General features: G+C 34.3%; 4 protein-coding genes and 1 pseudogene across 5 annotated transcripts; all 5 read left to right on the forward strand.

Moving 5' to 3' along the window:
- On the forward strand, positions 1-4898 carry LOC133306794 (Golgi SNAP receptor complex member 1-2). Of its 2 annotated transcripts, none has more exons than XM_061507170.1 (6): positions 1-304; positions 1577-1816; positions 3318-3407; positions 3485-3556; positions 4359-4488; positions 4585-4898. In XM_061507170.1, exons 1-6 carry the CDS (start codon positions 167-169, stop codon positions 4680-4682), a joined length of 768 nt encoding a protein of 255 aa, XP_061363154.1. In that variant the 5' UTR covers positions 1-166; the 3' UTR covers positions 4683-4898. The 2 variants fall into 2 exon arrangements, with proteins under 2 accessions (XP_061363154.1, XP_061363155.1); XM_061507171.1 differs by having other exon boundaries at positions 4-299; positions 1620-1816.
- Positions 4899-19639: 14741 nt separating this feature from the next.
- Positions 19640-22101, forward strand: LOC133306793 (axial regulator YABBY 1). The gene is made up of 7 exons (XM_061507169.1): positions 19640-19764; positions 19902-20054; positions 20206-20332; positions 21256-21304; positions 21523-21598; positions 21836-21910; positions 22033-22101. The coding sequence occupies exons 1-7, from the start codon at positions 19660-19662 to the stop codon at positions 22099-22101; spliced, it is 654 nt and encodes a 217-aa protein (XP_061363153.1). The 5' UTR covers positions 19640-19659.
- Positions 22102-39352: 17251 nt separating this feature from the next.
- Positions 39353-41685, forward strand: LOC133306779 (cytochrome P450 83B1-like). The gene is made up of 2 exons (XM_061507158.1): positions 39353-40249; positions 41074-41685. The coding sequence occupies exons 1-2, from the start codon at positions 39359-39361 to the stop codon at positions 41683-41685; spliced, it is 1503 nt and encodes a 500-aa protein (XP_061363142.1). The 5' UTR covers positions 39353-39358.
- A 134-nt stretch (positions 41686-41819) lies between these two features.
- LOC133306780 (cytochrome P450 71A1-like) lies at positions 41820-44302 on the forward strand. The gene is made up of 3 exons (XM_061507160.1): positions 41820-41842; positions 42070-42202; positions 43703-44302. Exons 1-3 carry the CDS (start codon positions 41820-41822, stop codon positions 44300-44302), a joined length of 756 nt encoding a protein of 251 aa, XP_061363144.1.
- An 18212-nt stretch (positions 44303-62514) lies between these two features.
- Positions 62515-72089, forward strand: part of LOC133306781 (5-OH-xanthotoxin synthase-like) — an 11089-nt pseudogene continuing 1514 nt past the window's right edge.

Below are 72089 nucleotides of genomic sequence, written 5' to 3' on the forward strand. Positions count from 1 at the left end.
CCCGGTTGCAGTAATTGGTAAGGTGTGCTGGCTGCAGACGATCCTCCCTCCCTCTCCCTCCTTCTTCTCCACAATCTGTTCTATGAGCGAATCAGAAATCTCAGCTGCAATAACCGAAACTCTTCAACCCCGTAGTTACTGAAATCTCGACCCGAGAAAGATCCGAATGAGGGATCCGAATCTGGAGTTGCAGGAATCGGGTTGGGAGGAACTGCGAAAGGAAGCGCGCAAGATCGAGGGCGATCTCGACGTCAAGCTTTCTTCATACGCCAAGCTTGGCGCCAGGTTCACCCAAGGAGGTTCCGTTGCTATTCCTTCTTCATCACACTGCGTTTTCACAGTTCCTTTTCGATTCAATCATTGAATGTGATTTTAAACTGAACATAGGATCATCGTTTTTCTATTGTATCTGAATTAGAAGCAAATTTTTTTAAAATATTAAGCTAATTTAAATCAGGGCTAAACAAGCACTTGATCTTACAGAAGATAAAAGTGAATTGAAAAATTTTCCTTTTAATCTCTTACTGCTTTTTAATTTCCTATGTGGAAGTGACTATTTCTTACTATCTGCAGTCCTTTATATTTAGTGATTTTTTATTTATTTAGTATACTAGTTTGCGATCAAAGTTATCTTGATGTTGATTTAGGCATTGCGCTGTTACAAGTTAGATGTTTCTTGTACAGATGAAATACTACACCTTATTACTGATGAGTTAATTATGGATAAACAACTGATAACGGAGTAAGAGTTTTTTTTTTTTTTTTTTTTTTTTTTTTTTTATGGAATAAAGCGTTAACCAAAAGATAAATGTTGTTAACTAATAATTAACTGATTGGTAAAGAGGCATAGGAGGGGGTAGTGGTAAGGTTGTTCCTTTGTGACCAGAAAGTCTTGGATATAAGTGTGGATCTAGGTTTTTGGCACCCCTCTATTTCAAGAGGATTGTTACTTACAATGCTTGGACTTGAATTTAAGTGTCGGATCTCGGATGTGAGTGTGGATCTAGGAATAGAGGGCGAGCATTGTAGCAGTGGCAATGTTGTTCTTTTATGACTGAAAAGTCTTGGATGTGAGGGTAGATCTAGGTTTTTGGTACCCCTCTATTTCAAGAGGATTCTTACTGCTTTGCTTGGACTTGGATATAAGTTTCGGATGGGAGTGTGGATCTAGAAATATTAGGCGAGCCTTGGAGCAGTGGTAAGGTTGCTCCTTTGAAACCATAAGGTCACAAGTTCGAGTCTAGGAAATGGTCTCATTGCAAAAATATAAGAGTAAGACTATGTACAATCAACTCTCATCCCTACCCTTACAAAGTCGGGGACTCGGGGAGCCTTTGTGCACGGAGATTTACCCTTAAACAGGTGTAGAAATAACATAGTTGCTATTACAATTGTCTTATGGTAATATGGTTATGATATTTTCTTTTCATGTTGTGCCACAGTCATTTATCACCTCAAAATGTTTATCGTTGATAGAAAGCTAAAGTTTCCAAATTGAACATAAGGGAGAAATTATTTTTGGTTTCCAGATAAAAGTCTTGAAGCACCTTATTATTAACTGCATTTAGTCTGGTAGTGGCAGTTCTCTATGTTTATGAGGATATGCCTTTCGTTATTAGGTTATGTGGATGGTGGCTCACCATCTCTTGGGTCCAGTAGGTCTTGGAAGTCCATGGAAATGGAAATCCAATCCTTGCTTGAGAAACTATTGGACATAAATGATTCAATGAGTAGATGTGCTGCATCTGCTGGACCAGCTACTTCTGTCACTCAAAAGTTGGCTAGGCACAGAGATATTCTTCATGAGTTTACCCAGGTATGTTTATATCACGTTTATATTTTGCATAATGTAGTTTCAAGTTTGTGTAGATTGTAACAGAAGTACACTTATAGTCCGTTTTACATGACTCGCGGTTACTTGTCTATTCTTTGTTTAGTGGATGGATGGACATTGCATTGGATTTGAGATGGCTGAATTTGTAGATTCTAATTGGTGCATTTTGTTATCCTCTTACTTGCAATGCTTGGGCTTGGGTATAAGACTATAAGTGTCAGATGTGAGTGTGGATCTAGGTTTCTTTCACCTGTTATATTCCATTCTAGATTTAAATTGTGATCCTTTTTTTCTTTTGAATAAAAGATGTTTGGATTTGGGGTTTGGGCCAATATATATGCCAAATGATAAAGAAAGAGTTATAAGTGATTGATGAAGTGCCGTCTTTAATACTTTTCCTATTCTCACTTCATTGGTTGGGGGTGTGTGACCCACTGAAGCTGTTACTTCTTGAATATTCTCTCTCAGTGAAATGATGCTTGCTACTAGTATTCATTGCTCTGAGTCTTAATCTGAAAGTGTCAAGTACCAAATTCTTGTTAGCACACATTATGCATGTCATGCCCGTAACTTAAGGTAAACTGCTGAATCAGATGGCTGGTGATTCTTATAACCTGTCACTGCATATAATTTATGCTATTCTGAACAAAATGAAACAAATGGAAATGGAGAGAACTACAGAAGTCTTTGTCTTCTCCTGAGAAGGTATAAATGAATAGGTTGAATTTGGTTTAGTTTCTTTCACATGATTTGACTGCCAATAATGAAGAATAAGAATCTGAGTAGACTGCAATTACTTTCTCATCTCTAAGCAAATTGTGATGAATAAGGATAAAATCAAATAGTAAATTACATATCGATCTGGCATGAGCTCTTATGAATGTTGTCAATAGAAGAACTATATGAGGGATACAATCATAAGATATCCAGCTACAGTAAAAAATGGATAAAATGATCTTCAGATGTTCTTGTATTCCATTCCATCCTAACACAAGAGGCTACTGTGGACAGGACAGGTTTAAGGTTTTGGTCCACCTTTCTTGTTCTAGTTGAGACCCTTTATCTTCTTTTTTGAGCTTTAAAAAGTGTCCTAGTGTGGAAACACCTAGAAAATTAACAGAATATTTCTGTAATAAATTTAAACAATACTCTACATGCGTTTAAACTTGCATTTTCTAATGGTAATCCTGTAATTGTGTATGCACATATGCAGATCTAATTGTAATCACACATATGCAGATCTACCATTCATGATTTATTTATCTTGCCACTTTGACACGATATATTATTCTTGGTTCTTTGTGGCCAAGTCCTACCTACTGTGATGCTAATTTTTAATTATGTTGACAAAGCTTATGTAGGAGCTAGCAAGCTTTATAAAAACATTACTGTAATGAATTGGATATTGCTACGCTAAAAATTTCTCTTACTCTAGTAAGTTGACTTTAAATATATTTACATTGTTGATTGTCATTCTCTTCAGGAATTTAGACGTATCAAGGGTAATATAAACTCAATGAAGGAACATGCAGAGCTTTTGAGTTCCGTCAGGGATGATATTACTGACTTTAAGGTGAATCATGAGTATGACCTGAGTTAAATTACATAGATATTTTCTATAGCTCTACTAAACTTACCTTCTTCTGGCAGACATCGGGTAGTATGTCACCAAGAAATCAGTTACTACGTGAGAGAGCTGCCATCCATGGAAGTATATCTCATGTAAGTATTTATTCTATGAAGTATAGTATTTATTCAATTGTTGATGTGATGACTGCTAAATAAACATCGATCCCTTTAAAGTTGCATCAAGGGGACAAACCATGCTCTTTCCTCATGTCTAGCTCAGGGACCCTCTATTGTTTTCCTTAACAGAAAATTTGAATTAATGTTATACAGCTAGCTGAAGCTTTGTAGCTAAGATTTGTCATATGGTGTCATTTTTTTTTTTTGTATTTTTTTTTTTTTGGCTACATATAATATGGTGTCTTTTAAATTATATCTAAGGTTGAAACCAAAATCAGAGGCTTCCCAATGCAGAAACTCTAAGTGGAGATAGTATTGAGATCTTCAGTATTCCAGTAGTACACAAAGTATATTTCCTTTTCTGTTTCAATTACCATCTTCCATATCTTAAATTCTTTTTATTGAAGTTCCATGCAGAACCCGCAGGCCACTCCGTGGCATATTCTGTTGCATCTGTGCACACTTGTTCCAGCACGGTGCCATTGATGTTCAGTCGATATAATTAATTCTTAAAGCATATTGTTGGTTTTATGATTTGAAACTTTCAAAATTTGCAGTACTGCATTTATTCTTTCTTTTTCCTTTTAAAAGAACTTTAAAACCCATTTGCTTTATATGTCAATGGCTATGTTCTTTTTAAGATTTCTCCACTTAATGCTTCCATAAATTCATAATAATGGGTCTTGTAGAAACTCTCTTCGTTTCGGCTCTTACTGAACATGACTCTATTATCCTGGTTTTTGAGGATTCTTGATTCACTTTCCCTGCATTTTCCCAGATTGATGATGTGATTAGTCAAGCTCAAGCAACAAGATCTGTCTTGGGTTCTCAGAGAGCATTGTTTGGTGATGTTCAAGGAAAAGTGAAGCTTCTTGGCGACAAGTTCCCCATTATTCGTAGCGTGCTTGGTATGTTGTAAAGTAGTTTTTATCTTTCTAACTTACCATTGATTTTCAGATTCACCTTTTACTTTCTTTTGTTGACCTAATACGTTGCTCTCGTAGGTTCGATAAGAAGGCGACGCTCAAGGGATACCCTTATTCTGTCAGCAGTAATTGCTGCTTGTACGTTGTTTCTCATCATTTACTGGCTCTCAAAGTAACCAAAATATTTTATAACAAAAAAATTATAAATTATGGTACTTTTCTCCATTGAATTTTTCTGCTTCTTTCTTTGCCTTTTTGTTTTTTGGGTGGGGGAAGATTATGCTTTTTTCAATGCACATTGCTCTAGGAGCCTCATATTGTATGTCAGTTGTTGGCAAAAAAAAATTATGACTCTTAACGAATTTTGATATAAATCGATCTCAAATAGTAAATTCCACATTGGTTCTCTTTCCTTTTTATCAAGTAGATGCTAGTTTTCTGATTTTTATATATTTATTATTATTATTTATTTATTTTTGGTGTGTTGGGGGCGTGGGGGATATACTAAGGAGCTTATGAAACGAAAGTGCCATGGCAAGTGGTATTATGTAAACTTCATTCCTAAAACAAACTGAAGTTCATGGCTGGGATTGAGAAACCTCCTGGGGTTTGGCTGTTTTGCGTGTCTGAAACAAACAATACGCATTCCTTAGTGCTGCATCCTCAAAAAGTTGCTTGAGAAAAAAGTTTGTATGAATAGAAATGACAGATTTGAAAAGTGAACATTCTCCATTTTTATTTGTGTTCGAAAACCTATTTATAATATATTGAAGTATACGATGTATGAAAAACTAGGGGTTCATTTTGATTTTAATATATAGTTTTTATCCTTCGATAGCATGGAGGCCGGTCGTTGGGTTATGTCAATTACTAGACAAAACCCAAATGGGATGAGTTCACATCTGTGAGAGAGGAGAAAGAAGTTTGGACAATATGTCCTCACCAACAATGAAATCATTGAACTTGGACTAAAAAGCCCAACTTAGAGTTATAGCAATGAGAGAATGAAAGTTGACATAGCTGGGGGTTGGGATCCGGACACGACAATTTTTTTCCATATCAATTTGCAGTGTGGTAAGCATTTTTTGGATGTTATACAGCGCAAGATTTGCTATTAAGAAGTCTGTGTGTACATGTGAAATCACCACCACTACTTGCTTCTTGTCTCTATATGTTCATAATATGAGCTTGCCGTGCATGCAAGTGCTGGCAATTTTTCTTTCCCTACTGCTGCGTGGTCCCTTATGTCTTGATGTTGTTGTGGTCCTTGTTCAACATTCCAATCGGGCTTAGGCCAGTAATGTGTCTTTTAATAGATTATATGGACCTCTTCAAGCATGTGCAATCTCATCTTGTTTCCTTAAAAGTCTTAAGCATATACTTAATCAGTACATCCTGTGGGGGCCTCCTAGTTTATGTGAACTTCAATGTTGACAACAACATGGTTCACTTGATTTATATGTATCTCTCACAACATGGATTGAAATCATAATGAGGCCTAAACATTTAATTTCATGTGTTCCACGCACTTATGAACATATGGTAATTAGGCAGTAAGAATTGCTCTTTTAAAGAGTTGCATTGTGTTTGGAATATATAAAACTTAAAAACCTCATCAAGAGGCTGACTTCATACTATTTATGGAGAGTCACAACACGTGGTTATGCAGTTTAGAAGTACGAAAGAGGAGGACTTTGGTATCATCATATGTCTAGCAGCCAAAAAACCTTAGAGGAAGATTAGCTATCTCTAATCTATTGTAGCTAACAGCTAACAGTAGTAGACTTTTTAGGTAGATTTGTATGGTAATGGTAGCTGAGGACCAACTACGCATGCACCTTCTTGTGTAACAGTGAGGCTGTACAAAGCACCAGGCGTACATAAATGTCAAAACAGTGATTGCTCCATAAATGTCATCTTTATTGGATTTCTACCTACAGGTGTGAAAGAGAGATTCAGAAAGTTTGTATATGTGTCCGGAATCAATTTTTTTACAATAATTTTTTAAATAAGAGAATGATCAACTTGTGTAAATATTATTCTTTTTATTAATTGTTAGTCTCACTTGTATTTAACTATTTTAATTTGTTAATCATATAAATTACTAAATGTAAATGAAATTAATGGTTAAAATTAGGTGTAGGACTTATTCCCTCCTTTCAAATAATCAAGGTTATGCGTACATATTAATATATATAATAATTATAAATAGGACCTTATTTAAGAAACTTTTTCAAAAATTTGAAATTTTATTTACAATTGTTATATTTATCTTTCCTTTTATTTAAATGAAACAAAATAAGCAACTTAACCAGTATTCCGGAGTCACGCTCTTAGAAAGCCAATAGTACAAGTACATGTTTTATTTTTTATTTATTTATTTATTTTGGGTAACTAAGAACATGTTTTATTTGAATGCCAAAAAATGTACACATTTATTTTGTTTCTCACTCTTGGACACTAGAACGTTTTATTTGCTAAATTCAATTAAATAATTGTCAAAATTTAAAACTACATAAAAATATTTGCTTCAACCACATATTAAAGGATTTAGTGTTTATCTTGCCATAATAAATAAAATTATTTTCTACAACTCAAAAATGATGTTATTTTGGATTTTGAGGGAAAATGTAGGGTATTTTAAAAAAATTCATGTTGTAAGAGAGAAATATAATTCTTAAAATACCCTATATTTTTTTTTTAAAATTCCAAAATGATGGTAGGAAATAACTTTATATTGTGGGATAAGAAGGAACACTTTTTCCAATATTAAATGTTTAAGTGGAAAAATGGATAAAATTAAAATTACTTAAAATCATTAATTTAAAATGTCCAAGTATTAAATCATTATTTTAAATATTATTCAACTAAAAACAAGATATTGATTCCTAAATTAATAAGAGTTAAGCTTGATTTAGCCTTAAACAAATTGGGTAGCACCGTAGCAGAAATGGTGGCAACCTGATCAAAAAGCTGGTAGGTTAGACAATAACTACAAGATTTATAAATTTTTATTTTTCAAAAAAAGGAAACAGGTTACCTTGTAAGTTGTAAGTTGTAACCCTACCGGCCAACCCAGCTTTGGCATATTCTGAGTTTCTGACTGCTTCAAATGGTCCATTAGTACAACCAGTGTAACTAGTGAGTAATAGTTCTAAATGTCTCAAATGATTTGCCGCATAGTCCAAAAGATTTGGTGTATTATTACAATATCGTCAACCATCAATATATATATATACATATGAAAGAGAAAGATATATAGTTAACAAAAAGTAAAAAATGAAATAAAATTTGCTTAATCTATATGTTTGAGATTATATATCATTTGTATATATTAATGCACTACTTGTATATTTTTTTTTTCACACGCTTAATTATTGAAAACAGAGATAATTAGGCTTGGCAAAAATGAGCCAATCCATCGGGTTGGCTCGTAACCCGGCTAAAATGAGTAGGGTTGGGTTAGGGAAAATGAGTTAGTAACTCGAGTCAGCCCGACTCGTTTCAATTCGAAAAAAACCGAGCCAATCCACGGGTCAAATGGGTTGGCTCGCGGGTTATGTTTTTTTTTTTTAATATAAAAGAATAAAAATTAATGAAGGTAAAATGGAAAGCTAAAATCTAAAATTTCAATTCCAAAGACCCAAACGAAAATACCCTGTAGCGAGAGCCAACCCCACCTGACTTCCATCTTTGCTCACCGTCACCGACAACCCAAATGTTGTCGATTACTTGCAAGTAGCATACAGAAATTTAGTTAAAGCTACTGACCTATGTTTTAGATTCGTATTACATCTGTTTTATTAATGACATGTGTATAATTTTTTTCCAGATTGAGCCACCTGTAGAGTTGTGTGCAAATGTTAATGCAAGAGTTGAATACTTGAATTGGTGGCTGTAGATTTTAAGAGATTTTCTTTGCTACAGAGAAGGTTTTGTTTGGTGGAGTGGATTATTTCTCGAACTAGAAGGCAGAAGCTACGGCTAGATTTGTATGTGGCTGTCTTTACTCTTTTGCGTCTTGCATTTAGTTCCATCTTCTTTCAATAGAGGATGAGATATATGTTTAATAACTATCGTGATGCAATGACTTTTTGTAAGAGGTTTGTTTATCCAAATTTGGTCGTAACTCGAATGTTCAATCCAAAATGGCTAGAAATAAAATCAGCTTTGTAAATGAGAATTTTATGTTTTTTCCATTTTTTCGAGCCAACCCTAACCCGGCTCGGGTCGGGTTGGGTTAACTTTTCTGCCTCGTTTATTTTTCGAGCCAATCATAACCCGACTCATTTTTTTCGGGTTGAACGCGGGTTGGATCGGGTAGAGCCGGGTTGACCTGTTTTGCCAACCTTAGAGATAATCATTTTCATTTGTCAATTTATAATTCTAATCTAAAAGAACTACGTGTGTTTAAAGAATTTAAAGAAAAAGGACTGAACATGCTTGAGTAACTTAGTTTGTTGTTTCCTTCTTTTCAGCCCTCAACAGAATCGGCGCTACGATAATTTTTCTAAAATAAAAAATGAAGGTTGAACCTATGATGTCTGTCCAAAATATTAATAGGGAAAGAATTGAACCTAGCGTTGGACAACGGCCTCCGGGAGTCCAAATTAAGAGAAAGTATTATTGACGCATTAAATGAGCTTAAGTAATAAATTTATACTAAGGGGTGAGATATCACATCTTAACCTAAAATCTGAATATATTGAATTTATGGATCAATACACATATATATACCATGTTTAACCTATGTTTTTTCAATACAAGACTCTTTATCACTTATGTTCGAATTGTCAACACCTAGCTAGTGATATAAAGGCATTTCTTATTCCAAAGCGATCAATGGCGGACGCAAACAGTTTTCATTCTCTGCACTTGCAGACACAAAAAATTTTAAAGGGTAGATAATTTAGGTCAAGTAAAAAAAAAATTTAGGAAGATTTAAAAGAAAAAAAGTAAACATAAGTCTAATTATGGTAGTTAAAATCGGAATCTACCTAAAATCGAAAAGATAGAGGATAAAAAATCGTAAAACGTAAAATCTTAATGTAAAAAAAAAAAATCGTAAAATCGTAAAAGTATTTGAAATTTTGATGAAATCGGATAAGTGATGATTGGTTTAACGCATGCATGCTAACTTATGTTGAACGTGCTATATTTGATAAGATTGATGATGAAGATATAATACAATATTTTCAAGGAATGAAGAATCGAAGAATGCTTTTGTGATCGTTCTGTTGTAACAGCTTAGTTGACTCTTGATTATTATTATTTTTATGTTAAGTTACAATTTCCTTTCCTTTTCTTGTTTATATATTTTTTTAATACATTTAAAATTTTCTTTAAAAAAAATCTTCTGGGGCGCTGCTCCCTAACCCCCATCCTAAATGTACAGACACAATTTTTCCTTTTCTGGATCTGCCACTGAAAGCGATGTTCCATACCCTATGACAATTTAATTTATTTATTTTCTTAAACCCATGAAGTATAAAGTCACTTTACTCTCAAAATACAGCACTAGAACTAGCTCTTCATTAAAACAAAATGATGTATTAAACCGGAAATAGGTTGTGACTAATCCTCCAGTGAATCTTGGAGCATAAAAGTTTCATCTCTTGTCCCAAAAGTCTTTACAATGATGATACCTGTGACCCTATCCTTGAATCATGATACTCCAGTAACAAGTGTGTCCCCCCATGAGATTAATTTATGACAATTTAATAATGCTTCGAATTAGACCCAAGAGATTGACTTCGTAATGGAGATAAAAGTGTGATGTATGGTTAATTAGATTGTCTCAAGTTGATATCAATTCCATGAGATGAGGTAGATTAATCAAATATGCTTTAGGCTCAAAACCTATAATTAAAAAATAATGATTCAAAATCTAGCTACCCCTAATGGAATTCTGTTGACCTGCAACTAATTAAAGATCCTGTCTTGTAAAATTTTATTTAATTTAGGACTCCCAACTCGGATTTGAATTTATTTAAAATGATGTAATTTGTAGAATAAACTGAAAAAACTGTACCGTCAGAAAGTTAAAAAAAAAACTTAATAATTAGTTATGAAAAAACACCAAGGGATTTTTTTTAATAAAATACATACACATCTATAAATGTGTAATAGCCCATTCTTTTAATTTTCTAATCATAATCAACCTTATCATAATTAATTAATGGCAAGGGGCAAGTGTCTTCAGTCCAGAGAGGTTTCAATTATCTGATAGTTTTTGTAAAAAGATTTATTTATTTTTCATGCACATTAAAATAATATTTTCAAAATGGAAAAGAGATTAAATTTGTGACATTTTCATGTCATGGAATGACTGATTAATGATTAAACTTGTAAATTGTAATTAAACTATATAATATTTAGACCGGATATATACCCAATTAACGATCTAATTGGTTGAAGCAAGTCGGATCTAATTTTAAAAACATTGTTATAAGGAATGTGATAACAATTATTTCACCTAAAAGGTTAAGTTGATAAATAAAGATTTATCAATGGTTTTTTATATTTCTCTAACATATATTCTAACGCAAGAGCCCAATTCAATCCAATTAGATTAACCTACTAGAAAGCAGAGGTGGTGAGAATCGAACCCAGAATCAATTTGACCCAACAACTTACGTTGATAAGTGAATGTCTATTAATAATTTTATATTTCTCTAACACAATCATAGTTTTCTCTCTAATTTTATTTAAAATCCTATTGTTTTATGTGCCAGAAAACTTTTTTCTGTTTTATATTTATCTTTAAATATTTAAACGAGTTATCATATGTGATCAGACCAATACAATATGGGCTGGCCAAAGTGTAAAGAGCCTAATAACACACGGTTGAAGTTAGAAGAAGACTTAGAGTTGGGCTGTCTCTGTTTCTTGGGCTTGAGACAATTGTAGATGATGAGTGATGTATGATTCACCTTTGGCGCGATGATCCTGATTGGGGGTACCTGCAATGACACTTTGACGCTCAAGTCAGTATCAATGTCAGGTTTTATGTGTATTCTTACTGAATTAGATTGTTATACCTGGGCATGTACCCTGTGTTTATATAGTGAATCTAATGCAGCCTTAGGAAGACAGTATGACTTCTGATTGGCTGTTCCTGGGCTGCAAGTTCAGCTGGTGCTTCCATAGCCTTATCTCATTATGTCAAGCTATCTTGGTAGAGTGGTGGCAAGCTGGTGCTGTCTTCTGTTTATTTGTTCAGTGGCGCAGTGGATCTTTATTAGTTCTTGTGACTGCTTCCTTATATCTGAAGTTATGTCGAAAGTCGGTTCAAGCGCAATGATAACATCGCGCCCTCTGATGCGCGATAGGAGCCAGTACCTCGCCCCAATCTGGACCTTCTCTTATGGATATTGGCTTTTGATGGATCTATCATGTTTTATCCAGATCAATATGTATATACAATTTTATCCTTTTATATTCATTTTAAATATTTGTATGAGTAATAAGATATATTTATAATTTTATCTTTTTTATTATTTATCTTGAAATTATTAAAGGAATAATTAATAATTAACTCTGAAAAAAAATTGACGACCAAAGTGAGAAATTCCTTTATTAATATAAATTAGAATAAAGTATTTAAAATTTACTCTGTCAATTTTTGAGTTTGTCAGAACTCACAATATACACATTATATTTCGGATAGACAATAAGAATTATCATTTTGTTTTCCACAGAATCATCATATTTATTCTTTTTCATTTGGTTGATGTAATTATTATTTTTCTATAATTCTTTCTTTAAATAGGATTTTGTACAACCCCCAGAGTTAGGGAAACTGAAACTAAAAAACCCTTTGGAACGGCCCCACTGCTCTTTACAACTTAAAAGACTAATTATTTATTTAATTATTTTTGGATACAATAGTGAATAGACTAATTATTATGTTCTACACGTTTGAGACATCGAGGAACATATATATTTGCCCATTTGAGACGAAGAAGCCCAATGGGACAAGTGGCATGCAAAAGTATTGTTAGCTTTCTACAACTTCTAAGCAACGCTGGAAGTGACAGCCATCTTTTTCAGCAAAGATAGGGTTACTTTGCAAGTATCTCTGAAAGGAAACAAAACCTCTTTTGTGTAGAGGCTACAATATTAACAGGGCTCTAACTAAATTGGAATCAATAACCCAAAAGAAATATATGAGTTCTTGCAAAGGACAAAGGAAAGCCAACGAAATTTAAAGATCTCTGAATTCTGCTATCACTGACAGGTATTTTACATGTATGCGTGTATAAGAAAGTGATGTCTGAGGAGTCAAATCAGTAATGTATTCCCCGGATTTGTGTGTATGAACTTTTCTTAACTAATTACCTAAGTTCCATTCCTAAATTGAAAGTAATATATTGATGTGAAATTTATATTCTTAGCCAGAGGCATAAATGAATTTTTTTGATTAGTCAAATTAAAAGATCTAATACTCACGCCAAAAAGACAAAACAGATACCTTTTTTCTTTAGGTTAGATAAGCTTACCATGATTTCTGTTTCGATTCTTGTTTTTTTAGAGAGGTAGGGATAGGTTGATCAAGCTTTTATTTGGACGACCTAGCAAATATGTAGCAGCTTGAGTTTTTGGTGTAGGGTCATCGCAGTTTCTCCCTAGCATCCAGTGCATTTAGACCAAAAGCCTTACATTTTAAACAAAACCGCAAGGGGTGGCTCAACTTATACACAGGTTGTGTCCGGTGAAGTTAAGGGCCGTTTGGTACAGGTAAAAATTTTTTTAATCAGAAAAATATAATTATCAGGGATCTGCAGCGAAAGTGAGTTAGGTAGAAAAGTTAAAAAAAAAGATGTTTGGTTGGACAAAATATTACCGGATAAATTGAGTGAAATTTCCTGAATCTATGTTTGGTTGAAGATAAAATATTGATAGGAAACTAGGTTGAAATTACAAAATAATCATTTACAATATTTTAATTTAGTTCTAATGTTTCAACCCAACAACTCTCGGTCCAAATGTCTTCCAAAGAAACACAACAAGATCCAATGCTACAGCAATCTCAATCTATGCCTTCCCTAGCCATTGGTTTGTGTCAGCACTTGGTAGGGGATTCGCGATGCTATCTGTATGGTCTTCCTCTTGATGGTACCTCACAATGGGGGTGCTGCCCAAGCTGAGCTAACTACTGGTCCGAATCTCTGTTTCTATTCATCCTCCAAGTTTCATTCCCTCTCTTTCTTTCCGTCTATCTTCCATTGATTCTCTCTTCCTTCTGTTTCTGTCTTTCAGTGGACAAACTTGCCATAGCTAAGGGTTTTCCCCTTTGTGGATGTGATTTTTGATGATTGTCCATGACTAACACATTTCCTCTTCTTTCCCCTCTATTTCATTACTTGTACGCACATCACATCTGTGTTTTTTTGGTAACTTGTTGGGACGGGGATCAGACGATCCCACCGATTTTACGCTTTTACTCGGACGATCCTAATCTGGTCGGCCTTGGTGCATGAAAGTGAAACCCAGAACTGGAAAAACGAGCACCTCCGTGGATGTCCAAAAGTGGATTTGCTCTTCTCTCTTCTCACTTTGGCGCTAGTAGGTTACAAAGGGTAGTTTTGGCAACTCCCTTTTTACCCATTTTCACTTGCATGGTTATCTGTCAAATACCACCAATGAAGTAGGATTTCAGAACTGTGATTTTTGTCCAATTTTACATACAAAGCTCAATTGCTAGGCCAATCGGTTAGGTAGGCAAATTTTTGGATCACCTGTACCAAACGAGGACAACCAACTTACCCATTTTCAGATGCCTAGCAAAATTTTGAGATACCCTTTACCAAACACATCCTAAAAGGTTTCTGGTTTTATTTTTGAAAAATATGTCTCTCATGTTATATAAGACAATTTTGTTTCGTGCACACATAAGAAGTTGATGAAATTCAAATTTTTTCTCTTCAGGGAATTCCACCCATTTTTGTGCGTGTTGATGAAACAAATTGTGTAATGCAACATGAGAAACATATTTCCCTTTATTTAGACAAAATAATTTGGGTCAGTAGCAATTTTTTTTATGTTTTACGATATCAAGAAAATCAGTCTCATCTAAATGAGGGGTGACACTCTTGGAAGAAAAACAAAAACAAAACAGCAAAATTCCTTTAATTTCGAGAGAAATAAAGGAAATGAGATATCCAAAAATCCTTTAGGACTGTTTGGTACGATGGAATATTTTTTTGTTCCCTGGAAAGTGACCATGACAGCTTGAAAATCCCATGTTTGGTAGAAGGGTGTTTCAAATTGGACCTGGAAAATGTGGGTTCCTGGAAATCGTTTAAACACATGAAAAGTTGAAGTTTGATTCCCCTTGAATGTGTGATATTTCATCATTCCAATGAAGTGAGTATCATATTTACTAAATTATTAGACAAAATTAACCCCCCGAAGCTTTCCGCCACTGACTGAAAAGTTGAGGTTACTTCCGTAAATTAAACATATATTTCCATTAATATTTTATCATCAACCAAACATATATACTCAGTAAAGTTATCCAATAATCCCGGTAATATTTATGCCTACTCAACAACTTTTTTATATTATTCCCGATAAACTCAATTTCTTATCATATTCCTAGAAATTATGATTCTCAGACATAAAAAAAAAAATTCTTCTACCAAATGCCCCCTTAGAGACGTAAGTACCTAAGCTGGAGGGGAAAATGTTGATTTGGTGGATGATTGAACCTCTAATATCAGTATCATTTTCAAGTCTCAAAGACTTAGACCATTGCGAATTGAGTTTCAATTTGGTCTTGTTTCTTTATCTTCGCTTTCTAAGTTAAAGGTCCATTGTTCAGCCATTGCCAAATCTAGATCTTAGATATTCCTTATAAAATTAAGGTCACTTTCGATGTCCATCTATTTTTAATCCACATGCTTTTTTTTTTTTAATTTTCCAACCGGGTCATTTTTTGGACTTTATCTGATTCGAGTTTTTATCGGACCCGATTAAAGGAGCAGCTCTTCTAAATCTTTTTTTTTTTTTTAAGGCTCGAACTTGATACCTCTAGTTAGGGGGCCCAAATTCCTTATCATCTGTGCCAAATGTGTTTGGTTAATCCACATTCTTTGATTCATTATAAGTTCATTATTTTGACAACAGTTCCATCTATCGGATCCCAAAATAAAATTTTACTGGGTAAACGGTGAAAATTAATTAGAGTGGTTTCATATATACATATTAAAAATAATTAATTTCATAAACTAAATCATAATTTTCCTGCATTCACATAGCATCCAAATTGGTCATGAGCCATGCATGCTCCCAGAAATACAAACTTTTTGGGCATGTGATGACCTACAGAAGTTTTGATGGTTGGATTGAGACAAGTTACATACGACCTTTTACTGAGCCAAGCATAAAAGAGGGTAAGAAATAACATCCAACGTGTACATGTTTATGATGGAATTTTTTTTCTTTTATCTTAGTTTTTTTTTTTTTTATTCTTTTTATACATGTAAGATCTAGATCATGATTTTAAATTGTGGTTGCAGCCAGTGCCTGTAATTCCGGGCATTGTGGATAACGTAAGATATATAGTGCAGTGAAATATTTTTATGTTTGCGTATAAGTTTATAATTATTGCAACTGTTAATATATTTTTTATTTAAAATATTATACAGGTTTTTACTAATTTTGTAAGAATTTGAATTATCTCAATGAATATTTTAAAATATCCTTATAACAATAATAATATAATTATCATTATAATTAATTAGCTTATTTATCTCAAAGTTTCTTCTCCTTTCCTCATTTTTTTGACTATTATTTTCTTTAAATTTTTTATTTTTCCTCTTCCCTAAAATTATTATTTCTCTAATTTCTTTCAAGACCGAAATTCTCCCACTTCCCCTAAAATTTTCACCCAGACTCTTCTCCAAAGGCCCAATCAGATTCAGGAAAACAATAAAGATTTTTATTGTTGCTTATATTATGATTAGAATATTTAGAAAATAGGAAAAAAATTATTTAATTTAAAAATCAAATTCTATGTTTGGGACCTTTTATAAAATATCATATTTGAATTGATTCAGAAATAAAATCTGGGTCTCATTACAAATGAAATTAATTTGATTTACTTTTACTAATTAAGCTAGCTATTTAGTAAGTGTAAAATAATTAATTATTTACACCCAAAAATAATAATTAATTCATATAATTATTTAAAATTAAATCAATTTCGGTCAAATTCTAAAAAATTTGGTAAGATTTGTAAAACAAAAGTACTGAAACCCATGAAATTTTTAAAAAAAAATTATTTTCTATTTTGTAACTTCCAAAACGCAGTAGTTTTAGTGTGGAAAAATTCGTTGATTGATTAAAGGGAAATGATAGTCTCATGGTACATAAGATACCTATCTCATGTCATAGATCCATAGAATTTTGTGCCAATTTTTTTTTTCTTTTTTCTTTTTTCTTTTTAAATTGTGGACCCCACATATTTGTATCACCCACATGAAAGTAGTATCTCATGTAACATGAGATTAATAAACCCCTTGATTAAAATGACATTTCTAAACACTTAACCATATACTAAATTATTCATTACGATAAATATCTTATAGAAGTTTTAGCAATGAGTTCAACACAAACAAAACTTTCAACGGATTCAAATTCTCTAGTTTATCTCTTTCTCTTCACTCCTATATTCTTAATGAAATATAATTAACTACATAAACAAACTACACATTTCTATTAGTTGATAATATACATAACAATACGCGGTTGAGAAATTGATGTCCTATGAATGTATATATTAAACAATCAAGATGTATAGTGAAATTTATTTTAATAATTTTATATTAAAATTTTCTAATATCCTCTTATACAAAAATTCACCAGGTGTGAAGAGTGAATAATATATACGTTCACCTATCTATACTAAGAAATTTCAAACTTTAAATATTTATTAGAAGAGTAAGGGCAGTGGGGAGAGGATGGAACTCAGGACCACTTGGTCACCGGCTCCGATGTAATATTAAACAATCATCTCTCCTAAAAGTTTAAGTAATTAACTGAATGTCAATTTAATAGTTAAACATATCAAATAAAATACACTTTATTTAAAAATCAAAACGTGAAAAATCAAAATAAGTTCTCATATTTTAGTTTGGGGAGGGTTATATTTATAAATTTTTTATTTACAAATTATATTATATACTCCGGAAGTACACTCGGTTATACTATATACTTCCGAAAATACGTAGTATAATTTGCAAAAATTTATAATTTTTTTTATATATGGATCCTTCCCCTTTAGTTTATAGACTTAAGAAAAGAAAATGATTGGATCCATACAAAAATAAAAAGGAATCAAAATGAAGAGTGGTCTCTCGAAATAAATATGATCAGGTACTGAATGCACGATCAATTGATTGCAAACAAAGAAAAGGAAAAAAATAAATGGCAGAAGTGAGGTGTGTGAGTAGGCATTGAACTCTGAAAGGGTTAGAAAACAAGATGGCTCTAACATAAACATCTTGATTGCAGTACTGCTGGCCCGCTTTCTTAAGTGCTTCATTTTAAAAACAGCATAGAAGAGAGTTTACAAAGAACAAAGATTTGATTTGATTTATGGAAATAAATTTGTCATCACGAAATGGAATTGTAGAAAATCGAGGACAACCTGTAAACCTTCTTAACTTTGAAAACAACAGGTGAATGAGCCAAAGCTAATCACTCCCATGCACACGTCCCTTTCGTTCTCCGTTCCCCCATCTCTGCCGCCTCTGCTCTCTCTCTCTCTCCTCTCTCTCTGTCTCCTCTTTCACTCTCTCACTCTCTCATACACACACACACACACATCCATTGGGAATGCCAACCATTCATTTCTAGGGTTTTTTTTTTTCCTTTTTTTTTTTTGGTTTGGAGAATATTTTCTACACAATACAATTTCTATTATCTTTATTATTTGTATCTGAATTAAGAGAAATGGACTTTAAAGTCCAAACCATCACTTAATTATTATAAACAATCACATTTTAATATTTTATTTTTAAAATTTTCCCATCAATTTCTCAGATCCCATTACAATTTCTATATTTTTATAATTATTAGAACTTAGACCTCTAACCTAGAACTGTAACCCAAAACATATAAATAAGAGGAATAACTTCATTTTCACTAAAACCAATTGTTAGTGTCACATCAACGTTTATAGTTAGTTTTGCTAGTAAGCAAATTCTTTTCTTATCCTTTTCTGATCGATGTTAACTTGTTTACGACACATCACTTGTTCGCGGAGTAATGATATATATAAAAAGAAGACAGATCATTTAATTTCAGAGTAAGATTTATAAGTTTTACTCTTATCTTAGTTATTGATTTCTGTTCATTCAATAGTTATAATTTAAGAAATTATATTAATTAATTAATTATTAATTATACTATAAATAACAACCATTGATTTTCATTCATTAATGGCGGAGATGAGAAGTAACACTTAAAAGTCTTACTTTAGAGTCAAAAGAATTCTCACCATATAAAAATTACACTAACAAAAATTTATAATTTTGCATCTCATGAATTCATTTTAAATCAACAGATTAAAAATATGTGAAGCGGCAAAATTTTGTAAGCTCAATAGTTTAAGATCATAAGGTTAACATAACATTACTTTAGAACAAAAATATGTAGCTAGGAAAATTATATATACGGTGGCAATCTAGCTAGACGCCTAGACCCTAGGTTTTGATCTACGCAAAAAGTAATAGATTTGAATTCTGATAACATAATTTATGAAAAAAGACACAAATCCAAAATAAAATTAGCTGAGTCTGTTAAAACTTCTTACACCGATTGATAACTGCTAAATTTTTTTATATATAAAAGATAACAAAATGGAGAGAGAAAGAAAATACTTTCTAGATGTATTCAATCCTTTATTACTTAAATGGCATCTCTCACATTCTCTCTCTTTCTATTTCTTTTATCTTTCTTTCTATTTTGTTTTTGGATACATTTATCTTTCTTTCTCTCCCTCTCCTTAACAGTAACTCAACAACCAAGAGGATCAGATCCATAGGAAGTTTATCTGCCTATCACCAAAATCACCACTGATCAGTCAATCCCATCAATCAAATCAAATCAAGAATCAGAAAAGAGAGAATCAACAAAAAGAGAAATATGTCCGCCTCATCCACTTCCTTTTCACCGGACCAACACCACCACCTCTCTCCCTCCGACCAACTCTGTTATGTCCATTGCAACTTCTGTGACACTGTCCTCGCCGTATAATATCACCCCTCATATCCCTTTCTATTTTTCTTATGCAATCAATGTTTCTTTCCCCTTTCATTTAATTAACCTTTTTCATTATTTAACCCTCTTCTTCAAATTCTTCTTCTTCTTCTTATTCTTTCATTTAGGTGAGTGTTCCTTGCTCCAGTTTGTTCAAGATTGTCACAGTGAGATGCGGTCATTGCACCAACCTTCTCTCTGTCAACATGCGTGCACTGCTTCTTACTTCACCTAATCAGCTTCACCTTGGCAACAGCTTCTTCACTCCTCAAAATCTTATGGTATATATCTATAACTATAATACTACTAATAGCTAGGGTTTTTAATATATATATATCATTTTTTTTTGTTTTTGTTTTTGGCTAGTTATATTCTCTTTTGCGTGAGAATTGAAAACTATAGTTGATTATGACTATTGGGTTTAATTATCAGGAGGAGATTAGAAATACACCATCAACAAATATGATGATGAATCAGCTTCCAAACCCAAATGATTTGGTCATGAGCACCATTAGAGGAGGGCCAGAAGAAACCCCTAAGCCTCCACCAGCTAACAGACGTGAGTATTTTCTCTAATTTCTTAACTTCTTCATTTGTTGAATAAGCTGTGATAGCTTTCATAATGAATCTTGTTATTTTTTATTTTTATTTTCTGACAATAAACCGAAAACCTAACCTGTTTTTCATGTTTTTTTTTTTTTTTTTTTTTTTAAAAGTAATTCCTTTTTTCTATTTCCCGGGTGTGGTAATCAGAGATTCTTCTGATACCACCAAAGAAAAGCTAGGAAAAGAAAAAGGAAACTCTTCTGATACCCTTCAGTTCATTTTTACACTTCTTTTAAGTTCATATTGGTGTCACTTAACCAATAAAAGGAGAAAAGCAAAAATAAAAATAAAAAATAAAAGTTCTATCCCTATCAAAACTAACTTGTCAATCTGAAACAGTGGCCAAGGTATCTTGGCTTCTCGCATTCTGCAAGTGGCAAAGAAAGAGCAATCTTTTGCACATTTATCTCATGCATTGCTTTTCCCACTTTCCAGTATAAATGTTTAGTGTTTCCAGAAAGCCAGCTTTAGTTCTTCAAATACATTATCAACATTAAACTTCCAATATTTTTCAATTTGAAACAACCCACTTACCACATTAAAATTTCAAACGGATGGAAAAAAATGAAATTCATAATTTTTTTGTTGTTAAGGGGAATTAAAAAAAAAAAAATCTAGAATTGTTAAAATCCTTTTTCTTTCTCTTTGCGTCTATACATGTCTCCTTACATGCACACATTGAGTGAGACAGAATTCTCGCCCCCGAAAATATAGTGCTGAATCCATTGGGAGAGTGATTGTTAAAGATAATGATGAGGTAATGATAGAAGGGAGAGAGAGAGAGAGAGAGAGAGTAAGCATTAGGGAAAAAGGTCAGCGAAGTGATTTAATGTTCCTGTCTGTTTGCTTGGAAATGTCCGTGTGTTGCATGTCCAGCTCCAGAGAAGAGACAGAGAGTTCCATCTGCTTACAACCGCTTCATCAAGTAAGTTTAATTATAGCATTAATTTCAAGTTATTTATTATAAATGCTAATTAATAATGAGTTTTCATTCATGGTTTGGTAACTCAAATTAAAAAAAAAAAAAAAACATAGTAACACAAACCCTTTTCATTTGTGTATTAGTATGTATTTTTGCTTATTTCTCTCAAATATTATAATTAAAATCAAGAAATTATTTAATTTCTTCACTTCAAATTTCAGGGATGAGATTCAACGTATCAAAGCTGGGAATCCTGATATAAGCCACAGAGAGGCCTTTAGTGCAGCTGCAAAGAATGTGAGATCCAAGGAGATTTTCTAAATCTTACTCTCTTAGGGACTTTTCCCATTTTAGATTATTTTCAAATTTTACTAATTAAAGAGTTTTCATTTTTGTTTATCAATCAAGTGTATATATATATATATATATATATATATATATATATATATATATGTCAAAACTCATTTTGTTGCCTTGTTGGTTACAAAATACTTTTTCTTCTCATGTGTGGGGTCCATTTTTTTTTTCTTTCAGTGGGCCCATTTTCCACACATTCATTTCGGACTTATGCCTGATCATCAACCCGTGAAGAAAGCTAATGTTCGTCAGGTACTTAAAAACCCTAGCTACTGTTACCTCCTTTTCTTTTGGCAGCACATTTAAAGGAAGAAAAAAAAGGGACTCTTATTTCTAGGGTTTCTAATATCAAATTCTTCATTGTGTGTGTGTAGGAAGCAGAGGATGTGCTCATGAAAGATGGGTATTACGCACCGGCAAATGTAGGTGTCTCTCCCTACTAGAAAGTGTTTATTGTAGGGCATTGTGTGTAATTCTTGTCTCTAATTAAGTAATTATTGTACTAAGACTTAGTTTGTATTATGCATATTAATGTTGTGCACTTGTGCTAGTACTTCTTAGTTTTAAGAGTTGTTAGTTAATGCTACCGTGAATGATGGGAGGGGATTCTTACGAAGCTTAGAGATTAGTTCTTTTGAAAATGAAGATGGTATATTTTCTGTTGAACTGGTCCCAAGATGAATGACTTCGGAATGTAGAAAGCTCTTGAAAGTTTACAATATTTGGAATTTTTTTAATGGTTCTTGTTAATATCCTTCATGAAAATTTCCTAATTATTTAAAGAAGAAAGTATAAATGTTTATTTTCAATTTTTAAAGTATTCAATGTTTTCACTTTTTATTTAATATATCATATGTCATTTTTTCTACAAAAATCCCTTTTTCAAATCATAACGAATCAAAGGTTTTCAGAAATGAATCGATGTAAAATATGAAACTTATTGGTTAAAAATTAATTTGACATGGTCTTAATTAGAGCTTTTATTTGATCAAGTGGTGAAATAATTTATGTAGATTTGTCTCCTTTCCACCTCAGTTTAATGGAATAAATTTTAGTATAAGGTCAAGGTGGTATTGTGATTTGTCTATGTTCAGGCTAAACTTATTTTCACCTGAGGTAGCATTTTTGAGCTAACGACATTCATGGGTCTTGGTCCCATTCTTTTAATATTCTAGGTCATTCAGTTACATGAGAAAAATGGATGAGATTTGTTCAGATTTCTTTCCAAATTCGCATAAGTTGAAGTACATATGCTTCATTTTATTTTATTCTATTTTCACTAAATATATGCTTTATATTTTTATCCACTGAATACTCTTCAATTCCTTCGTAAACCCAAAAGAAAAAAGGTTCAAAGGCTTTCCTAACTTGGAGAAAAGATTTGTGGACGTTATATCTACAAGATAATTACATACTAAATTTTACCCGTGATACTTATATTGATCCTTCCATTTGAACAAATGAGTAAGAGAAAAATATGTACGCTTATTCCCTAGCTAAGATAAAACTTCCATAATATGATGATATTATAAAGCATTTCATATGTTACTACTTACAAGAGGTACAAAATGCTCAATGCTCAAATGTTACAGACCTTTCTCTGTAAGATACTCTGTAGTTTATGTCAATGTTGTTAAAATTGAGATCTTAAGTAAAATTGGATGGGGATTAAAAAATCGTAAAACGTAAAATCGTAAGGTAAACAAATCGTAAAAAATCGTAAAAACGTAAAAGCGTTTGGAATATTAGTAAAATCGTTTTGATAAAAAAATCGTAAAAACGTAAAATCGTAGTTATAAATCGAGGTTTTAACAATAATGGTTTATGTAGTTAATTTGTAGAAAACTTTGAAATTCAAATGTCTGTCTATTAGGGGGCGTTTGGTTAGGGAGAAATTTTTATGAATCATAGGCAAATGTGATTAGTGGGGAAATGGGTGGAAAGTGAGTTTGGTGGGAAAATGTAAAAATAGTTGTTTGGTTGAAAAATATTTTAGTAGGAAAATTAGGTAACTTTTGTAAAGTCTACGTTTGGCTGATGATAAAATATAGATAGGGAACTCAGTGCACAGTTACGAAAATAACCTTCTTTTATTAAATTAAACAATGTGGGCATCGTACCCTTTTGTAAACAATGAGGGTGAGCTGGTCTTTTGTTAGTCTGAACAGTGACCAAATAAGACTGCTTTTCTAGAATACCACTCGGCCATGGGGCAACTTTCGCTGGCTAAATGGTGTTGGAAGTCTATGCTTTTTGGTTATCTACGCAACTGATTTAGCTGACATAGTAAGAAAAATAGTCCAACCAAACGTGAGCAAATTAGATGCCTTGCTTTCATTTCTCCATCTTTCTTCAAGAATCCATAAACCAAACGCACCCTTAGCGCCGTGGAAATGGATTAAGCATTGCCTTAAATTACACAAGCCTTTATATATGTCAATAAGTTTATGATTTCAATATATTATAATAAAAAATTAATTTAATAACAATAATATATTACATATACTTGCTTAAACAAGCCAGCTCCTGAAATATGATCTTTTTAGCTAAATGGATATTTGAAAAATATTTTAACAGGACAGGTCAAGTTCTCAAGGGGACATCTTATTATAACCCTTAATTACTTTTAACCAAAACAAACACCTTAATTTGTTATCATCTTTGAAACAAAATATAATAATTTGGGTTTTAAATGTTTGAAGTCAAGTAGTTTAGGTCATAGCTGTCCATTTGTGATAACCATCCAATTGATTCAAATCCTCAATCTTTTATACTTTCAAAGACGACAAACGGCTGAGTGGGATTGCGGTAAAGATCACAATTTATTAAATCCCAATATGTAAAGAGGAATAAAATATGGAGTACTCGGGTTAGATTTATATCATTTGTCAAATGCTTAATTCCACAAATAATTCACTTTAAGATGGAAATGATCCCAGATCAGTGTTTAAAAACCCGGCCCGACGATCGACCCGGTCAAGGTCTGGGGTCACGGGTTCAACCGGGGGATCACGGGGTCACTACGCCGACCCGATTATATATATTAAAAAACTATAAATATATATATCCTATATGAAAATATTAAAAAATAAACCACCAATCATCAAAGATTCAAAATATAATTAACATAATTCACCGATTACAACCACAAGTTAATGGGATCACTACGCTGATCTGATTTTGCCTCTTTTGAGAAGGTCTCTAACAAAGGAAAATTTAAAGGAAGTAAGAATGAGTTTTTGTTTTTCATCGACGACCATAAAGATTTCATTTGAATGGGTAAATTTTTACCTTTTCTAGAAGATTTATGGCAGCGAGGTGAAGATTGAAGAAGTGTAGGTCGCTGGGACTGGGAGAGAATAGAACGATAAGATTTAGGTTTGCAAGGATTTTTATTTTATTTTTTTAATAAAACAATGTCGTTTCATGGAATTTTTTTTTAAAAAAAAAAAGAAATATGCAATGACCCCCTTCGACCCGTCTGACCCGGGAGTCACTGAAATCCGACTAGGTTTTGGGGGTCAAAGGGATCAATGTGCATATATGATCTAACTTGTGACCCCAACCTTCAGAGGGGAGGAGTCAGGGTTGACCCGGGTCAACACAGGAGGTGGGGTGAGATTTTAAAACACTGTCCCAGACTATTAAGACAAACGTTTGGCTTATTAGTTGCAGAACAACTAGCTAGGCGACAAATTGATGGATAATTAACATTGGTTGGTAGAGATTCAAAATGTTAATTTTGTTGAAAATACTTTCTGTTAATATGACTTAAATTAGTAAGTAATTATATTAAAATATCCATCTTTTTATTTTTTGATAAATATCCATCTTTTATTTAAAACAAGGCTAAAATGCACCAAATTTGTCTTTATTTATTTATTATTTTTGGCTACACATCTTTCTATTTATTTGATTCGCACAAGAAATGCATCAATAATTGATTGTAGAGATTAAGACCTCAAATTATATTAATTGTTCTAAAAAACACCACTCGCCTAACTAACATTTAAGTTGATAATAGAATTAGTCACATGCAACGATGCTAAATACACGTTGCCACCACTAATCACGCAAATCAAGTGGCAAAAGATTGTTTCAACTTAATAAGTGGTCGAGTTTGAGTCCATGATAACATAATTGTGTTAAACAATGTTATAAAAATTGGGTCGGAGAGCCCGATTCAAATTAGAAACTAATAAACCGGTGTGTGACCAGTTTAGGTAACATAATGGACCGAATATGTTAGTGAGCGAGTGTGAATTGGGTTGAACTGGTTGGTTATTATTAAAACCGGTAACTCGCCGAGTCAATAAAAGTAAAATTGTTAATAAAACTTACCCATGTTTCAACATTTTTTTTGGGCATCCTTCGAGATTTTTTATGTTCACCTGCGTATCCTTCTTCACGATGGTGTTTTATCTTTCTCCAAAATCTTCTCTTTTTTATCCTGCGCCTTCTCTGAGTCATGGTCTAAATTATTCATCTACCCTCAATAGATGATGAAGAAAAATCCACCACTTTGATTGATAGATGAAGAATAAGAAAACTCCACCACTGCATAGATGAAGAAAAAGAAAAATAATCGACTTGGATAACAATAATCAACGATGGTCACTGGAAAAAGGAAATGACAGTTTTGATTTCCTCCCAAATTGAATATAGCTAGGAGAATTTCTCGATTTTCTATAAATAATTAATTAATTAATTAATTAGTGCATTGCAGGTAAGTTGCATTGGAAATTGAAAGGTTTTTTTTTTTAAAAGGAAAATTTAATTATTTTGAAATTACATTTATATTTCCATATTTTTTTTACGTACCATTTTTTCTTCTGTATCCTCAAGTTATAATCTGTAATCTTCAAGTTAGAAATTAAAAGTGTATATATCACAATCCACTATCAAAATCACATTTAAGTATCAAGCAGTTCTAAGTTTAAAATCGCATGTAAAACTTAAATTATTTACAATAAAATCAATATAACATAAATATAAAGGTATATTCGGTTCAACCACAAACTCACTGAGAGCTTGTTTGGTGTGACGTATAAGGCCTGATAGTATAAGCTTATACTATACGTTATGACATTTTCAGTTGTTTGGTGTGACCATCGTACAGTATAAGCTTATACAGCAGAATTTCTTAATACATCAAAACAATGTATAATTTAATCCGACTTAAGGGGGAGGGATAAGGCCTGATAAGATGTTGGTGTATTAACATCGTTGACCAGTGTAATTTTCAAAAATGAATATATTATTTTAATATTAATATATTAAAATAAAAATTAAATTTTCAATATATTAAATTTTAAAATATTGAATATTTTTATTTTTTTAAAAATTAATTTATGTTGTGGACACACTGTCCAATAAATTTTTATAAAAAATAATATCATATGACATTTTTTGAAGAATTATATAAATTCTTTATTAAAGGATATTTTTATTAAAAATATTTATTTTTATCCTATATAGTATTATACAGTGCACTACCAAATATTAGATGATATTATCTTATACAATATATTATTTTATACAATACCGTACCAAACGCTGGATAATATTAAAATTCAATCAGGTCTTATACAATCAGGCCTTATACTATCAGGTCTTATACTATCAGACCTTATCATATACTATGCACCAAACATGTCCTGAATCACCAGTTAAACAAGCAACATCGTGACTCGATATTTCAACCAGGTCGATTTTTATAATTAATATTAGTGTTAAAATTTGGTAGGGAGAGTTTTGTTGCCCATGTGATTCTATCCGGCTTAAATCACTCAAGTCATTAAATAATGGATGAACGATAAATAATATTAAAAAAAAAAAACATATGTTACCACTTGAAACACTTTTCTGTAGTGAAATCATCATGCCCAACCTTTGGAATTGCATTGGAAGTTATGTTTTCTTGTTTTGGTAAAGGTTGTAGTGTACTTGAGTTAGACATAATTGAAACAGTCTTCAAAAACATTGATGTAAGATATGAAATCGCCCATATGGCCACATGGGACTTTTTGTCTAATTGCAATGATTCTTTTAAACAAACTCTTCAATGACCACACCGTACCACTTCACCACTCGAAGACTTTGGTCACAGAAAGGCGGGGACGTACCCTTCAACATGCTGGAGCACAAACGAAAAACTCAGAGATGCTATAGTTCCATATATGAATGAGCTTTCTTCATTTACTCTAGAAAAGGATTTGGAGTCAGTTGAAATCTAGTTGGTGTGGTGTGCTAGTGTTATGTGAGGTCTATGAGTAGTGGCTTGTTTATATATATATATATATAGAGGAAATATATACTTACTACCAAAAAAATTTACAACCTTTACAATCAATCTAATCACCGTTGGTTTCTGTCAATCTAACGGTTATAATTTATTGAAAATTATTAGGTCGTATTTATTAATTAATTATTAATTGTCATAAATTATAATCATTAGATTGACAGAAATCAATGATGATTAGGTTGGTTGTAAAAGTTATAAACTTTTTTGGTGATAAGTATATCCTTCCCCATATATATATATATATATATATATATATAAAGTTCGCTTTTTCTGCATATCTGCAGTAAGCCTAATACGACGTCGTTTTGGGACGGAAATCATGGTGTATTTGTAATTTTAATTTATTTCAGGGTTATAATAGTCTTTATATTTATAATTTTTTAAGATTTCAATATCAAAACGACGTCGTTTGAGGAATAATTGCAGATAACTTATCTGCATTAACTGCAAAAACATTTTTCTCATATATATAATATGAAAAATATTTTCTCATGTTACATGAGAATTCAATTCTCATATTGTGAACCTTCAATTTGCGTGCAAAACTTTTCTTTTTAATAAATGTGGGGCCCACCATTAGTTGAGTCACAACATGAGAATTGAAATCTCATGTAACATGAAAAAATTAAACCCCATATATATATATATATATATATATATATATATATATATATATATATATATATAGAGACAGGATCCTTTGACACCGGTGTCAAAAAAAAAGTTTGACACCTCATCTGAGAGCTGTTAGATTAAAAAAAATCAACGATTCTGATTTGTAAGCATGTGACACCATTGATTTTTTTTAATCTAACGGCTCTCAGATGAGGTGTCAAACTTTTTCTTTGACACCGGTGTCAAAGGATCCTGCCTCATATACATATATATATATATATATATATATATATATATGGGATAAATATTTCTGCAGCCACTTTAGATAAGCTTATCTACAGCTACCCATTTGTAACTATGTTCTCCCGGGAGAACATAGTTATAACATTAAAGTTACTTCTTTTTTCTCTCTCTCCACGTCAGCAGACAAGTTCTGAAAAGTAAATCAGGAGAGAAAAAAAGAGTAACTTTTAATGTTATAATTATGTTCTCCCGGGAAAACATAGTTATAAAGAGTAGCTGTAGATAAGGTCATCTAAAGTGGCTGTAGAAATATTTTTTCTTATATATATATATATATATCTATATATATATATATATTGTTTCTCATATTGTATGAAATAAAATTATCTCTTATATATATATAAAAAATTTGTAGGGCCCATGTGAGAATATGTGAAGTGAAGAAATAGAAAAATATAACATGGGCCTCACATATTTTTATTTATGTTTAAGAGATAAAATTATCTCCTATAATATGAGAAATATTAATCTCATGGGCCCTACATACTTTTATGTATGTGTAGGAGATAAAATTATCTCCTATAACATAAGAAATATTAATCTCATATATATTTATATATATGTGGAACCAGTGTATGGTAATGTGAAGAGAAGAGATAAAAAAAATATTAGGCCAATTTACTTTTATATGTATGTAGAAGATAAAATTATCCATTATAATATGCGAGATATTTTATATATATATATATATATATATATAAAAACTAAATTCCCCCTGACAGAAACAATTCATGGGCCCCAGTGAAAAATAAAAAAGAAAATAAAATAAGTGTAGACCCCACACTTATTTGAATCTGTAGAAAAATCGTTCCCTCTCCTGTGAGATAACGATTGTAAAGCCCATTTTACCTACAGAACAACCTTGAAGAAGTTATGGTTGATCAAAAGTCAAACTACTCTTCGCACACTGAAAATCTTATCTGGTGTTAGGGAGTAGGGACTAGACGTAAGATCCATTTTGGGCCAAACCGGGATCAATATGATATGTGCATGATGCTCTTCCCTTTCTCTCTTTATCGGGCACATTGTTGCTTACCTACTGTTAACTTTTTTGTGTGAAATAAATTATTCACTGCCTTTTACTCCGTAGTTAGTTTTTGGGCTTCTTAACTTTATTTTGAATTCAATCATCTTGTTTTTAATCTTTACCTTAGGGAGTCCAAGTGTGAGCAGTAAAGTTCATATGGATTAGAAATGAACTAAATCAGAATCATATAAGTAAAATGACTCATGAACCTATGAAGCTAACATCTTAAAAATTAGAGTTGAAATATAGTGTATGAACTCTTATTATAATAGATTGCCACTTAGCCCATTTGACCATAAATTTCCTCTATATGGGCTCTCCCAATTACCCAATACAATAGTGGTATAAAGTCAATCATTAGTTAGTGTCAAGTTTGATGGGTCAGCCAAACCATTATGTGGATTCAAGAACTTGAAGAGTCTAACCAAGCCTTAATATAAACCAATGTCATGTTAGCAAATGACTTGATGAGTATAGTCAAGTTTTGGTGTAACTCCATGAATAATAGAAGAAGCTTATATTGTACCGATATCTACATGGGACACAACACGATATGATATGTCGACATGTTAAATCTAAAAAATGTTAGATTTTAAAATGTTAGGACACGTTTTGATATTAAATAATATTTTTAATATATATAATAAATTTTACATTTAATACATATAACAGCCCATAATAAGTTATATAACTAATCAAATATTCAAATTTCATAACATAAATATAAAGTAAAAATAATTTTTAATACCTTATTAATTTTTCATGTCAAATTCCATAACATAAAATATTTGATTTATAAATTAATTTTTCATGCTTAGTTAAAAAGATAAAATAAAATAAAATTTGAATAGAAAAACGTGTCAGAAAATATTAACCGCATATTTGTGTCCGACACGCATTTTTTTAAAAAGGAAAGCTTTTGTTTAAGAAGGAACAACTGTGGGCTTGGGACTCACTTGAGAGAGAAAATGTTGAGAATATTATTTGAGTTTAACTAGTGGAATTTGGTGGGGGAAATTTTACTACCTTGGTGATCTTGCTCGAATGATTTATTAATACAAAACAATTCCGCATAACCTTGTATTAAGTATTTACAAAAGGTGACTTGATTGCCATGATAGACGTCCTATTTACCATCACTCTGAGTTTCAGAGATTCTAAGATCTCTTTTAAACAAATAAAAGTATGTAACCAAAAAAAAATAAAATAAATAAAAGTCAATCTCCCACTATTAATCAAACTGTTTTAGTGCAGTGAAATCAGATGTGTCAAAATAGACTTGTATCACTAGACTAACCCAAGGGGAAGCCCAATAACAACCGGATCTTTTGGTCCAGCCCCTAGCCTGCGGGTTAATCCGAGTTATATATACTAATTAGGATGTGAAATGATATATTATAGAAAAATATGTTTCTCATGTATAAAATAAAAATTAGCTTATGCTCATACAAAAAGTGAGTAAGACTCACTTTTTTTTCGTTCTTCTCCTTAATGATTTTTTTTTTTTTTTTGTTGTATTATATCAAATAAAATTGTATCATGCAACATGATAAACATATTAACATATATTATATCCCACCGGCTGAAATGGAAATTTGTAATAGTTTTTGATTTAATATATTATTTATTTTGATTTCACCATATATTAATTGATAATCTTATTAATTTAGTCTAAGTCCGGATGTCCACAAAAATGACAAAATTTTCCCTTTAAAGTTTTACTAGAATTCGTATTCATGATTCGAAAGACTACTGATTAAGTTAAATAACGCCCACCAGATATCTATGTGCTTGGTGTAACATAATTTGATTCCATTGTGATGAATATGTTTTTATTTTTATTTTTTATGCATTTGTGATGAATATGTTATCCCCTAGAGGCCATTCTGGATTGGTTATTAGATCGTTAGCCTCGGGCCACAATGTGACTATGACAATACCCAACTGCATGAGCGGTGGGATCTGAGTGCTTTGGATCTTCTAACGAAATTTCAGAACCTACAGAACAGGGGAAGGACTAGTTTGGCTTTAGATAAAAGTGAAACTACGGATCTTGTGGTTGCCAAGAACTATCATGTTCATGGCAACAAAACTCTCTCCTCGCCCCAAGTATTTATATAACTCAAAAATTAGTTCATGATGGTGGTAACTCTAGTTTGTTTCATACGTAAGTGGATCCATGAATTTATCATTTGTCAAAGTCATGTCTAAATCTAATCTCATCCATCTAGTTATAGAAAATATCTTCGGTATTACGGAAGTAACAAAAACTCAATACATCTTTTATTAAAAAAAAAAAAAAAACGTTCATTTAACCTATTTTATCCACCTTTTTATGGTTATCCTATCTAAATCCCACTTCTTTCTTTCTTTAGTAAAGGAGTAGTCTAGTTATATTATAAGATTTAATGGATTGGATGGATTAAGATAACTATAGTTAATGGATAATTAATGGACCAACCAAATATTTATTGGATATTCAATGTTTTATTGCACTATCTGTTGGCCCAATCAACCACTGGGTAGATAATATATTCGACACATTAACTATAGGAGAGAGAATAGAATTCTTGCCTTCTTGGAACACCTTTATCCCTCAACAGCCATCTCTTATATGTACAGGATTTTCACCCTCCTCTTCCCCCACACACATATCCCTACACTGCTATTCACTGTTGGAAGAGAGACGTTTCCTCCCTATATACCCCCTTCTCCCAAAGAAAGGACATCTTATCATCTAACCATAGCAATTTACACACACTCCTTCATTATACACAGTATCTAGGAAACTTAATAAGGTCTTAGTTCATATTATTGTCACTAAAAGTATCCCTATATCAACATATATACTATATCGCTAGAGGAAAACATCTATGACTTTACATACACCCATAATAGTTCACTATCCATATTATTTAGGAAGCGAACCAGTTAATGGCAACTATGAAGGAGATATTAAATGAGGAAATTTGCAATTTCTTTTATCATATAAATAACATGAAGTACTTCTACAAAAAAAAAAATAAAAAAAAAATGAAGTACACCACTAGTGCATTAAGCGTTTGTCTTGAGCCCATGTTGGAGCACAATTGACTAACATATTTTTTTGGGTCAAACAGTCCAAACAACAATAACAGTCCAATCTAAGACAGGGCATCACTAGGAAAGAGTCAAAGCCAGAATAGTCTAATCCAAACAGAGTAGTGAACAACAAAGTGGCACACGAGAGGCCCAAACAGCGACACAGCTAGCGCATGAAAAGACCAAATACCAATAAAGGTGGCACAATATCCCATTAGCTAACTCAACTTAAAATAGGCTAACAGCCAATAGACACAAAACGAAGTAACGAACACAACCCTACACTAATAATAGCTCATTATAGAAAAATAAATAAATTAGAGACTAATATCATGCTTAAATTAGCTTATTTTGGATCAAAAGATTTTTAATTAAAAAGTTCCTATAAATCTTTAAAAAAACATTTATTAATATATATTTAGAGTAGTGGTAAGTTATAGATTCAGCTCTTTATATATAATTTGGGTTGTTCATCAACCGATTCAAATTGCGGTGATCGAACCGAAAGATTTATAACGAAATTAATCAAAAATTGAAAAAAAATCACATATTTTAATTGGATAGGATCCGTTTTTGGTTTGGTTGATGAAAATCGATTCAATTCAAACCGATCTAATATATTATGTATTTATTATTTTGAAATTTCGCTAATGCCCTTTTTCCTAATTCAATAACCCTTACTCAATTACTCCCTTAGTTTTGAACCCAAGAGGAGAAGACTACTCAATTAATTAAAAGAAATATATCCAATACACAAAAACTAAAATAATTTTATCTGATGGTCCAAAATTAGGGCTGGCAATATGGGCCAGCCCGCCCCGGCCCGCCACTAGCCCGCCCAAAATGGGCTGGCCCGCCCCGGCCCGTTTTGACAAAATGGGTTGAATTGAGTAACCCGGCCCGTTTTATGAGTGGGCTGGCGGGCTACGGGCCAGCCCGCCTAAAATAAAAAAATATAAAAATAAAATACAAAAAATTAAATTCTGCATAAAATCACATAAAAAAATCTGCATAAAAGCATACAAAAATCTGTATAAAATCCTAATGTGCTTATGAAACCAAGAAGATCAGTGTTTAATAATCTGCATATAAATATGCATATTTCAATCCAAAAATAATAATAAAAAAATAAAATCATATCAGGATAAAATAGAATAACAAAACAAGTAACAAAGTGTTGTATGAGCAGTCCACAACAATTCAAAAAAGCCACTTGCAAGCAGAGAAATCTAAGATACGGAGCTACATAACAATTGGGTAACCTAAAAAAAAAAAAAAAAAAAAATGACTTGGCGGGCTGACCCATATGGGCTGGCGGGCTGGTGGGTTGAAAGACTCAACCCAGCCCGCCTCATTTGGCAGGCGGGGCGGGCCAGCCCGGCGGGCTCAGCCCATTTTGCCGGCCCTATCCAAAATTTCATGTAACAGGCCAAACCCATATTAATTCTCCAACCTTATCCTCTACCTACTTGGGCCTATTCTTCAATTATAGCTTAAAAATCATATAAAAAAATTCTAAACCCAAGACCTATTAACCCATCAACATTGAACAAGCTAAAAGAGTGAAGTATGAAAGAGAAAGATGATAACCTATTATGAATTTCCCAACCTTACCCTGTACCTTGTTTTAGTTTTTTAATTGTCTGTTACTCTATTATAAATCTTCATGAGTTTTAAAACTTGTTTTAGTATGAAGACTTAAATTTTCTAGTAGTTTGTAACTTTGTATGACTTCATTTTGATATAACTAGTGATTTTGTATGTAGGGGTGTTAATGGGCCAGGCTAGGCTGAGCTTTGGCTTGAAAGGCTAAGCTCGTGTTTAAATGTGTCATATTGGTCTAGCCTGTAACCTGTTATGAATATAATTATTAGTTTGTGGCCTGACTTATTTACAAAAAATAAAAGCCTAGCTTAGCTTGTTAAAAAAAATTAGACAATAAAAACTTATTCGAACGGAATATACAATCAACAACATTAATAATTTCACAAACATTTATAGATTCAATGTATATCCAAACAACATAATATAGAACAAAATCATTCAAAAAGTTTGCTTAACCAATAAACTAAAGCAGTACAAAATTCTGCATATCCAAAGGAACAAAAGACTACAAATTCTGCGTTAACAATTTAATATACTCATATCAATAATTTAATATATTGCGATGTTGCCTCCTAAAAGTCAGATTATTTCTGACATTAAATTATAATATCATAAGATGTAAAATAATTTAAATTAAATAAATTAATACCTTATATTTTTTCTTTATGCCATACTTATTACGTAATCAATCTGCACCGTAAATTAATGCTTGAACCGAATTTTCAACCAAACTTGTCCGATAAGTATCAATGACTATTTCTCCAACACTAAATGTTGATTCTGATGCGACTGAAAGGACTGATACTGATACTACTAATATATCTTTTGTCATCTTTGATAAAATCTTATACTTCATGCTATTGCCCTTCCACCATTCCAAGGCATCAAATGAAAGATGAGAATTATCCTCACTTATATAAACATTCTCTTAAAGATAACACTTCAGGTCTGACTTAACTGAATGAGTAGGTTCTCTTGCACGTAACATTCTATAGCACCTAACAATTTTCTAGAAGAAGATCAGTTAGGGTTCACCAACCACCAACCTTCTCCTTCAGTGAGCCTTTCTCCTCTATTGCAGTTGTGCTGGTTTGGTGTGGACTCCAGCGGTGTAGAGAGAGAGATATGAAGAGAGGAGATAAAGAGAAGTGAGGGAGAAAAAGTAAAATGATGACGGACCAAGAAGAGGAAGTGAAAATTGGGTTAGGTTTAATAATTGAATAGTATAAAAAATATAAAATAAAAATAAGAGTTAGTATACCAGGTTATCCTGATAGGCTCTAAGGCCAGACTTTTGAATTGGAGCCATGACCTTTTTATTAAATGAGCTTTTACACAACTCCAAGTCTATATCCAACAACCAAAATAGACAGGCTAAGCCAGGCCAAAGGCCCCTGACTCTTTTAACACCCCTATTTGTATGGCTGAAATTTTAGGCTTTTTAAATAACGGAAAACCAATCCAATCAAAATGAATAAAATTGGATTGGATTTGATCAAATTTGAAAAGAATCTAAACCGAAGGAATTAGATCATATGATTTTTGCTTCAAAAATCCAATCCAGATAGCGAACACCCCTAATAGCAATTTTATTTTTATTTTTCAAATAAAGAACCGATCTTAACTGTGTTAAGATATATATTTGGAGTGGTGGTAACTAGGGGTGTAAATGAGTTGGGTTGAGTTAGGTTTTGGCTTAAATAAGTCAGACTTGTGTAAAATACTTTAGACATGAGCTGGTCTATTAGCTTTGTGTATGACCCAATTATAAGTCTGACCTTATCTATATTTAAAAAAAATAAAAGGTTTGGTTTAGACCTTATAGTCTGTTTAAGCCTATTAGGCATTCAATAATTAAAAAAATAATTAAAATGATATTACTTTATTATTCAATAATTTATTTATTTTATTTAAATAATAATATGATATTATTTCAATTTAACCAGTGATATCGACTTCAAGTCCTAGCTATGCAGCTGTAATAAAAATTTGATAGGGAGAACTTTTTTGCCCTAGCAGTCCTCCCCAACTCGACCAGATTACTCGATTGATTAATCGATGGAGAAATTTATAAAAAAGAGAACAAGAGAGAAACACATTGACTAAATTCGATGACTATCAAACAACTAATTAAAGCAATATCACTCTTTGAATCTCATTCTCCAAAATAGGAGAGGGATATCGAACTCATTTAGGTCGAGCTCTTAGGCTTTTTATTGACAAAAGCCGAATATAATTTATTTGGCTAGTTTAAAATTTTTGTTATAGATGAAAAGCCAAACTCTCACATCTGTCACCGTGATTCATGATGGACTCCACCATTTGATGGGTGCCTTAATCTCTTGTTTGTAAGAGATGCTTAGTAAAGATGTGCAAAAGAAACACAAAAAAAACGAACTGTGAACTGCACTTAAAAAAATTAGTTTTTAAAAATCAATTCTTCAACTGAACTACTTTTGAAAAACCAATTATTAAATTGAATTATTTTTAAAAAATCAGTTCATGAACTGAACTAATTTATGAACCGAATTGGTTTTCAAAACTAGTTTATAAATTTAAAAAACGATGAACTGAATTTATTTTTTTTCTCTTTTTTTTACTTATCTTTTTTCTCTCTATTTTTCTTCCTTATTTATTTTCTTCTTTCTTTTATCTTTATTTTTATTACTTTGTTTCTTTAGTTTTTTAAATTTATTATTTTTTCTTTTTTCTCTTATTTTTTTTAAATTTATGGTATTATTTATGTTTTTTTCTCTCAATATTTTTATACTTTTCATTTGATTTTAGAAACCAGTTTTAGGAGTGTGCTAAAGAACCACAAAAAATACTACACTTAAAAAAACAAATTTTAAAAAATCTGTTTTTGAACCCGTTTTAAAAACTAGTTCTTAAACTGAAAATCAGTTCATGAACTGAATCACTTTTTCTCTTCTTTTCATTTATTTTTTCTTTTTCTCTCTCTATTTCTCTTCTCTTATTTATTATTTTTTATTTCTTTATTTATTTATGTTTTTTTTAATTTTTAGTATCGTTTACATTTTTTTATTTTTTTCTTCATTTTTTTGTAATTTTTATTTAGATTCAGAATTGATTTTAAAAATCAATTATGAACCAATTTAAAACCAGTTTAAAACTGGTTTTGAGCTGAACCGGTTATGAACCGTTCAGAAACTGAACTAATAAATTAATTCAATTCTTAGAATTGAATTATCTTTTCTTTTTTTTTTGGAAATTGAACCGGATTGTTTTGACAAAAATAAACTGGCAACCCGAATTAACTAGAAAAAAATCAAGCCAACTCGCGAGTAAGTTTGTGTTTGGGTCAGCTGCCACTTTCTTTCTTCTTTCTATGCAGTTCATTGATAGGGTTGTTTTTGTACCATATTCCAACATAGCGGTTTGAGGAATTACTTGGATTGAAGAAACCGGGTCAGCTGCCACTTTCTTTCTTCTTTCTCTGCAGTTCATTGATAGGGTTGTTTTTGTACCATATTCCAACATAGCAGTTTGAGGAATTACTTGGATTGAAGAAACCCAACTCAAAGATTCCATCCTTAGAAACCAAGGTGCTTCCATTGTCAGGAAGTGACTGAAACTGGGTAATGGTACGAGCTGCATAGGTAATGTGAAAGAAGAAAAAGAGTAGCAGCATAACAGGAAGAATGGCCAACTTGTGTTAACTAGCCGCAGAAGTTGAGGATATACATGGAAATTAGGTAGAGGCGTTGGAATAACTTAAATGCGAAGGGTACTGTTGTTCGACGTCTCTAACTTGGTCTCTCTAACCTTGGAATTGCATCACGTGTCAACAACATCTCATATATTTCCAAAGAGCATTCCGTTAAACATACACTATCGTTTATTTATTACATGCCAATGAGGAAATAGAGAACGAACTGCAGCATTTATAGTTTCAACCCGCGAGACATTTTTTCCAAGCCAACTCCCGCAAATTATTTTTCGAGCCAACCGTGGGTTAACTCTAATCTAACTCAGGTCAGATTGAATTCGATTTTTTGGGTTTGTGTTTTTTTTTTTTTGTGTCAATTTTAATCTGGTTCATTTTTTTTGGGTTGCAAATAAATTGAGTCTAGTCGAGCCATTTCGCGAACTGGTGAAAATAGAATCTCAATCTATATCTTAAATTTCTGGCAGTATTTTGACATGGTTCATATAAAAAACAAAATATAAATCGCACGGGTCAAAGCACCCCAGAAATCATAAATCATATCCATTCATTAAATCACTCGTTGTTCGTTTCTCTCAATTAAAGAATTTTTTAAAGTGATCCGGAACTATTTTTATAGGGTGATCCCTTTTTTATTTTTGAAAAAATGTGCTTTCCTTTCTATCCCTTTTTAAAAATCCCCCCCAAATCCTTTATTAATACCACTTGCTACTTTTGGAATCCTTATCCTTTATTACTTTTGGAATGGGACCATGTAAGGGGACCTAAAAGTAAAACAAACCTCCTCAATTAATATCCACAGCGGCAGTCTTCATCCACGCAATGCGATTGGAGGAGATAACATCTCATGTGTCTTTTTCCCATCAGCATGTAAACAAATGAGATTATATCACGGAACTTTGTCGTTCCTTAAATGGCAAGATGATAAATGCTATCATCCATTCTAATTTTTCTTGTATACATTCACCACACAGTTTCAGATTCCTCCCAGTAAAGTGTGCTATAAAGTGCAGAAAAGAAAACATTCCAAGTTCGTAAGCGGTATCCTCCTCATCATATAGTTGGTCATAAAGGACAATGGTGTCACTACTTCTTCTTCTTCTATGTCTAACTCTTCCTCTGCTTCTATTGTTCTTCTTCCACAAACATAAAACCATTAACAATCCACCCCTTCCACCTGGTCCTAGAGGCCTTCCAATAATCGGTAATCTTCATCAACTAGACAACTCTGTTCTTTATCTCCAACTATCGACCCTCTCAAAGATATATGGTCCCTTATTCTCACTTCAACTCGGTTCAAGGCCAGCTATTGTTGTTTCATCACCTGAAATTGCAAAAAAGGTACTCAAAAACAATGACCTTGTGTTTTCTAATCGACCTAAATTACTTGGCCAACAGAAATTGTCCTATAATGGGTTAGAGGTTGTATTTTCCCCATACAATGATTATTGGAGAGAAATAAGAAAAATTTGTGTTGTCCATATCTTTAGCTCTAAGCGTGTCTCATGTTTTTATTCTACAAGAGAGTTTGAGGTCAAGCAAATGATCAAAAAGATATCAGGGCATGCTTCTTCTTCTGTTGTTACAAACTTGAGTGAGTTACTCATTTCTCTTTCAAACAGTATAATATGTAGAATTGCTTTTGGGAGAAGGTATGTGGATGAAGGATCTGAAACGAAAAGGTTCCATAGGCTGCTTAGTGAGTTTGAGGCCATGATGGTAACTTTCTTTGTTTCGGACTATATTCCATTCATGGGTTGGATTGATGAACTCACAGGATTGAATGCACGTCTTGAACGAATTTTCAAGGAGTTTGATAAGTTTTATCAAGAGGTCATTGATGAACACTTGGATCCAAATACACAGCGCACAGAGGAACATGATATAGTTGATGTCTTGCTTCAATTGAAGAAACAAAGTTCGTTTTCAATTGATCTCACTTATGAACACATCAAAGGGGTCCTCATGGTATGGTATCTTAATTCTTTTTACTTTCTTTCATTCCTTTTAATTTTCATCCTGTTTTTTTGTTGACATTTTCATTTTCTTTATTACAATATATACAAAATCAATTTAATTGGCAGCAAACTTTAATTAAAGCCACTTAACATCCTGGAACCAACATCATGTTCGTCTAACTAATTAATTGGTTGTACCAACTGGTTTGGTTCACAGTTTACATATTTTCTCAATGCATGCAATAATTTTCTCTTGTAGTCAATGATCTTATAGATGTTAATCAACAAAACTCTAGAATAATAACTCTTCCTAAGCATTTAGACAGTTGAGTAGAAGTGTATCAATATTTTTTTTTTTTATATAAAAAGTTTTGGTAAGGTGAGATGTCACTCTCCCTCTATCTCACGTCCAATGAGGTTCTCACATTAGCTGGTGGGTGCTATTGACCCATACGAGTTTGATTCTTTACCAATTGCGTCCACCGTTGTTGGCTCTTTTTTATTTTTTTGGTACACTCTTCATATCATATATTTTCAATCTCTAACATATAGGAACCTTCTAGATTCCAGGAGTGGACAAAACCAAAGGTCCATTACTAATATGTTGCAATTCAATGGGGAAAGAAATCAATTCATATTTAAGAAATGATTAAGACTTCAATTTTTGTTTTTACTATCTTCCTTACAAACTGATTTTTGCATGAGAGCTTTATATTGGTACACAGTAGTGCAGATTTTATAATGTTCCACAATTGATTTGTTATCCAAAAAGAAAAGTCCTTTCACAAAATCTATTTTCAACCAGTACTTATAAACTGCTGATTTTTTCTACAGGACTTGCTTGTAGCAGCAACGGATACCACTTCAGCCACATCAATTTGGGCTATGACGGCCCTAATAAAAAACCCAAGAGTAATGAAGAAAGTTCAAGAAGAAATTAGGAACTTGGGAGGTAAAAAAGATTTCTTAGATGAAGATGATGTTCAAAAGTTTCCCTACTTGAAGGCAGTGATAAAAGAGACATTGAGATTGCACCCACCAAACCCACTACTTGTGCCAAGAGAATCAAGTGAAAAATGCATTATAGATGGCTATCACATTCCAGCCAAGACAGTAGTGTATGTGAATGCTTGGGCTATTCATAGAGACCCTGAGGCTTGGAAAGACCCAGAAGAGTTTTATCCTGAGAGATTCTTAGACAGTGCTATAGATTTTAGGGGTCAAGATTTTGAACTAATTCCTTTTGGAGCAGGTCGTAGAATTTGCCCAGGTTTGCCTATGGGGGTTGCTACATTGGAACTTATCCTAGCTAATCTTCTTAATTCCTTTGGTTGGGAATTGCCACGAGGGTTGGTAAAGGAAGACATAGATACTGAAGTGTTGCCAGGAATTACCCAACACAAGAAGAATCCTCTCTGCCTTTCTGCCAAGAGCCGGATGGACTGAAAAGTAACATAATGTTTGTTCCATCATTGTGGGAGTGGTTATGATAAAGCAAAATACCATGTGTCTAGTATAATGAATAAAAAAGGTGATTTGGTTCCGGCAAACTGAACCAATAAAATTGGTTCGGTTCTTAAATGGGTGTGGAGAAAATAATTTGGTTCTTAAGCCACTTTGGAAAAATGTGATTCGGGTCAATTATGTCCATTTTTTTTTCACACTCCTAAGATTATTAATGGTTTGGTTCGGTTCGGTTTATAGTCCGAATTGAATTGAATAGCTGAAGTGAATTGATAATGGTTTTTTTCCCCAATCTTCACTTGAATGACTTAACTCATCTCCTAAGCAATTTCCAATTTGAAACTCTTAAACAATCATCCTAATTAGGTATAACCCAATCCCTTGGTGTTCTAGAACCAGCGTTGAGGAACAGGATATAGTGGATGTTTTTCTTCAATTGAAGAAACAACGTTCCTTTTCAATTGATATCACTTATGATCACATCAAAGGGGTCCTCGTGGTATGTGTCTAAATTCAATTTTTTTTTCATTCCTTTAATTATTATATAGATGAAAGAACTTATTATATTGATGTTAATTATTAAAACACTAGAACAATCATTCTTCCTAAGCATTTAGAGGGTTAATTAAGTAGAGTAACATTGAGTAAACAAATCCAATTAAAGCTCGTTGCTACTGTGTTGGGCAGCAGATCAGGGGGAATTCATCTCAGGAGTTCATCACCAATGGATTAACGTACACCAATCACATTAAGTGTGTCCCACACTATATATTAACTCGAAACCTTAAGACATTGAGTCCTTCCACTTATATATACTTAGTCTATTGTCCATCACATTTAAATATCCCAACAACCTCCTCTTAAGTGTGAAAATCACATTGATTATTCTCCCTCTGAGCGGAAGTCTCTCCAAGTACCCCAAACTCAAGTACTCAACACACCGACTGTAGCAAGCTCGAGCCAAACCTTGGCTCTAATACCACTGTCAAGCGAGCCAAGGGGAGCCCATGACAGGAGATCATCATCAATGAGCTAAACTACACCAACTGTAGCAAGTGAGTTTGACACCATGTCTCAGTCTAAAAATTTTAAGTATTAGATTTACTAATCCTCTCATTTGATCTCCACTTAACCCGTCACCAATCAATGTATTATCCCTTCACACTTGAATATCGAATATACTATGCGCCAATTCCACTATATTTTAGTAGCTTGGAAAACAAATCAATCCCTTCAAGGAATTGAAGACTTCAACTTTAGTTGTTACCTGGTCTATTTTTTATTTTTATTTTTATTTTTATTTGGTATACTTTTATTAGTATTTACAAAGTGTTACTTTGAAACTATTTTGATCCTCTCTTTTTTAAGCTAGTAGCTACTTTTAAGCTAAACCTAAAAAAAGGCTTAAAAAAAACTAAAAGTTATTTAGTGATTGCATAAAAAATTTAGAAGTTAGTTAAAAGCACAAGTTTCAAAAAAAAACTTTTCTCTCTATCTCTATGCTTTTCATTTCAAAAAAAGCACACAATTCAAGAAAAGTTGATAAAAAAAGCTCCTCCCAGGAGCTTTTGCCTTTTTTTTTTCATTATAAAAAAAATTTCATTATAAGAACTTTTCTCAAAACTTGTTTGGCTTAACTTCTCTTTATAAGGAGAAGAGAAGTAAAAAATAAGAGGAACCAAACATGCACTTTATTTTTAATTTTTTTCTTGTTTTCAAGAATATGTAAATAATTAAAGCACTTATTCTTACCATCTATTTTACAAAATATTAAAAATAGGAAACAAAAATGAGAACAAGTGATATTATTATAATTATTTAATTACTAATAAAAACATGTCAATAGAAAATGAGAATAAAAACAAACCAAAATCATTTTATTATTCTTACAAACTAATTTTCGCAATAGAGCTTTCTATTGGATGCAAATATATAATGTGCTGCAGCTGATATTGTTACCTTAAAAAGGCCCATAAAGGGTGATTTTCTTGATATACAGGACCTGCTTATAGCAGCAACGGATACCACTGCAGTCACATCAGTTTGGGCTATGACGACCCTCATTAAAAGCCCAAGAGTAATGAAGAGAGTTCAAGAAGAAATTAGGAACTTGGGAGGTAAAAAAGATTTCTTAGATGAAGATGATATTCAAAAAAATTCGTATTTGAAGGCAGTGATAAAAGAGACATTAAGATTACACCTACCAACCCCACTACTTGTGCCAAGAGAATCAAGTAAAAAATGCATTATAGATGGCTATCAAATTCCAGCCAAGACATTAGTGTATGTGAATGCTTGGGCTATTCATAGAGACCCTAAGGCTTGGAAGGACCCAGAAGCGTTTTATCCTGAGAGATTCTTAGACAGTGCTATAGATTTTAGGGGACAATATTTTGAACTAATTTCTTTTAGAGAAGGTCGCAGAATTTGCCTAGGTTTGCCTATGGGGGTTGCTACATTGGAACTTATCCTAGCTAATCTTCTTAATTCCTTTGATTGGGAATTGCCAAAAGGGTTGGTAAAGGAAGACATAGATACTGAAGTGTTGTCAGGAATTACCCAACACAAGAAGAATCCTCTTTGCCTTTCTGCCAAGTGATAAATGGACAAGGAATCAACATATTAATGTTTGTTGCATAATTGTGGCAGTGGTTATGATAAAGCAAAATTCCAAGTGTCTAGCATAATGAATAAAAAAGGTGATTTGGTTCCGGCAAACGGAACCAATAAAATTGGTTCAGTTCTTAAATTGGTGTGGAGAAAATAATTTGGTTCTTAAGTCATTTTGGAAAAATGTGGTTCAGGTTTATTTTGTAGTTCAATTATGTCCATTTAATTTTCACACTCATGAGAGTATGTATGATTTGGTTCGGTTCAATTTATAACCCGAATTGAATTGAATTGGTGAAGTGGTTCAATAATCGATTTTGAAAAAATGTTCGATTTTTGAACAAGTTAAATTTATGAGTAAATATCCAAATTGGTCCCTAACAAAAAACAACACCCATGTTAGTCCTTTTGTTAGTCCCAAACACACGACGTCATTGACGGAGCTGACGTGTAACGTTAATGGGCATGGTCACTGCCACGTTGGAGGGGAAACGACGTCTTCTGAAGAATCTTGCTTCCACGTTGCTCAAAATAACAACGAGAAACCCAAAATTTCCCCTCACCTTACCGCTGTTCACTTTACCATTTCCCACTCTTGAAAGTTTGACGCTCCATTGTTGAGAAGGAAGAAGATCGTTCTGTCAACATTTCCCTGCGTTTTGATTCTACAGTTGTTCAACAATCGGTGGAAAGTGGAGGAAGAAATACCCTTGGTTTGGTGCGAGGCTCATCGTTCAGTACAAAAAAGGTAAGAGACTGGAAGTATTTTCGAACACTTTTTATTGTAATTGCTATTTGTTGTCTGAGGTCCCCATGGAGTTTTTTTTGTTTAATGCGTGTTTCTTTTCTGCATGCTCATTGGACAATGTGGTCCATGTTTCACTTTAGGGTTTAGAGTAAACAAATGCCTACCGGATATGGTGTGGTCCCTGTATGAGCAAAGTGGTCCATGGTTGACCCATGAACAGTTAAAAACCAAATAAAAAATCACATGTTCCATTTGTCTGTTTGTTTATTGGTTTTAATTGTTTAAGTGGTCCGTCCACATGTCTTGCCTTTGTTTTATGAGTAGGTACCCATTTTTTTTTTGTAGTCATTGGATTAATGAAAGCTACATTTTTTTTGGGTTTGTACATATGTCTGAATTTATAGTGATTTTTATCATCATGGTGGTATTTTAATAAGAGATGAAAATGAAGTGTTCACCTATGTAAATGGGAGAGTGGACTCACTGCCTAAGATGGACATTGATTATTGCAATTTGCGTGACCTTGACACTCTGTTTAAGCAATTTGGGTATGAAAAATGCAAAATGATGATGTGGCTAAAGCATGTTGAACCCGATTTGGAACAAGGCCTCAGACCACTTAGCACCGATTCTGATGTATGCGCCATGTATGAGGCTGCTTTAAGTAATGGCAATGAGATACATGTATATTTTGAAGACTGCATTTCAATTCCTCAGTTTGGTTCACCTGAACATGACAGTGTAGAGGATAATGTGGTTAATTCCACATATAATGAGGACCATGCACAAGATGATGATGAGGTGAATTCAGATCATGAGATTTCACATGATCATGGGGTTAATTCGGATCAGGAGATTCCACATAGTGATGGGGTGAATCATGAGCAAAAGAGTGAAGAGGATGGTGGTAATTCATCCGAACATGACAATGCCGATGATGAGGTTGCTTCCTCAGATTCAGATTCATATGAGAGTGCAAAGGATGAGGCATACAAGCCCCCCCAGGTGTTGAGGACAATTAAGATGATGAAGATGAACAGACTGTACCATTGGTGAGAAAAAAAGGCTTGCAAAATAAACCCCAAGGAAGAAGGCATACAAGAAGGATGCCAGCAATAAAAACTCTGAATCTGAAGAAGTTGATGAAGAGGAAGACCTAATGTAATTTGAAGAAGAAGGATATACCTATCTTTCTGAGAAATTAAGGAGTCCTCCTTCAAGTGATGATGATGAAAATGTTAGACCTGTATTGCTAAAGTTTAATGAACAAACTTCTTTTGGGCATGTCTATTTAGAACTAGGCATGGAGTTTCTGAATTTGGAGCAATTTAAATGTGAAGTGAAAGACTATGATATTAGTCTTGGGAGGCAGTTTATCTGGGTTAAGAATGACAAGGTCAGAGTAAGGGCCAAATACAGTATTGAAGACTGTGAATGGATGCTGTATTGTTCCTGGAATACCAAGCTGAGCACATTCCAAATAAAAAAATTTAACGAGACTCACACATGCTGCAGAGTTTTCCAGAATAAAAAGGCTTCTCAAGATTGGGCGGCCAAGAAATTAGAGAAGAGGATATTGACACAGCCTAAGATGTCAAGGTCAGAGGCATTTGAACACATGAAGGAGAAATACAATGTTCACTTAAATCTGAAGAAAGTAAGCAAGGCTCTAAAAAAAGCCAAAGGCACCATTGAAGGTTATGAGAAGGAACAATATGGTAAACTAAGGGAATATTTTGCAGAGCTATTGAGAAGCAACCCTGGATGCACTTGCCAAATACAAGTGACCCCCAACCTATTCCACAAGCACTGCCAATATTTGACAGAATGTACATTTGCCTTGATGCTTGTAAGAAGGGATTCAAAGCTAGTTGTAGACTTGTAATTAGATTGGGCGGTTGCCTTTTGAAGGGCTACTATGGGGGTCAATTATTGAGTGCTGTGGACGAGGATGCAAACAAGCAATTTTATGTAATTGCTTATGCCGTGGTTGATAGTGAGACAAAGGATAACTAGAAGTGGTTTTTGACCTTATTGAAAAAATACTTAGGGGATCATGGAGTTTATGGTTGGAAATTCACATCATATCAACAAAAGGTAGCACTTTATGGCTTAAGAATTTATTTATTTGTTTAAAATTATTGTGTCCAGACTGTAGTATAACAATCTGTTTCATTTTCACATACAGGGTCTGGTTCCAGCTTTGAAGGAGATTATGCCAGGTTCACATCATAGGTTCTATGTCCAACATGTGTGGAAGAACTTCATCAAGTAATGGAAGGATAAAGAGACAAGGAGAATTGTGTGGGAATGTGCTAGATGCACTACTTTTCTCAATTATCATAAGGTTATGCAAAGGTTGAAGACCTTAAATGAACCAGCTTGGAAGTATCTTGACAATATAGATCCTTCTTGTTGGGTTAAAGCATACTACAGTCACTGGCCTAAATGTGACAAACATTACAAACAACACGGCCGCGGTGTGGAATTCAAAGATTGTGAATTACAGGTCCAAACCTATAATGACTTTGTGTGAGGAATTGAGATGTTACATAATGCGAAAGATGATAGCACATAAGAGGATTCTGTAAACATTCAGGGGCAAGATTGCACATGCACAGCAGAAGAGGCTCGACCAGTTGAAGGTTTCCAGCAATTCTTGGACACCTACATGGATTGAAAATGTAAGAACCCGCACCGTTAATTAAGGGATTTAATTAATTAATTATGTGAATTTAGGAAATAATTCCATAATTGACCCTAATAATTATTATGAGGCTTTAATAATTATAATTAGTGAGTAAGAATGCTGAAAGTCGCTTTTCGGGAGAAAAGTGCAGATACCGGTTCTGCTAGTCCGTATAAATGTGTACCGAAAAAGTATCCCGAAAAATTATAATAAGTGCATGATAATTACTAAAATAATATGTAGGACTTGTAAAACGAGTTTCAAGTCCAAATAATGAGAACTGGTGCTAGAAACCGGTACTGGCTTTTGAAAATTGCGTACCGAAAAGGTGCTCCGAAAATTATAAAAAAAATATGATAATTCTTGGAAAAATGTGTAGTTTCAGATTCCAAAGTTTGGGATTAAAATGCTAAGCGTAGAAATTAAAGTTAATACTGTGTGTTAAGTGACTTAACCGCCTATATAAGCCTTAGTGAGCACTAAACCCTAGGTGCCACTATTTTCTCTACGTGAGTGTTGCTGAGCTTGAAGTCAGCCACCCCTTTGTGAGCCAAGTTGCCACATTTTCTCCATTTCTTCTTCTCTTTGGTTGAGTAAACACTTGGGTGAGTGTATTGGGAGGTTGAGGTCCCATCTTCTGAGTTGTGGGAGCTGGTTTGAGTCAAGGTTTGGGGTTGCGTCCTTGTGTTGGTGTGGTTGGGGCTTTGTGTTGGTTGTGGGAGCTTCAAGGAGTGAACTGTTGTTTGAAAGGATCACTCTTGATCACCATTTTCGTGTGCCTTGAAGGTCAGACCTGTAGAGGCAGATTTGAGAGCTCCAAGAGCCTTTCTTCCTCTGTTTTGAGCTTTGGTGAGTTGTAACAACCTTGATCATGTGTTTGATGAGTAAAAGAAGTGTCTTGGTATGTTTAAAAGATTTGAACAAGTAACCAACAATAGTATGACCCTAAATCAGTATAAAGTTGCATACTTTAACGTAATTAAATGTTAAAAACCCAACCTTGGAAGGATATCATCACGAAATGCAGTTTCTGCATTCTGTCGTGAAATATCCGGATATCTGCCCGAGAAATATCCGGATATGTGATATCCGGATATGGGATTTGGATATCCGGATATGGGAATCTGGATATCCGGATATTGTATATTTGGATATGTACAGTGAGATATTCGGATATTGCATATCCGGATATGGTCCCGAGGAATATTCGGATATTCTGGGATTTTGAAGAACAGTAACTGTGCTGTGTGTACAGTAGGCTATTGGGGGTTTGTGGACCCTAGTTTGATGAAGTTGAACTTCTGTAATTAATGAACTAAGTCAGAATCAAGTGATTAAGAACTTATGGCTTGGTATGGAGCCTTAAGACGTAAAACGTAAAAGAAAGGCGTTATCTTTAAGTTATATGCTTGTGGTGCTTTATTATTGATATAGTATTGGTCCATATCAGATTGTGAATCTGCTGTGTTTGGACTTTGAGCTGTGGACTCTTGGCTTTGGGTGTTAGCTTGCAATGTAAGCTTTCGTGTCCTCAATTTAGCCATGTTGTGGTTCCACCATGTCCCATGGGGGTGTGGTTATATGCATGCTGTGTTACATGCTTTGGATATTTGAAATGCTGTTGAGCTTTATGTGTAATGGCTTTTAATATGCATGTGTTGTTCCATCTTGACGGTAAGCCTGAGTATGTGGCGTCATACAAGACGGTGATCCGGGGTGGATGCAAGTGGCATCTTGCACTATGTGTGGGTATTTGGCGTATATAAATCTTGTATTTCTCTGGCCAGTAGAATAGAATTGACACACATGACATGATTATCTGCTGCATTGCACTGTTTTAGAAATGATATTGATGAACTGCTTTTAAACTTATATACACATGTAAGTGAGCTTGGGGTGGAAGATCCTTGAGGACCCCTTGTCTTACTGAGATTTCTTGTTTAGAGATCTCACCCCACGTTTGGGGAATGCTTATTTCAGGTTCAGGTAGTATGGTGACTGATGCCTCTAGCGGCAGGAGGCCAGAGCTTAGCTGATTATGATATTATGCTGTATTGCTGCCATGACTAGATTTGGATGCTGTTTATGTTTTTCCGCTATTTATGATTATGTGGTTGTTGAGACTGATGTTGGGCTTGCTGCCTTATTTGAGTAAGCATGGGGATTGTCCATGACACTTTATGTTGGTACTTTTAGATTTGAGTTGTATAACCTGCTAGTTGGTTCGGCCTACTTGTGGTAGTCCCGTGATTTCTAGAGACACACTTTTATTATCTATATTATGAGGTATTTCGGTTAGCTGTTTTATTGCAATTACATACAGGCAATGTTTTATTAATTGATTAATAAGCAAGTTGGTAATGATAATGACATCATAATTGAAAAGAAAAAGATATTCCGTAATTTAATTAAGCGCTGCTTAATACGATAGTATGATAACATTACCGGATATATACAGGGTGTTACAGAAAACCTGGTCCAAGATGTGTATGAAGTCTCTGGAAAGGGTCAACAGATTGGGGTGAACTTAACGAGCCAATCTTGTAGTTGTAATGTTTGGTAGTTGACTGGATTGCCATGTGAACATGCTATTGTTTCCATTGCACACAAGAATGAACCTGTAGAAAATCATGTTCACCAATGGCTAACAGTGGATGCTTTGCATGCCACATATGAAAACACACTCAACCCAGTCAATTCCCAACAGTATTGGACTGCATGTGATGCCCCAAAACCACTTTCTCCACACTTGAAAAGGCCTATTGGACGTCCTAAAAAGCATCACAAGAAGGATCCAACTGAAGAGCTTATGAAGACCAACAAGAAGCTGAAAAAGACTTACACGGTTCAATGCTTCAAGTGTGGTGAGACTGGTCATTACCCCAAGATATTTAAGGGACCTGCAGCTCCTTCAAGGTCAAAGCAAAAACCAATTAATGATGAAATTCAATCAAGGATAGTTGAATAAATAGCCATGAGTTAAGGATGCCATGTACTAGAGACAAGCAGCCAGTATGCAACAACTGAGGCTCAACTAAGTTCAAGAGCATCAAGAGGCAGCAATCTACCTCCATGCAATCCTACTGAGGTTGTGACCAATGAGATTCATGAGCTTCATGTCTACACCAAGGTTCGAGCAACCAAGACCTGCCCCACAAAATTGATTGGAATACTGTGTAATCATTGACATTAGGCCATTTTTTGGATGCCTCTGATATAGGAATTGATTGGAATTTTCATTAGAGTATTTTTTTGGAAATACTTCAATATTGACCCTGTTGAAATATATCATTAGGCCATTTTTTGTATGCCTCTGGTTATGGCCATAATTAGTAGGAACATTATGCTCTTTTGGAACACATATGTATTGGCCTTCATGGAAATATGTTAGTGGAATTTTTTTGTATGACTGTGGCATGCTGGCCATGATTAGTAATTGTAACTAGGATGTGATGAAATGAATGCAAAATATTTGCTTACTATCTGTCTTTGCTGTCATTAATGTATTCAATGCTGCAATTTTTAAAGTTTGGTCCACACCATCTATCTGCTGATACATTTTCTGGTTTCTATCAACAATGATATTTTTGTTTTGTTTACTGTGTCCATTTTAGGGTCATGTGTAGCTTCACTGCACTTGTAAACCATCAGCAATTAAGTTCCCTTATAAGTCCGCAACATTTTTTATCGAGGATCTTTTTAGTCCTTGTTTTCTAACTCATAGGTCCATTATGGTCCCTAACAATTTTATCGGGGTCCTTTTCAGTCCCTGCTAAAGTTCTGTTAACAAGAATGTACATTTGCTATTAACAGACCAACAATGTCATTTCCCCTTGTTCATGCTGATATCAGTCATGACTAACACAATTAACTTCTGCATAATTCACACCATCACATTCTTACTTTAGTGTTCATACATTGTTTCCAATTTTTTTATCTGCATCAAGTTTATACAACACTTTGTGCCAATAAACATAACTTCAAATACATAAGTCTTGCTATATACATTGCATGAGCGACAATTCATTATATTTCAACACTGGTCCTTCCATTACAAATCTTTACATTCCAAAATTGTTACAGCATGTAATGGTACATACACTAGCAAATCTCAACAGAACCACATTTTTCATTTCACTCCAGCCTACATGCAAGATATTTAAATATTACAAACACAACAATAATAGATCCAACAAACACCCTAGCACACCTACACACATGTTTAATTTCCTTCTCCACCCTGTCAAACTCTGCCTGCATCTTCATTGATAGTTCATCAATCTTTATATGGTGTTCATTAATCTTCTTTTTGTGGTCATTCACCTCCAGCTGCAGTTCATTATTGAGCTTCATGTCCACAAAGTTTAACTTGAATTCCATTTCAGCTACATTCAACTCCAGCTTATTAATTCTCCAATATTCCAGCTCCATGGTATCAGATGTAGCATCATCCACCAATGTAAAAAAGTTGCAGTGTGGCTTCTTTTTCTAACACCAAATTAAACCAAATTGTTAATAATATTCAAATTAGACAAAGAGCGCATGCAAAAAAATACCTCACCTTGAAATTGGGGTACCCAAAAATGCTCCATTTGGGTTTCTAATGGTCTTGGAGGTGTAAACAACATTATGCCTCCCACATTTACACAATGGAGCAACTCTCATTCTTTCACTTCTGGACCCAAATGAACTAGAAGGGCTTGAGCTCCCCCTCCCAGAAGAAATATTCATCTCTTAAACACTAAGTTTCAAATAACGCACAAAATCGAGGATAAACCCTAAATCAGTAAACCCTGAATCAGTAATCCCTAAATTCAAACGTTCAATTTTCGATTCAATCCCCTTCTTTCTGGTTTAAGAAGAAACCTAAAGCATGCGACGACGTTCCTTGGATGAAATTGAGAGGGAAAGACAACTTAACATTCAATTGGTTTCTTCAAATGATTCTGAGAAACGTGGATGCAGGTCTCCGGACGACGTCGTTTCCCCTCCAACGTGGCAGTTGAGCATGCAGTTAACGTTACACATCAGCTCCGTCAATGACGTCGTATGTTTAGGACTAACAGAAGGACTAACATGGGACCTATTTGTCTTTGTTGGAGACTTTCCAACTAATTTATTTTTGTTAGAGACTAAAATGGGTACCGAGTTTTTTATCAGGGACCAATTTTGGTATTTACTCTAAATTTATTTTGATTCTTTTAGTGTGATTCAAATTGGAGCATGATTTAGCTCAATTCATTTGATTATTGTCACACCCTTTTACTAGCAATGAAGCATGGTATGGGTGTTACACTTTTTTGCATTGCAACGACAAGATTGTCAAAATTATTAGTGTTGAAAAACAAGTTGGGCATGATAATTGCAGTATGCTTCTTATCCATCATTTCACGTACTACATCTCTTAGTTCGTAATTCAAAAGCAACAAATGTATGCATGCAATTTAAGGTGATGTACAAATCATGAGGGTATTGTTACATCGAAGGTGAAAGACCAAATATATGGAACCCGCAAATGCCCAAAAATACCCATGGTACCTCAAGAACTAAGCCTCACAGAGCTCCTCCAAATTTTTATATTGTTTGACCCAAACACATTTTTATAAAAAAGTGCAAGCATCTTGGAGAGTTTTTCAGTACTGAGTGAATGGAATGAGACTCCTTATTAAAAAAACCATAACTTTCTTGATGTGGGGCTTCATGAGAAATATGTGGGAAAAGACTATATTATTTTTTTCATCTGTTTCTTTCTTTTACCTTGATTATCATCGGACGAAATTGGGTGTTTACACTTAAAATCAAAATTCCTTCCTGCACAGGGCATGTAGTTGTTCTATTTAGAAGAATAATCGGTGATGACACAATAGCTCATAAATTAGTCGATATTTGACTATTTTCCATCACATGTTATGGTGCCTCTGTATCAAGAATCCATTTACCCAAAAGTTTTTCTTTCACTTTAGTCTGAGATATGATAACGGTCAAGAGAGAGGCCCAATGTTCATCCTTGAAAGTTGAGTGTTGTAGTCAAGGAGGCTCAATCATGAGATGTAAGCCCTCAAGGACTTCTCTAGCCCTGGTGATGACAATCAGTACTGTTGCACTCACGACAAGTATATCAATTGCAGGAGTAATAAAGTAGTGAATAAGATATCGTTCCCATGAAGATTAAGGACTCCAAGCACTGTTCTTACTATTCCCTTTTAATTTGGATAATTTAAAGATGGTTTGGAAGAAAAATGATTTTCAAATATGAAAAAGCTAATTAAGTAAAATAAAGAACTATTGCATGTAATGACTAATTGCAAGACAAGAACTCAGAGAATTAAAAGATGGATTTTTAAAATCAATAAAACAAATTGCAACTAGGTCTACTTCACCTCTAATCCTCCTTAAAAGATTTAATTAAATTCAATAACTTATTATCCTAATTGTCTCAAACAATTTATCATCTAAAAATCAATTGGTTAAATACTAATGTCTTATTTCTTTAACCTAATTAAAATTCTAATTTCTTAGAAACCCTTCTAAATTAAACTTTAAGCGCGATAACTTACACAAGTTTGCAATTCCTGTAAGCCTATTTCTATATCATGCAAGAACTGGTGGTGCTCTACCCCTGTCTAGGCCAAAATCCTAATATGTCTATAGCAGATTTTAACCTTCTTTATTCTTATACGATTGATCAGGTTATATAAGAATGTAACAATAATTCGAGTTGAACATAAACAAATTAAGACAATTTATTAGAGAAAAGAATTAAACTGAAACAAGGATTCATGTTGGATCCATATCCCTAACTAAAAAAGTAAATTAGCCATACATATCTGGTTTGAACAAAGCAATAAAATTAAAGAAAATAGATGAAGTCATAGGAAGATAAAAATTCAATGATCTGCACTTAAAAGCTTTAATCTTCCTTAGTCTTGCTCTCTCTCTGCGTTTCTCCAGTTCTCCAATTTGTGCTGAATGTTTTTATCCATTTCCAAATTCTGCCTTTTATGTTGAAGAAAAATATCCTTTTCAAATCATCATCAGATCCTCATTAAATCTTCACCAGATGCAATTCAAAGAGTCCAATTAGAATCTCACGTGCAGTTGGCGCTAGTAACGCGAGACTGGCGCTGCTAGCGGCAGGAATAAGAGGTTGAATATTAGTTTGGTGCTCCAAGTGCCACACCCATGCTAGTGGTGTAACACCCCATTCTAGAATCAGTTTGTTAGCATTATGTATGACATTAAGCGCAGTTACAATCACAACAATTGAATTAAAATACGGATAACCTTTTTTCCTTTTCGTTAAGAAACGTTTATGTTTAAAATTAATTTGGTAATTAAAAAAATTCCAAAAACTGTAATCATAACTTAAACTATGAGTGAAACACTTAATGTAACTTTATTTAGACCATGTGTTGCTGCCACAGTGTGCCAAGTAGTTTTTTTAAACCAACAAGGCTTAAAAACTCATTTTTATTGATATTCAACACTAAACATCTTCACTTTTTATTTATTCAAGGAATTCTTTACTTTCTATATGGTCCTCATCTTCCACTATATTATAGATCTATTCATTAGCTATGCGTGGGTTCAAACCGCGCTTAATTTGGAGTACCGTAGCTCAAGTTATGAATTTTTAAAGAAAATGGTGCTGAATTTCGCAGGGCCGGCGCTGATAGCGCCAGAACACTGACTTCCCACTATCTTATGGTGCTGTCTACACCAAGATGGCGCCAAGTGGTATTAGAGTAGGGCCTCTCTTTCAGTATGGTGTGGTTCGATGATGAACCAGGAAGAAGCTGGTGGGCATATAACATCCCGAGCACTGACGAGGGCAATGAGTGATCGCCTGTGCGAAAGGGAACAAACAAGGAGCGACTTGTGGCAGGCTTCCAGCGGGGGGTACATGAATGAATCGAATCGACACCCAAAAGAGAGGGATTCCAAAGACTGTACAGGTATGAGACTGCACAGTTAGGGATAGCTTATAAGAATTAATTTGTACTATCTATACTAACAAGATGCATCTATTTTTCAGTAGCCCATAATAGAAAAACTCTGTAGTTAAGTAAGGATAAAGCACGCTGAAAAGTCTCGTGTTAATGTATGGGGATAGTCATTGATCTTGAAAGCGGTCGGGCGTTACATATAGATTAAATCCATGCTGTTTTGACCCTTAAAGAATATTATATTGGAAACACATCAAGTACCTAAACAACATTGGTTATGATTATGCTTCCACACTCATTGTTGTCAACTCGGCAAGTGTACTGATCATCAAAAAATAAAACAATAATTAAAGATATCATTCCCATAGAGATTAATGTTTCAAACAAAATTCGCTACTTCCATGTAATTTGAACCGACCGAATTGATTTGTGAAAATAGGTTGGTATTGGAATGAACAATATTACAGCAAGCACTAATTAAAATCAAAATTTAGAAGGCAACAATAATCAACAAGACTAAGAATTTTAACAGAGAAGTTATCAAGGAAAGGCGTATCCAGGGTTTGATTTCCCCCAATCTTCACTTGAATGAATTAATTCAACTCCTAAGCAATTTTGAATTCGATACTCTTAAACAATCATCCTAATTAGCTATAACTCAATCCCTTGGTGTTCTAGCCTTTTAATCCTAATTAAAAACCTAATCCCTTAGTGTCTTTAATATAAGTTCAGCATTAAGATCGATAATAGCATAAGTTTACAAGCCTACACGTTTATCCCTAGATCGCATAAAATGAGGTAATTTTTTAAGATTTGACCCTCACACTGACATCCCTATTGTCATGTGTGGTTCTAAAATCAATCTAAGAGTTGGCCAAATTCAAAGAAGCATGAAGAACAAAACTAATTAATGCATCAAATAAAACAAAATTGCATTACAAACTGAATTAATTCATAACAAGATCCAGAAAGGTTCCATCATCTTAACTGAATAAGAAGTTTAGCTAGCTAGATATGGAGATATTAAAAAAAAAACTTAAACTCCATTGGCGTTTGTTGCATTCCCGTTGGTCCCAGCTCTTCTTGAAATTCCAAGGGTTGTCTTAATCCTTCTTCTCTTAATTCAAAGATGATTATTTTTGTACCCTTAGGGTTATTTTATAGGTGAGGTCCTCTTTCCTTTTGAATCTACTCTAATTTCTCTCCCCCTCTTAATCCTCCAAGATTTTGGATAATGTTATGGACTAGATCCATATCCTAACAACTCTATTACTAACAAGATTGGATAGGGATATCATAATCATATAATCTAAAGAAGATCAAGTGATAAGATCCCTATCCTCTTCAATCAAGGCAGATTTCATATCAACGGGGAGATCTCAAAGGCCTAAGCCTTTGAAGCTAATCCTTATAAACAAGAGGTTAAAGACCTAGATACACACTTTTGACTTATTTACTATTACTGTCAACACTATGCACATAGCCACGTCTTGTCTATACGCCCATTGATAGTGCGCAGTGATTGAAGTATTGGCTATAAGTCAATCGGATATCTATCCCTTATATATCTCTAAGTGCATACCCTTGAGGTATCCTTATACAATTCAATAGTACCGAACAGATGAAATATCGATTTGATATGAAATCTGGCTCATATCTCGCAAGAATGATTTTTTAAATCACATGTCTGTGATGGGAGCCTCATTTCATGCCTGGGGTGCGAGCAAATAGTAATTTCCCAATTTCGCACTAGCAGCATCATTTCACGTTGGGAGCACTTTTAAACAAAGATTTTCCCTGTTCTCTGTTGGCAACAACATTTTTGCGCTGGGTCATCTGGTTTATTTCCCCTCCATTTTGGCTTGGCTTGAGCTCTGACTTGATTTTCATTCCGTTTTGAGCGAATAATCCTACAAAACACAAGAATTACTTAAGCTTGTATGAAAATTCCGTAAGAAGCGATATCATCAATTTAACCCCATTTCCTTATGCTTTTTTCTTTTTCTTTTTTGCTATAGTTGAATCTAATTCACACTATTTTGGCTCCTATTTTGATCTATTGTTTGATGGGCACATCTTTCTTGTCATCTACCATGGTGAAAGGTTCGTCACCAACGTCCATTGCTTCAAAGATGAAGATAAATCAAAAAAATAAATATTTTAAAAAATAAATATTTAAAAATTATTAACAGAATATTTACAAATACGTAGGATTCTTTTAATATTAATTACCTACTAATTAAGCACAATACAAGCACGAAGTCAATTCTTTCTGTAATGTTTTCCGAATCAAATAGAGGAGAGGAGCGTCCGTAAATAATGTTTTGTGAAAGTGATTTTCATAACGGGAAAAAAGTTGGTCCATTTAAAAGATACAAGTTGAGTTTTTTTAGATTTTAATTAATTTTTTTTTCTATTTCCTTAGTCATTTCAACTGATATGAACTAGCCGTGATATATAATGTTAAAAATTAAAATAACATAACTTATATCTTTTAAAAGACACATCTCTAACCTTTTTATAAAACAGAATTCCATGTATCCTGTTCTTGAGATTTTTTAAGTGACGCGGACCATTATTTTTGGGTGGTCCTTTTATTATTTTTGGAAAAATTTGTTTTCCTCCCTATCCCTTGTCTTTTACTACTTTTGGATGGACACGGGAACCACTCAAACAAACCTCCTTGTTCTTTTCCACTATGTACCAGACGATGAAGCATGCTATAAGTGGTAGTACACTTCTGTTTGTGTTGCAACCACAAGATTGTCAAAATTAAAGCAAGATACAATTGAAATCCTTCTAATCCATCAATTCACGTACTGCGTCAGCTCTTAGCTCATAAATCAAAAGCAACAAAAATCTCATGCGCGAAAACTTTAACGCCCCGTTCTAGAACCGGTTTGTTAACATCGCATTATGATATTAAGCGCAGTTACAATCACCTGGGTTCAATTAAAATCCGGTTAAATTTTTCATTTTAAACATGCCGAATTTATAATGCCCAATTGCGTGATCATAACCATATTACATTGCGGAATAAAATGAATTAAGCTTAACATCATATTCTTATATCCTTAGACCAAAGGTTATTAAATGTCTTCTTCTAATCATTAGCTACGCGTGGCTTCGAACCGCGTGTCATTTGGAGCATTGTAGCTCGCGTTATGACATATTAGAGCAAAATAAGTGTATGTTGGACACAGGCCCCGCGCGCTTCAGCGCGCTACAGGGCGCTCAAGCGCACGTTATCGGGCGCTAAAGCCTCCATCTGGACGTTTAAGCCCACGGAGGCAGAGAGCATCAGGTCTTTCAGTGTAAATGGGCGCTTAAGCGCGCACCAGGGCGCTCAAGCGCGATATCTTGGGCGCTTAAGCCCCCATTTGGGACGTTTTAGCGCGCAGAGGCAGAAGCACCTCCTCCTTCAGTGGCTATGGGCGCTCAAGCGCGAACCAAGGCGCTCAAGCGTGCAAACCTGGGCGCTTAAGCCCCCACTCTGGGCGCTAAAGCCCGCGGAGACAGTAATCATCCCGTCTTTTCGCAGCGAAGGGCGCTTAAGCGCAAACCAGGACGCTCAAGCGCGTAATCCTGGGCGCTTAAGCCCCCACTTTGGGCGCTCCAGCGCGAGAAGGCAGAGAGCATTAGCTCTCACAGGGGCAGCAGGGCGCTTGAGCGCGCTCCTGGGCGCTTGAGCGCGCTGTCAGGGAATTCTCCCTCTCTCATTTCTCAAGTCCAAAACTAGGGGAAAAGGCATCCCCATGGCAAGCCTCAATGGATTAAACCTCTCCTCATGGATTCTACTAAAATTTGGGCAGTATAACCTTTGTTTTCTCAACAGTCCCCAATTTAGCACCAGGTATATAATCAAGTTTTCCAGCTCAACAATCCAATAAATAATGAGCATGCATATAATGAACTCAAGGTAATCATCAGTTACAAATCTTGTTCATTACAATTCATGGAACTTAGCTCACAAAACACTATGATCACTCCCTTGGCTCTCATCAACAAAGAGATAACCAAAGGCATGAGCATAGGCTAAGTCCATTCCAAATAAACAGAACATACATCAATCAATTGTCTCTTAATTACAATCCTATACATGTGAGCTACAAAACAATATGTATAATATCAAAATATAAGATCCTCATGCATCACTACTAGTCCAAGTATGGCCACTTGCCACTGGTGGCTCCTGCAGCATCCTTACCTGAAAGGGGGTCCCCACAACACGGGGTGAGATATACGAATATATCCAGTAAACCAGGGGTCCTTGGAGCATCTCTCCACCCCACAGTTCCATATCAGTGTAATAACAATAACAATAATAATGCAGTAAATACATATCTATGCAAAGTGCAATAACATCTCCAGGAGAAATCCCTCGAGCTCTCAAGCTGTCCTAAGGAAACTCAGATGCAAATAGTCCTACTGGCCAGCTAAACTGCCAAGTATGATTTACGCATTGTCATGCAATATACCAACATAGGGAACCACCATCCTATGCCACACCAAAGCATACACATACATATAACAAAACATTACACTATTTCATTGCATTTATATACACATAACAACCATTACCCCTTCCGGGCTTGGTGGAACAATTAAGGGAATTACACCCAAGATCCGAAGGCTTACCTCAAAGCTTCCAATTAACCTTTGTTATTTCACTAATCTCAACAATTATCTACTTCAATTATCAACACTTACACACGATGTAATGCAATTCAACACATTGCATCAATAATACTTCATTACTATCAACTACTTATACAACTCATCAACCACATGGTATGAACTTACCTAGTTCAAGGAGCTAATCCAACTCCATTCCTTGCTCCAATGGTTGGTCTATCACGGTTGGTCCGATTGCCTCGATCCTAACCACTATATAGGCACAATCAATAACCAATCAACCATACCATAACTCAACATTGCGAGAATACTCATCAACAAGCATGATAATCTTGCAATATACCAAGTATAGTCATTTAACTAACTAGGCTCATTTTTACCGATTAAATGCAATTCCTAGCATTTTTCTCAACATGTGCTAAGTCTCAATTCTACCAAAACATAGCCAATTTACTCAAATTCTCACAAAACCCTAAAACACTATTTATCATCTTCTCCAATCACACATTCACCATGAAAATAGAGTTTGAGAGAGGAATTCTTACCACTAATGGTTGCACAATAGAGGAGTGATGGTGCCTCAAGCTCCCATGAAGTAGAAACTCCCAAAACCCCACACTTCTCAAAAGGGGCGAATCTTTGGGGAAAAATATCTCTCTCCACAAGGACTCCCACTCAAAACCAAGCTAGGATTATGAATGAGGGCGAGATTCTAAGTGATTTAGACTTTTAAATCGCTCCAATCGGTTGAAAATCACACAACCTAGGTTTTCTTTCTCTCTCTCCCTCTTCTTCTCTTCTCTTCTTTCTTGGCGTCGACTGAAATGGGGGGAAACAAGGGTTTTCTTTTGTTTTATGTCACTTAACTTGGTTAAGTGATATCTAATGGGTATCGGTTCATCTATCTATTCAACTCCATTAATTATCAAACTTTACCCAAAAGTCTGGAATATTATTCTATGAATATTTTCATTTTTATTTTTATATTTTGGGCACTTTTGTCTGTATCTATTTATACCCCTTAATTTTCACTGAGTACACTTTTTAACTCAGAATTGACCCATCTCACTTAATTAAGACTTATACTTAATTTTCCTCACTACTACATGCTTAATTAATTAATCACACTTGATTTACTAATTAATTAAGCTGGACTATTATAAAAACAAACCAACCACAAATTATACACAAGCCTGATGCTCCAGTACGGTCCTCTTTCATTGCTCACCACATCCCCAAAAGAACATATTAACCACGTAACGTGACCATTATATTGGGATGAATCTAAACCGTGCGGTCCACTAGTAGCGGAGATAGCAGGGTGATCATCCCCTCAATTTTATATAACATTTGTTTTAAACTCCATTTATACTTGGAGAAAAGTATTTTAGCATAAGTTTATCTCGTTTATCTCTTCAAGCTCGGCCTTCGAGATTATTAATTCTCATGTACCAAGAAATAATTCAGGGTTCTTTAAATTTATAAATTGAACTGACTCTTAATTATCATGCTACTATGAAAATATTGAAGTGTGACTAGTGGGATAAAGTCTCACATTGACTAGACAAAGACCAAATGAGAATTAGATAAATGCAAAAAGATTTATAAATCTACAGTCTTAAGATTTTGGGTCCTTCGACTCACTTATTATTTGATGCGTCCTTCGCAAAGGGTTTAAGGCTCCCCTATACAATTTTCAAGTTTGGTATCAGAGCCAATGGTTTCCCTGAGCTGGATATAAGCCTCCACAGAAGGTTAGTGTGACTTCAATACTTGAAGTGAAGATACTTTCATAGAAGGAACATGATAGTGGGTCTCACACTTGAGAGGAGGATATTGGAAATATTCAAATATGAGTAATGGTGTGAAGTTCCATATTGACCGGACAAAGACCAACTGAGGACCATGTAAGTGCAAAATGATCCATGAACCTATAATTTTAAGTTGAGATGTGATGTTAATTCAGTTATTATGATTTATCATTTGACTCCCTTGACAACGATTTTGGCTCCTAGTACCATTCTTAACAGTTACCTGCTTGATAGTATGAATTTTATTTTTTTCGTTACCTTTCATTAAATTTTCTGACTCCACCATTATACGTAAGTGTCTCTAGGGTTGTATATATTTAATTACACCAAAAGCGTTATCTTCCTCATCATAGTTGGTCATAAACAACAATGATGTCACTGCTTCTACTTCCTCTCTGCCTAACTCTTCCTCTGCTTCTATTGTTCTTCTTCCACAAACATAGAACCATTAACAATCCACCCCTTCCACCTGGTCCTAGAGGCCTTCCCATAATCGGGAATCTTCATCAACTAGACAATTCTGTTCTTTATCTTCAACTATGGAAACTCTCAAAAATATATGGTCCCTTATTTTCCCTTCAACTCGGTTTAAGGCCAGCTATTATTGTTGTTTCATCACCTAAAATTGCCAGAGAGGTATTCAAAGACAATGACCTTGTGTTTTCTAATCGACCTAAGTTACTTGGCCAACAGAAATTGTTCTGTTATGGGTTAGAAATTGCGTTTTCTCCATACAATGATTGTTGGAGAGAAATAAGAAAAATTTGTGTTGTCCATATCTTTAGCTCAAAGCGTGTCTCATGCTTTTCCTCTATAAGAGAGTTTGAGGTCAAGCAAATGATCAAAAAGATATCAGGGCATGCTTCTTCTTCTATTGTTACAAACTTGAGTGAGTTACTCATTTCTCTTTCAAGCACTATAATATGCTGGATTGCTTTTGGGAGAAGGTATATGTTGGAATAGAAGATTCTATATGTTGTTATGATTTGCTGTGATATGTTGTAACCTGTAGTTTGTTAGGATATGTATAACTGAGTCCTATTGTAATTAGGTGTAGTTACTTATCTTTAGGAAATTATTTTACTATTTGGTAACAGACTGTTTGGTAACAGCCGTAACAGCCTATTCTATTTAAGATACATTGATGTACAGTTTTAAATCAATGCAAATACTATCAATTGATACCATTTATCATGGTATCAGAGCGATCCCTTGTTAAAAAAAAAAAAAAACTTCCGCAACGTGTAGACTCTGAAAACAGTAAGCAGGAGATAGCTTCTGTTGAAGATGGCCAATGAAAACAGCAGCAGGTTGAAGCCATCAGACCCTGGATCACCATTCTATCTGACTGGATCAGATAGCCCAGGGATTCTTTTAACAACCGTTATGCTGAGAGGAGAAGCCAACTACGAGAATTGGGAAAAACTCATGAAAAATGCCCTCAAAGCGAAAAATAAAATAGGATTCATAGATGGATCCGTTAAGAAACCAGAAAAGGCGAAGGCAGAAGAGTGGCGCGCCTGGGAGATGTGCAATTCTATGATCAATGGCTGGATACACAATACCATTGATCAGAAATTACAACTGTTTATTAAATGCTTTGATGAGGTAAAAGACCTCTGGGATGACTTAAAGGAAAGGTATGCTGTGGAGAATTTTACACGACAATACCAGCTCAAGGCCAGTTTGGCCAACATCAGGCAGCAAGGCAGTAGCATTGGAGACTACTATATGCAGTTGAGAGCGGTCTGGGATGAGCTTGCGAGCAGCAAAACTTACAGGTCTTGTACATGTGGAGAAGACTGTGTCTATGCAAAGGAGATCGAAGAAGAAAGAGAACATGATCAGGAAGAAACTCATAGATCTATAACACGCAATCAGAATGCTCGAGCTAATGAAATTGGCTACGCAACGCAGACAGCAGCACCAGTAAAAGACAAGTTTGTTGAACGTCCTCCATGCATTCACTGCGGGAAAACTAATCATGAAGCCTCTCGATGCTGGCAAGCATTTGGCTATCCTGGACGTGGTGGTAGCAGAGGACGAGGACCTGGACGAGGACGTGGACGTTTCGGTGGTGATAGGAGCAGTAACCCACAAGGAGGATTCCATGCAAAGCCATTTGGTGCACATGCAGCTCAAACGGAGGAACCACTAGAGCAAGCAAATGCATTCGCCGTTCTGACACCTGACGTGGTGACACAATTGTTATCATTGGTTGACAACCCGCAACGCTCAAAGGACAAATTAAATCGTAAAGATTCCCATTGTCACTGGCTTATAGATAGTGGTGCATCACGCCACATGACAGGGGTATTGGAATTGCTGGAGAATGTTACAGATGTTGAACCTTTGGCAATCGGTTTACCCAATGGAGCTATTACTTATGCTGTGCAACAAGGATCTGTTTCGTTTACTCCTTCTTTTTCATTATCCAATGTCTTATTTGTGCCAAATTTAAAGTGTAACTTGATATCTGTATCTCAGTTGGTACGACAACATAATGTTGATGTGGTATTCACTAATAATAGTTGTGTTTTGCAGGACCGCAAGCTGAGGACGGAGATTGGATTTGGTGATCACAGGGATGGTGTGTATGTGTTTCGACCAAGCCAAGCAGCAGCTTTAACAGTTCGCTCCAGTGATACGCAAGAACTTTGGCACAAGCGGTTGGGCCATGCATCATCCGAAGCACTTTCTCTGATTCCTTTTTCTAGTAGCATTCGATTTGGCCATGTAAACAATAAGGCATGCGATATTTGTTATCGTGCCAAACAAAATTGATCCTCGTTTCCCATTAGTGATCGAAAGAGTAATAAATTTTTTGATCTTCTTCATTGTGATACATGGGGTCCTTACCGCACTTCCTCTTTCTCTGGTGCTTATTATTTTTTAACGATAGTCGATGACTTCAGTCGTGCTGTTTGGGTTTGTTTGATGGGTGACAAAAGTGAAACTTTTGGTGTGTTACGAAAATTTCTTTTAATGGTGCAAAATCAGTTTAATACAACAGTTAAGAGTATTAGATCAGATAATGGAACTGAATTTACTTCCAACAAGATGATTGAATTATTCACTGCCAATGGTATATTTCATCAGAAATCCTGTGTTCATACGCCGCAACAGAACGGTCGGGTAGAACGGAAGCATAGGCATATTCTAAATGTGTCTCGTGCTCTTTTGTTTCAAGCAAACTTGCCAATCAAATTCTGGGGAGAGGGTGTGATGACAGCAGCTCATATTATTAATAGAACTCCCACAAAGCTTCTCAATGGCAAAACTCCTTATGAGCTTTTGCATGGATCTGTTGCTGATTACAGTCACTTAAGGATATTTGGCTGCCTATGTTATGCGGTGACACAACCAAAACCTACAAACAAATTTAGTCCACGGTCTAGGCGGTGTATGTTTGTTGGTTATCCTCATGGGCAGAAAGGTTGGAGAGTGTATGATCTTAATACTAAGGAATTCTTTGTGTCACGAGATGTCAGTTTCCACGAAGATGAGTTTCCTTTTGTTGCTATAAGTGTGCCTACACCTAGCCCATCATTACCTACATTTATACCAATAGATTCTAATGATTCTGCCAATCCAGTATCTCAATCAACTTCAAATGATTGTGAGGCAGAAGTGCAGTTGGAAGATAGGGGGAGTGTCCATCAGTCTGAAAGGGAGCCGAATGAAGATTCTACATCAAATGCTGATCAAGTGCAAAGGAGTGAGGATCCAGCTCCTGCTCTCGTACAAAGGAATGAAGATTCAGCTCACGAACTTGTGCAAAGAAGTGCAGAATCAGCTCAAAACGATTCTCTTCGTCCAGCACGCACACGAAGGCCTCCGTCCTATTTGAGTAACTACAAATGTAATCTGATTGAGGCACATACATACACTCCCAGTCTCACCTCTTCTAGCTCCACCTCAGGTATACGGTATCCAATTGCCAACTATGTGAATACTAACAATTTTTCTTCAAAACATCGAGTTTTTGTTGCTGCTATTGATGCAGGTAGTGAACCTCGGTCATTTAAAGAAGCAATGACCAATGATGTTTGGCGTAAAGCTATGGCTCAGGAGATACATGCACTAGAAGAAAATAATACGTGGACTATCACTGATTTACCTGCAGGCAAACATGCCCTTCCATGTAAATGGGTATATAAAATTAAATATCATTCCAATGGTAGCATCGAGCGCTACAAAGCAAGGTTGGTAATTGCAGGTAATCATCAAGTTCCAGGAGAAGATTTCCATGAAACTTACGCTCCTGTAGCGAAAATGGTGAGTGTTAGAACTCTACTCTCGGTTGCAGCTGCAAAAGGTTGGTACTTGCACCAAATGGATGTTCATAATGCGTTTCTTAATGGAGAACTGGACGAAGAAGTGTATATGCGCATACCGGCAGGCTTTAATCAAGGACAAGGAAGAAAAGTGTGTCGTTTGCAAAGGTCGTTATATGGCTTACGACAATCTCCCAGGAATTGGTTTGCAAAGTTGAGTTCCTCACTTATTAAATATGGTTTTGTTCAATCCGAAGCAGATCACACTTTGTTCACTTTGAAGTGTGGTTCTACCTTCTTGACCATACTAGTCTATGTTGATGATTTGGTGTTGGCAGGCAATGATTCCCAAGCATGTCAAGAGGTTAAGATTTATCTTAACAAGTGTTTTAAAATTAAAGATTTGGGTCACTTGAAATATTTTTTGGGCATCGAGGTTGCCCGTAGCAATGAGGGTATCTTCTTGTGCCAACGAAAATATGCATTAGATATCCTCAAAGAAACAGGTTTGTTGGATTGTAAACCGGTTCAGTTTCCAATTGAACAGAATCATCGCTTAGCTCTGGCAGATGGACCTGACTATGATGATCCAGGTCGCTATAGAAGAATTGTCGGCAAGCTAGTGTACCTTACAATCACTCGTCCTGATTTGAGTTATGTAGTGCACACTCTTTCACAGTTCATGCAAGCTCCAAAGGAAGCACATTATGAGGCTGCCATTCGGGTACTAAGATACATCAAAATGAATCCTGGCCAAGGTATCCTCATTTCTTCCAAAAGTGATCTCAAAATTCATGCTTTCTGTGATTCAGATTGGGCCAGCTGCCCTTTAACTCGCCGGTCAGTTTCTGGGTTCTTCATTATGCTTGGAACCTCACCTGTTTCTTGGAAAACAAAGAAGCAACTCACTGTCTCACGCTCCTCAGCAGAGGCTGAGTACCGCTCCATGGCTGCAGCGACAGCAGAATTGATATGGTTGAAGTCTTTTCTTGCTTCACTCGATGTTATCCATGATGATCCTATGGAATTATGTTGTGATAATCAAGCCGCTATACATATCGCGGCAAATCCTGTGTTCCATGAGCGAACTAAACACATTGAAATTGATTGCCATTTTGTCCGGGAAAGGTTGGTTTCTAAGACGATTCGAACTACTTTTGTTCGTTCTCATTTGCAACTCGCAGACATTTTCACCAAAGCACTTGGTCGTGTTCCATTTCTTGTCGTTCTTTCCAAGTTAGGCATTTCATGTCTTCATGCTCCAACTTGAGGGGGAGTGTTGGAATAGAAGATTCTATATGTTGTTATGATTTGCTGTGATATGTTGTAACCTGTAGTTTGTTAGGATATGTATAACTGAGTCCTATTGTAATTAGGTGTAGTTACTTATCTTTAGGAAGTTGTTTTACTATTTGGTAACAGACTGTTTGGTAACAGCCGTAACAGCCTATTCTATTTAAGATACATTGATGTACAGCTTTAAATCAATGGAAATACTATCAATTGATACCATTTATCAGTATATATGTGGATGAAGGAACTGAAACAAAAAGGTTCCATGAGATGTTCAATGAGCTTCAAGCTATGTTAACCGCATTCTTTGTTTCAGATTATATTCCATTTATGGGTTGGATTGATAAAGTCATAGGTCTAAATGCACGTCTGGAACGAATTTTCAATGAGTTTGATAAATTCTACCAAGTGGTTATTGATGAACACTTGGATCCGAATAGACAGCACGTGGAGGAAAAGGATAGTGGATGTTTTACTTCAACTGAAGAAACAGCGTTCCTTTTCAATTGATATTACTTACGATCACATCAAAGGGGTCCTCATGGTATGTGTCTAAATTCAATTTTTTTTTCTTTCCTTAAATTATTATATAGATGAAAGAACTTTTCTCTAGTAGTCAATTATTACATAGATGTTAATTATTAAAACACTAGAATAATCATTCTTTCTAAGCGTTTAGTGGGTATGTAAAGGTAGAGCAATTCTTTGTTTATTTAGTTGGTACAAAGAGCAATGCTCTTTATATAAGACACTTTCGATCTCCATCCAAAGGCTTTTTAACCATTTTGATGTAGAATCCAAGAAATTTCACTGGTTTAATCCTTTTTGGCAGACTATTTATGAATATAATATGAATAAAACGCGTACGAGAAAAATGTGCATTGAAGTGCGTATCACCTTATGTGCGACTTAAACGCACATATCCAAATATTTGCATTCTATTTGGCGCTAATTTTTATACAAACTGCACATGAGGTGATATACAACTTAAACGCGCACACTCCTCGAACATGTTTCACTCATGTTAGATTATTAAATAACTTGCAAAAAAAAAATGAAATGTCTTGCATTTTGCATCACTTGCCAAAAAGCCCTAATTAAAGCTCGTTTCTATTGTAATTAATCCACTATATTTTAGTAGCTTGGGAAACAAATCAATCCCATCAAGGAAGGACAAGACTTCAACTTTGGTTGTTTCCTGGTCTTTTTATTATTTGATATATTTTTATTAATAATTACAAAGTGTTACTTTATTATTTCTTGTTTTCAAGAATATGTAAATAGTTAAAGCACTTATTCTTTTTTTTTTTTTTTTTTTTAAGTAATTAAAGCACTTATTCTTACCATCTGTTTTACAAAATATTAAAAATAGGAAACAAAAATGAGAACAAGTGATATTATTATAATTATTTAATTACTAATAAAAACATGTCAACAGAAAATGAGAATAAAATCAAACCAAAATTATTTTATTATTCTTACAAACTAATTTTCGCAATTGAGCTTTCTATTGGATGCAAATCTATAATGTGCTGCAGCTGATATTGTTACCTTAAAAAGGCCTATAAAGGGTGGTTTTCTTGATATACAGGACCTGCTTATAGCAGCAACGGATACCACTACAGCCACATCAGTTTGGGCTATGACGGCCCTCGTTAAAAGCCCAGGAGTAATGAAGAGAGTTCAAGAAGAAATTAGGAACTTGGGAGGTAAAAAAGATTTCTTAGATGAAGATGATATTCAAAAGTTTTCCTATTTGAAGGCAGTGATAAAAGAGACATTGAGATTACACCTACCAACCCCACTACTTAAGCCAAGAGAATCAAGTAAAAAATGCATTATAGATGGCTATCAAATTCCAGCCAAGACAATAGTGTATGTGAATGCTTGGGCTATTCATAGAGACCCTGAGGCTTGGAAGGACCCAGAAGAGTTTTATCCTGAGAGATTCTTAGACAGTGCTATAGATTTTAGGGGTCAAGATTTTGAAGTAATTCCTTTTGGAGCAGGTCGCAGAATTTGCCCAGGTTTGCCTACAGGGGTTGCTACGTTGGAACTTATCCCAGCTAATCTTCTTAATTCCTTTGATTGGGAATTGCCACAAGGGTTGGTAAAGGACACTACAAGAAAATGGCGATACAGAGTCGGTGTCTTTGTGTCCGTTTTACAAACTGACCTTAAATCGAGCGCTTAACAGCTCCCCTACTTAAAGTTTTCTTTCTCTCGAAGCTAAGTATTTTTAAACTAATCGATGAGGACAAGGACATGCGCTTAACAGAGTCGGTATCTTTTTTTTTTTTTTTTCCTTTTTCACAACACAAACTCATTTTCTTTTTTCTCTTTCTCTATTTCTGAATGGCCATTTCTTTCTCTATGTATTATATGCTTTACAACTCTCTACTTCTACTTTATTTCTTTTGGAATTACATCATCTGATGATTTCTATAGCCAGAGGAACAAGGATATGATATCGTGTTTTGAGAAGACATGGATAATTTTTTCACTTGAACAACGCTAGCCTGATATATTAATTTTTTTTTATTTTTTTTGATAAGCAGCCTGATATTTTTGTTAGTGAACGCAATTATGCCCCATACATTTTGGATGGAAGATGGACCTAACTTTGATTATAATTTGGCACTGTTAGATGTTTTAAGTGAGTCCTTGGTGACGACGCGAATGTCTATTTTCAGTTAAAGTAGTCAAATTTATTTGGTCAAATGTAGAGTGCAAGCATTAATCTGGTTGCGCTAGTAGCAATACTAGACTACTGAAGTCATTGAACCTGATTTTCATTAAAAAGCAAAAAACCACCCTCTTTGGACATAATTTAAGTGGTTAAAAATAGTCATTTTAACTTTTTTTAAATAAAAAATTTATCTTGTTTATTTTATCTTAAAATTTAGCTTTTTTGGGTTCAAAACGTTTACCAAATTTAACTATAGTACTATCCCGCTGATAAGACTCATTAGAGCATAATACATTTGCTGTCATGTTTCCTGAGGAGTGAGAAAAAAAATAAAATTAATATTATATTTATGTTAAGGAACATGCTTTTTTTCTTCGTGAAGTGAACCATGCTCAAGAAATAAGGAAGAGACTTCTCCTTAACCTGATGCTTTCTGAAAATCCAGGTGGGTATTTCATATAACATCACAGTTTAAGTCTTCTCATTGTAGTTTTGTCATTTTGACAGAAACTAAACTTGGGCAATGCAACAATGCTTTGTGTCATTCACATAATCTGTTTTCTGAGTTGTCTTTTTTTGCCCTTTATCCCTTCATCTGAAAAAGAGCATGAGATTTCTTTCTCTTTTAGTATTTTTCTTCTCCAGGAGCCATTTAAAGTTGTTCTACATGGTTTATTTTTTTAATTTGTTCGCCTAGTTTCTATCATTCAGTAGTCATTTTCTTGCTGAAGCCTAAGGCTTAAAACGTTTCCATGTAACAGGCATATCAGAAGAAGAAAAGAAACGCCTTTTACACTGTGTAGTTATTGGAGGTGGACCTACAGGAGTGGAATTTAGTGGTGAATTGAGTGATTTCATCATGAGTGATGTTCATGAGCGCTATACTCACATTAAAGATTACAATCACATCACAATCATTGAGGTACCTGGTTGAATTTTGTTCTATAGGGTGGATTTCTCGCAGCTAATGCCTAGGGACACCTTGCAGATTGGTGAAATGGGCGAGAGAAATGTGGAAGATTCCAAGAGATTGAAGGGTATTGAAGCATCACCCTTACAACCACGAAAAAGGTATCCAGCTAGCTTGCCTTTACTTGTGTGTTCAATATTTGATAGTTATTTAATACTTTATTTCTTAAGTATTAGGATAGTTATTAAGAGGAATGAGCAAAACTCTTTGGAGAATCGTATATAAGTGTGTTCAATATTGAAAATAAACTTATGAAGTTTATGATGGCTAAACAATATTTGAGTTTTCTAGGTTATATTCTTTACTTGCTCTTTATATTTGAGTTACTTGCTCTTTATATTCTTTACTTTTCTAGATTTATGCATATATTTTTTTTGTCTCAAACATACTTTTTTATTTACTCTGTTTTTTTGTAACTGAGTGTATTTTTCCTTTTCTTTTTGTTGTTTGTATATGGGTGTGTGTTAAAGTGGTTAATGAGTGGAACAACGAAAGAAATCCTAAACAACTTGAGTTGGCAACAGCATTGGAAAATTGCCGTGGGGATTGCAAAAGCACTAAAATTCTTGCATTTTATAAATAATTATAAATGAATAATTATATATTATTCATAAATTGTCCCTTTTTACATTTTCCCTTTCCTGTTACTTATTTTTCCTACTTTGTTCTCATTAATGATCGCCTCTCCTAAGGGTTCTCTCTTTTTTCTCTTTCTCTT

Source organism: Gastrolobium bilobum, unplaced genomic scaffold, assembly GCF_033153095.1.
Source record: "Gastrolobium bilobum isolate Gb01-03AN ecotype WA unplaced genomic scaffold, APGP_CSIRO_Gbil_v1 utg13418, whole genome shotgun sequence".
In the NCBI taxonomy this organism is placed as follows: domain Eukaryota; kingdom Viridiplantae; phylum Streptophyta; class Magnoliopsida; order Fabales; family Fabaceae; genus Gastrolobium; species Gastrolobium bilobum.

Excerpts from the sequence above, each read along its gene's own strand:
- LOC133306794 (XM_061507170.1), top strand. The coding sequence starts at position 167 with ATGAGGGATCCGAATCTGGAGTTGCAGGAATCGGGTTGGGAGGAACTG. Across the intron at positions 305-1,576 it reads GGTTCACCCAAGGAGGTTCC|TGGCAGTTCTCTATGTTTAT; the intron begins GTTGCTATTCCT and ends TTAGTCTGGTAG. Across the intron at positions 1,817-3,317 it reads TTCTTCATGAGTTTACCCAG|GAATTTAGACGTATCAAGGG; the intron begins GTATGTTTATAT and ends CATTCTCTTCAG.
- LOC133306793 (XM_061507169.1), top strand. The coding sequence starts at position 19,660 with ATGTCCGCCTCATCCACTTCCTTTTCACCGGACCAACACCACCACCTC. Across the intron at positions 20,333-21,255 it reads GCCTCCACCAGCTAACAGAC|CTCCAGAGAAGAGACAGAGA; the intron begins GTGAGTATTTTC and ends TTGCATGTCCAG. Across the intron at positions 21,911-22,032 it reads AGAAAGCTAATGTTCGTCAG|GAAGCAGAGGATGTGCTCAT; the intron begins GTACTTAAAAAC and ends GTGTGTGTGTAG.
- LOC133306779 (XM_061507158.1), top strand. The coding sequence starts at position 39,359 with ATGGTGTCACTACTTCTTCTTCTTCTATGTCTAACTCTTCCTCTGCTT. Across the intron at positions 40,250-41,073 it reads ACATCAAAGGGGTCCTCATG|GACTTGCTTGTAGCAGCAAC; the intron begins GTATGGTATCTT and ends TTTTTTCTACAG.
- LOC133306780 (XM_061507160.1), top strand. The coding sequence starts at position 41,820 with ATGGGTGTGGAGAAAATAATTTG. Across the intron at positions 41,843-42,069 it reads GGTGTGGAGAAAATAATTTG|GTATAACCCAATCCCTTGGT; the intron begins GTTCTTAAGCCA and ends CATCCTAATTAG. Across the intron at positions 42,203-43,702 it reads ACATCAAAGGGGTCCTCGTG|GACCTGCTTATAGCAGCAAC; the intron begins GTATGTGTCTAA and ends CTTGATATACAG.